At 53.6% G+C, this 69884-nt stretch overlaps 1 protein-coding gene, 2 long non-coding RNA genes and 1 other non-coding gene across 5 annotated transcripts in view; 1 reads left to right on the top strand and 3 right to left on the bottom strand.

Annotated features, from left to right (window-relative positions):
• The window catches only part of LOC120234398, a 7345-nt gene extending 6519 nt beyond the window's left edge, over positions 1-826 (bottom strand). The window contains exon 1 of the long non-coding RNA XR_005529076.1: positions 363-826. This is a non-coding gene — a long non-coding RNA (uncharacterized LOC120234398). The remainder of the gene's footprint in view (positions 1-362) is intronic.
• A 208-nt stretch (positions 827-1034) lies between these two features.
• On the top strand, positions 1035-8396 carry LOC120234493. Of its 2 annotated transcripts, none has more exons than XR_005529108.1 (4): positions 1035-1116; positions 1730-1837; positions 7404-7493; positions 7584-8396. It is a non-coding gene; the product is annotated as an uncharacterized LOC120234493 (long non-coding RNA). The 2 variants fall into 2 exon arrangements; XR_005529110.1 differs by having other exon boundaries at positions 7581-8396.
• Positions 8397-10676: 2280 nt separating this feature from the next.
• TAB1 (TGF-beta activated kinase 1 (MAP3K7) binding protein 1) lies at positions 10677-42152 on the bottom strand. Its single transcript, XM_039235007.1, has 11 exons — positions 42081-42152; positions 28201-28337; positions 27709-27862; positions 20996-21082; positions 20335-20473; positions 19337-19450; positions 18622-18733; positions 16857-17001; positions 15071-15293; positions 13980-14136; positions 10677-12407 (listed from the first exon to the last, which is right to left on the bottom strand). The coding sequence occupies exons 1-11, from the start codon at positions 42111-42113 to the stop codon at positions 12200-12202; spliced, it is 1509 nt and encodes a 502-aa protein (XP_039090938.1). The 5' UTR covers positions 42114-42152; the 3' UTR covers positions 10677-12199.
• A 21252-nt stretch (positions 42153-63404) lies between these two features.
• LOC120235417 lies at positions 63405-63564 on the bottom strand. Its single transcript, XR_005529406.1, has one exon. It is a non-coding gene; the product is annotated as a U1 spliceosomal RNA (small nuclear RNA).
• Positions 63565-69884: the final 6320 nt, after the last annotated feature.

The raw sequence follows: 69884 nt of genomic DNA, 5'->3' as shown, positions 1-69884 counted from the left end.
TGGTAATAAATGGTGTTCCCTTAGCAACCGCGAGCCTCTCAAGGTCCTGGAAACCTTGCTCCCAAAATACCTTAGAGACATGCTCTATCCGAGACCCCTTCCCAAGTGAGGGTGTGTAATGAGTTAGCCGTCAGGACCCCAGGGCAGCTCTTCCTGCCCATGGGTCCCGTCCCTGTGCCTTGATAAAATCACCTATTTGCACCAAAGGCATCTTCAAGAATTATGTCTTGGCGGTCAGCTCCGGACCACTCCACCATCACCCAAAACTTCATCAACATGGCAGATCCTGAAGGGGTCTGTCATCTGGGTTCCTGGCCCCCAGGGAGATGTGCTGAGAGCAGGGCATCAGCCAGGCGTCTTACCTTTGTGTTTGTAAACAACTGTGAGATTCTGGGTCTCAGGCTCCGGAATCAGCATTTGGGCTGCTTCTAAATGGGGCCAGGACGACATTCACTTCCCCAGCCCTGGGCGGCCCCGTTCCAGCTGCGCAGGGGGGTTCTGGCCCCGCCGATCTCTGCGGTGTTCTCTCCCATAACCTTGAGCCCATCCTACAGGAGGAGAAGCTAAGGCTCGGAACTAGACTACATCCTGCCTGAGATCTCACAGCCACGTCATGTCCTGTGAGGGCCAAGTAGGGACTGAGGCCTGGTGAGGCCAGGCCTCGGGAGCACATCCCTAAGCTTTGTGACCTTGGGCAAGCTGCCCAACCTAAGGCTCCCTTTCCCTGAGGCCACACTGAACATGGCTTTCCTTTCATTGGGACCGCGGGGCGGCCAGACGAGGTACACCGCTCACAGCAGTCGTGAACAGGGCAACCTTCCCCAGAGGCGCTTGGAGCCAGGACTTATCTGAGAGCCCAGAGAAGGTGTCACAAGGACCCCTCCTGCCTATTTCTTTTGTTTTCCTCCTGGCGCTTGCTGCTTGCTGTCATATGATACACTTACCATTTCCTTGTTTATTGTCTAACTCCCCACCAGGCAGGGCCAAAGGTTTTTCCTCATCTGTGCGATCCTAATCAGGCACGCAATGCTATTCACTGAATGAGCAGCTGTGGGGTAGGACTGCGGGAGGGTGGGCAGAGGTCTACACCGAGAGAGGTGATGGTGGCCCGGCCAGGTGAGGTGGGGCTGGCGGAGGAAGTGATGCTGTCCGGGTGTCGGGGAGGAGGAGGGTGATGGGGGCTGACTGCTCAGCTGGGGGTTTGATGGGGAAGGCTGGCCCCTTGGCAGACCGCTCCCCATGGCTGGGCCCAGGCTGGGTCCCAGGTGTGACATCACCGCTGGGCAGAGCTGGCGCCTCGTCTCATCCCCCTCAACATCCTCTGGGCAGGGGGTTGGTGCTTAGCCCCGAGGTGTGTCCGTCTCCACCTGACCGTCCACTCCTCAAACCCCATACCCTTGACCCCCTCCTCCTGGAAGCCTTCCCTGATTCTCTAGCTTCTTGTCTCCTCCTGCCCACGAATTCCTCCTTCCTCTATGCCTGCATTCACTCACTCACTCACTCACTCACTCACTCACTCACTCAGGAAACTGTTCCAAGACTGGCCCCAGGCGCTGGCGCCACGGGGATGCAGAGACGGCCATGCCTCATGGGACATAAGCCTAGAAACCAAATCACAGCATGACTTCCAAACCAGGCAATGCATGAACGCTCTTTTAAGGAAAGTATTTCTCGTGGGTCCTGGAGGTGTCTTCCATCACTTTTATTAGAGTGTTTCTTTATTATTCAGAGACACAGAGCCGGGTGTAAGCCTCTCTTGCTGTGTCCACCCACGCCTCCGCTCGGCGCCCTCCCCCTGCCTCGTTCCTCAGAGGCCACCAGTGACTATAGTGTCAAGGTCAGTGCAAACTCAAACACATGGGATGGGGGACAGGATTTATTTGTTTTACAATTCTTTTTGTTTTTTTAATGTTTATTTTTGAGAGAGAGCACGAGTGGGTGAGGGGCAGGGGTGTTGGGAGCGGACAGAGGACCCGAAGCAGGCTTTGTGCTGACAGCGGTGAGCCCATTGTGGGGTCTGAACTCCCTTATCATGAGATCATAACCCAAGCCGAAGTTGGACGCTCGACCAACTAAGCCACCCAGGCGCCCCAGGATTTCTTTGGTTTCACTGTGGTAAAATACGCACAACTTAAAATTTACCATTTTAACCATTTTTACGTATACTGCCCGGTGGCATCAAGTGCATTCACGTGGTTATGCAATCATCACCACTGTCCAGTCCCCTGAACTTGCTCATCTTCCCTTTTACAACCCAGTCCTCATTAGGCGCTAACTCCGCCCCCCCCCCCCCCCCCCCCCCCCCCCCCCCCCCCCCCCCCCCCCCCCCCCCCCCCCGCCACCCCCGCAACCCCCTATGAACTTGGCTACTCCAGCTCCAGGCGCTCCACAGGAGAGAACCATGCAGTATTTGTCCTTCTGTGATGGGCTCGTTCGCTATAACGTCCTCAAGGTTCATGCACCTTGTAGCAGGAGTCAGAATTTCCTTGTTTTTGTTTTTTGTGTTTTTTTTTTTTTTCCAAGTAAGCTCAATCCCCAACATGGGGCTCAAACCCACGACTCCGACTCCAAGATCAAGAGTTGCATGCTCTACCGACAGAGACAGTCGGGTGCCCCAGAATTTCCTTCCTTTTTAAAGGCTGAATAATACCCTATTGTATGTGCACGCCACATTTTGCTGTTCCATTCATTCATTCATTCATTCATTCATCCATCCACAGACATCCGAGGCTGTTTTCACTTTTTTGCTACTGTGGATAATGCTGCTATACACGTTAGTTGATGAGTCTCTGTTCTAGCTGTTGTTCTAGCTTCTTTCAGGTGTGTAACCGGGCACGGAAATGCTGGACCACACTAATAGTATGTTTAACCTAGGAATTAATTCTAAGGTTATTGTTCAAGTGCATCCTAAATAGGATTATGGCCAGTTTATTTTTAATTCACAGATTCAACACCCACTAAATTTTAAACCCTCATACTTTGCAAGATTATGTCCTGAAGCTCCAGGGACACAGCTGCCCCTGTGTCAAGTGGGGTGAGCTCGAGTGGCTACAGAGCTCTGGAACCCCGCTGGCTGCATTTAGATGGTCTGTGTGCTGAAATACACGTGTATTTCTTTCTTTCTTTCTTTCTTTCTTTCTTTCTTTCTTTCTTTCTTTCTTTCTTTCTTTCTTTCTTTTCTTTTAAGTTTATTTATTTTGAGAAAGAGAGAGGGAGCATGTGAGCAGGGAAGGGGAGAGAGACGGGGGGAGAGAGAGAGAATCCAAGCAGGCTCTTCACTAACAGTGTGGAGCCCAATGTGGGGCGCAAATCATGAATCAAGATCATCACCTCAGCCAAGATCAAGAGTTGGATGCCTCACCGACTGAGCTACCCAGGCGCCCCAAAAGACACCGGTATTTCAAAGACTAACTATAGAGGAGAGATCTTGTTAGTAACATCTATGTTGATTACATGTTGAAATGATAATGTTTGGGCTCTCCTGGATTCAAGAAACTACAGCATTAAAACGACACTTGTTTTGTTTCACTTTTTAGAATGTGACTCCCTGGAGAATCTAAGGGGGCAGGTGTGGCTCGCATTGTCTTCCTGCTGGATGTTTAACCTAGCAGATTAATCCAGGTGCTTTCCCAGCCGAAAGGAGCTGCCTAGAGGTGGCTCTCTTATTTATTTTTAATTGAGGTGAAGTTCACATAACATACAATTAAGCATTTTATTATTTTTAATGTTTATTTATTTTTGAGAGAGAGACACAGCGTGAGCGGGGGAGGGGCAGAGAGAGTGGGAGACACAGAATCCGAAGCAGGCTCCAGGCTCCGAGCCGTCAGCACAGAGCCTGATCCCGAGCTCGAACTCACGAACCACGAGATCGTGACCTGAGCCGAAGTCGGACACTCAACTGACTGAGCCACCCGGGCACCCCAAACCTTTTTAAAGCGTACAGTTCCAAGCGGCACTGAGCGCGGTCACAGTGTTGGGCCACCCCCACCTCTGCCTAGATTTCGACTTCTCAACACCCCAGAAAAACGCGCCCATTAAGTAATCACTCGCCATTCTCCCCTCCCCCAGCCCTGGCAACCACCAGTCTGCTTCCTGTCTCTACGGATTTGCCTACTCTGGACATCTCATTTAATGGAATAATACAATATGTGACCTTTTAGGTCTGCCTTCTCTCACTGAGCAGAATGTCCCCCGGGCTCATCTGCATCCTAGTGGGTGTCAGGACCCGTTCTCTTTATGGATGAATACCATCCTGTGTGTGGGTGTGCTGCCCGGTGTGTGTGCTATCATCTGCCCACGTCTGCTCGGCTGCTTGAGTAACGCTGCCGTGACATTTGTGTATACTTTCTGAGCGGCTGTATTGTTTTCATTTCCTGGAATTGGAATTGCTGAGTCACATGGTAGTGGCTGGTTCTTCTTGTTTTTTTATTTATTTTTATTATTATTTTTTTTAATGGGAGATCAAGAAGATCCCTTTCCAGTTTTTTTTTTTAGCATTTATTTATTTATTGTTGAGAGAGAGAAAGAGAGAGCACGAGCAGGGGAGGCGCAGAGAGAGGGGGGGGACGCAGCATCGGAAGCAGCCTCCAGGCTCTGAGCTAGCTGTCAGCACAGAGCCCGATGAGGGGCTCGAACCCAAGAACCACGAGATCATGACCTGAGCCAAAGTCGGATGCTTAACTGACTGAGCCGCCCAGGCACCCCTGGTTTTTCTTGTCTTAACATTGGCCTCACCGATTTCTCAGAATTCTAGACACACACTGTCAAAGGAGCACCTGGTCCCGCAGGCTGTGTTAGAATAGACACTGATGGGAGTTTGGGGAGCACTTACTGCCCCCCTCATGTCAGTATTTCTAGGAGTTCACTCTTGGGAGGCTCTGACTCTCCAGAGAGGACCCTTCAGCACTCTGCCTGGAGGGTAAAGGCCTGGCTGCCGCCAGGGGTAGGGCAGGGGACAGGGCAGGGGCCCCGGCACTCAGAAGTCCCCGGCACTTGGCTCCCTGTTTTCAGAATGATGCCCCGTCCCCAGGCCGGGGACACCTGGTTTACTGTCACCAGACAGAGCTCCCGGCCTCTGCTGGGGTTGGGGTGGGTGACCGCCTGGCACTCACCTTCCAGCAGGGGATCTGGGTGTCTGCCTCCTCCTTCTGCCCCCACCCAAGGCCCCCATGCGGGGCTGCACCCCTCCTGGCTGCGCGGGGCTCCTCACGTGCGGCTCAGCCCTCCCTTCGCCACCCCTGCCCCAGCTCACGGGGGATGTGGCTCTTCTGAGCCCCTCTACGCTCGCTCACTTCCCAGCATCAGCCCTGACCGGCTGTGGTCTGTGTCCCACTTGCTCAGTCCTGTGTCTAGACCTTAGGGGGAAAAAGGAAAAGGGAAGAGAGATCCCTCTCTGGTCTTCCTCGGGTTTTAGGAGAAGGGACACTGGTGCCCGTGTTCCCTCTGCCATCTTTAGCCAAGCTGGGGACCAAACTAGCCTGGTGGTCCCAAGAAGCCCGCGTCCTTTAGAAATATTCCAGCCCCCGCTTTCAGAAGCTTCCCGGCACCTAGGCACCAGGAGGGGCCTCCCTCAGCCTGGGTTTCAGGACTCACTCTGGCTGGAGCTGGGGGCTGGTCTGTCTTCCCGCCACCGTGAGCCCCTCCAGCGCAAGAGTCGCGGCATTTCTGATTGCCTGCTCCTCACCTCCTGCACACTTTGCCGCTAGTGAAGAAAGGGAAGGGCCCCCAGGGAAGGAGATGCAGCCTGGGGTGAAGGCCGGGAGGTGAGGAGCAGAGCGCGTGACGGGACACCCTCTGCTTTCATCCCGGGGGCTGCTTTACCCCTCTTGAGCCCCTCTCCCACCTTCTTCCTGCGTCTCAGCCCCCAGGGGTGCCGGGAAGCTCAGGAAGGCTGGGACTGGGACTCAGCTGGACGCCACCCCGCTGAGCCCGGCCGGTCCCACCACACTTTTAGGGGCTCGCGGAAATAGTTTACTTTCTTTTCAATCAGAAAAGAAAAATTAACTTTGGGTTCAAAAAATGTTTTCGGTTTTTTTGTTTGGTTTGTTTTTCAGTTTATTCTGAGAGAGAGAGAGTGAGCAGGGGAGGGGCAGAGAGCGAGAGAGAGGAAGGGACAGAGGATCTGAAGTGGGAGGCTGCTTTGAATCCACTGTCCCCCACTCCCGCCCCTCCCCTGCTTGCACTTTCCTAAAACAAAACAAAACAAACAAACAAAAAGCACCTCTATTTGAAGAAAAGACTGGGGTCAGAGAGTTTACGGTCCTCGTCCAAGGTCACCGAGGGGCACACAGGTGGGACTTCCAGAAGCACCAAATCGCAAAAGGTCACATGGAGGCGGCATGTCAGCAGAAGCCTGTCTGCCCGGCCTCAGGTCAAGAACACCCAGTCTTGGTGGGTCCCAAGCTCATGGGTCTCCCTCAGGAGGTCCTGATTTGGGAGGCGAGGGTGGGGCCGAGGAATCTGTACTTTGAACAAGCAGCACTCTTGCCCCCCGGCCCCGATACGCGGCCAGGCCGGAGTCTGCCGCTCCACCCTCCCCCGGCCCAAGGGGTGCCAGGCCGGTGCAACCTCTCCTCACACGCCCGTGAGGAGGGCACACTCCTCACCTCCTGCAGGCAGCTGATGCGACAACGTCCAACGTGGATGCCATCGGGAAGCTCTTTCTGAACCTGAGCAGACACCTGTCTCCCAGGATCTCTGCCCAAACCCCTTAACCTATCTGTACTTTATTTCCTCATCTGTACAATGGGCGCAAACGACAGGATCCAGTAAACCTTCAGACACAAAGGCGTCTTGGGGTGCAGGGGGCACGCGGGCCCCCCTGGGGAATCAAGTCCTTGCAAACTTCCCACCAGGCACTCAGCAATCGGTGAGGTTTAGTAGGGCCACCTGAGCCCCTCAGCCTGGCCGCTGCTGGGGTCCTCAGGCTGTGCCACGGTCCACAAATGCATAGGACTGACGTGGTGCGCCTCCTGAAGCATCAATTTACTTGATAAGTAATTATAAATGCTATTTTTGAAAAAAAGTGGGGTTTTTTGATATTATGAATTTTTTTTTTTTAATGTTTTATTTATTTCTAGGAGAGAGAGAGAGAGACAGCGTGAGCAGGGGAGGGTCAGAGAGAGAGGGAGTCACAGATTGAAACAGGCTCCAGGCTCTGAGCCGGCAGTCAGCACAGAGCCCGACGCGGGGCTCGAACCCACGAACCGCGAGATCATGACCTAAGCAAAAGTCGGACGCTTAACCGACTAAGCCACCCAGGCGCCCCTGATATTATGAATTTGACTGCAGAATTTACCTAGAGATTCAAAATAAATTGAGACATCTAATTTCTTAGAAACCCCAAAACTCCGGGGGTACTGGGGTGGGAGAAGTTTTCTCTAAGATAACGGTGTTTCCTGTAGAAAAGTTCCAGAAGCTCTTCCCTGGGCAATTCATCGATCCTTCCACGTTCACCTGGCACTTCTTAGACTCTGCCCGTGAGGTGACTGGAGGTGAGTCTAGGGTGAAGGGGGCCGGGAGGGGGTGTCTCAGGGCTGGGGGAGAGGAAGGAACAAAGCATACACTCCATACATTCCCAGCAGGTGCCGGGAAGCAGAAGGCGGGAGCTATGGAAGGTTCTTGAGCTCAGCCCTGTCTGGACCACAGGATGGCTTTGCTGAGGTGACAGGCACGGGAGCTTGATCACAGAAGGTGTGGAAACAGTCCGGGGCTCTGAGGCCCAGCCCGTCCCTGCCCTGGCCCACGGTGTGACCTAGGAGGAACAAAGGCAAGAAAGTAGCAGACTGAACAACCGTCCCACAGCCTGGTGTCCTCTGATCTGCCCGAGGGTCTCAAGGGCAGGGGCGGAATCTGTGAACTGGTGTCACTATTCCTCAAAGCTGGCTGCCAGACTCAGCCTCTGTCCTGGAGGAGGCCGCCCAGGCTCCTGGAAATGTCAAGTGCCTGTCTTTGCTCTGGGCTGACATCACCGCTGCGTGGGAACAGAGCGCGTGCTCATGCCGAGCCCGTCCGGATTGGCAGCGATCTGGGTTCTTGTTTGGTTTCAAAATAGGGGGCCCAGAAGGCAAAGTCGTGAAAGATGCCCTTGTTGGAAGAAATGTCCAGGAGTCCAGCTGATAGCCTCCTTCTGGGCTTTGGCTGAGAAGAGGCAAGAGCCGCACACCCACTCCCCCAACGTCTGGGTTCCGACGGGAAGCTGGGAGACCCCAGGTGGAGTCCTCATTATACGACTTTATAGTCTGTGTGGGGGGAGGGGGGAAGGGGCGGAAATCTCAGCTAATGCTCTTGTAATGCACCCCAGTCCATTCCCACATCTGTAGGGCAGGGCTATTCTTCTCATAGCCTTAGGTGATCTTATTAAGAAGTCGGTTGGGGGCGGAAGGGGGGGGCGGCTGGGTGGCTCAGTGGGCTAAGCGTCCGGCCTCGGCTCAGGTCATGATCTCACAGTTTGTGGGTTCAGGCCCCGCATTGGGCTCTGTGCTGACAGCTCAGAGCCTGGAGCCTGCTTCAGATTCTGTGTCTCCTCTCTCTGCCCATCCCCTGCTCATGCTTTCTGTGTCAAAAATAAACATTAAAAAAAAAGAAGAAGAAAGAAGTTGGTTGGATCCTCATATTATAGATGAGGAAACAGAGGCTCAGCAGGATCAAGCAACTTGTCCAAGGTCACACGGCTCATCCCTCATTCATTTAACATATATGCGAGGGGCTACTCTGTGGCTGGCACTGACCTTGGGGCTCGGACCCCATGGAATAAGGCAGACAAAGCCCCCCTCCCACAGAGTGGGCCTGCTGGCGAGAGAGACAACACAGATGAACAAGCAAGAAACATCGGAGTTTCTGCGACGTGATAAAGCAGGGAGACGTGGCAGGATGTGGCTGGCGTGCGACCAGGGCAGGCCTCTCTCAGGAGGTAGCATTTGAGCTGAGGCCTAAACGACAGGAAGAAGCCAGGCGTGTAAAGAGCTCAATCAGGTGCTTATCCCTAGGGCGTTCCGGCAGCTGGAGGGGCCCCTGATGGGTCTCAGTGCCAACGTCAGCAGCGTGGGGATCCCCCCATCCCCCCAACAGGTGCATCATGGCACCGGCCCGAGCAGTTCAGCTGTGGGGACCAGATGACGGCCGGAAACACAAGGGAACAAATCCTAGTGAAGATGGTCCAAGAGGGTCCACGGAGCTCCCGGTGCTGCCGATGTCCCCACTCCCCGCCCACCTGCCCAGGGCCCCGGGATGAAGAGCAGCTCACGAAGGCCTGGCTCTTCTGGTCCCATCCAGGCCAGAGCCTCAAACAAGCCTCAGTTCTGTCCCACGAGGGGACCAGAGGTCTTCAAGGGACAGGAGGACACAGGGTGGCCTTCTCTGGTTCTATTTGACCTAAGGCCTCAGGGAAACTGAGTGCTCTTCCCAGGGAGGTGGTGGGAGGATGGTCAAGGCTGGAGTTGGGGGGCTCCTGCCGGCTCGGCTCAGCATGGGCCTTGGCCATCTGCCTGCCTTCTCCTCCTGGAAACGACCCCGGCCATTTCTGAAATCCTAAGACGGATTCCTCGACTACCCCTCTCTGCTTCGTGGCTGCATCCACCAAAGGGAACCAGGAGGCTGCACCAGGGCCCCCTTCGGCCCAGGAGGCAGGCTCAAGTGGCGCTGAATGACCCCAAAGGCGGGGGACAGGGGACACAAAGCCAGCAGGGCACTGCCCGGCCGGCACTCCTGGGACAGAGCAGGTGCTAGGGAGACCCAGGGGCCCGGGGGTTGGACAGGGCCATCTGGGGCAGGGATCATGGCCGCTGGTCTGTGCCTTGGCCACTCCCTCAGAAAAGGTACACCCACCAACTGCCTGTCAGGGTGCTGGCTGACACCGGACTCCAGAAGGACACAGGGGTCAGGGGTACCAAGGGCCCCCCCAGGGACAGCTGGAGACGCTGAGGAGGGGGACAGATCCCGAGAGGCGGTTCTGCAGGTGGAGCTCTGCCCGGAGCCCCTTCCTAGCGGAGGGGCGGGGGCCCCCGGGAGCTCAGATGCCACCATCCAAGCCGCTCTTGTTAGAGGAGGGCGTTCTGAATTCCTATAAAGCAGGAAGAGGCTGGTATTTAGGGAAAGTCCTCCACCCAAACAAAACCAAAACAAAGCAAAGGAACCCCCTGGAGATCCACTAACTGGTGATGGGGAGGGCTCTGTCCCGCTGACCTGAAGCTCGCAGGCCACATCACTCCTCGTCAGGAAGAGGGCTGCCCACGGGGCCTGGAGGAATGGCCCAGAGGAGGGAACTGTCACCCTCTTTGGATGTGCGGGGACAGGCAGGGATGCCGGACAACCGGGTGCTCTCCCCTTGGGCTAGAGGCTGGTGGCCCAGCTCTGCCACCACCCAGCTGGCCGAGCTGGGCCTCCGGCTGCTGAGCGGGACCAGGGAGGCCCCACCACCCAAGGCTGCGGCGAGTCCCCATGAGATCTGAGTAACCACACTTTTTTTGTTTTTAATTTTTATTTTTAGAGAAAGAGCGAGCAGGAGCAGGGGAGGGGGCAGAGGGAGAGTGAGAACCTCAAGCAGGCTCCATGCTCACCATGAAGTCTGACACGGGGCTTGATCCCACGACCCTGGGATCGTGACCTGAGCCAAAATCAAGAGTCAGATGCTCTACCGACTGAGCCACCCAGGCACCCCCAAAGCACTGTTAACACGCTTTGGGTAAGACCACCGGTACTTCTTCCTTTATTTCGGTAAAAGAGGGATTCTATTTCTAGAGACCAAACAGCATCACAGAGCCATTCCGAGAAGCCTGACAAGAAAAGAATGCCCTTTGTTCACAAGCCCTCGTGACAGACTTTAAACCTGCCCACCTGCGGGACAGAGACGGCTTAGGTCAGGGTCCCCGCAGAGAGGCGCTGGTCCTCTAGGGCACGGCCCCCTCGGAAACTGCCCCCTGCCCCCGAGCGCAGCACACCGGGCCCGCAGGGGAGCGCCCCCCTGCCCCGCAGAGTGAGCAGGGCCTCGGCACTGGCCCCTGACCCCCCTGAGTGCCAGGGCAGGAGGAGTCCAGGGAAAAGGTCTCAGTGGTCACCGGCTGCGGGAGCCGGGGAGTGGCGAGCCTCCTGCCTCTTCCGCCAGCGGGAGTGGCCTTCCAGGCCCAGGAGCTTGGCAGCAGCCTCTGCCCACCAACAGCAGAGGATACGTGTGAAGTGGTTGCAGGGCCTGGGCCTGTCACTTAGTGTCTGTAAAAGCGGCGCGTGGCTCTGAAGCCCTGGGTCACCCACGGCAGCTGGTATCCAAACCTCTTCCCTTCTGGACGTGCTTCCCCGTTCTTTCAAATGAGCCCTCAGGCCTGACTCCCGAGCTGTTTTTTCCTTACAGCCGCTAGAGACTGGTCAGTGGTAAAGATGGCTAATTTTAGCGGCTCCCCAGCCTGGGGTCTTCCTCAGCGCCGGTAAGAGAAAGACAGAGCAGGGCCAGCTCACCCCGATTCAGGGCCTCCCTGTGCCTGGAGGGGCCTGACAAGAGCGGCCCCTGTCCTCCTCGGTCTGGGTGCATCCTGAAGCCCTGCCCAGCCTGCCCCTCCGGGGCTCCAGAATGTTCCCTTTCATTCCTTTCCACTTGACCTGCCCTGTGCAGCCACCCCAAGCTCCTGACGCTTCCCATGTCTCCGTGAACATTTGCCCCTGAGAACTGCCCCCCACCCCCCGGGCAGGCCTGGGGATGCAGGCAGACTTGGAAGGTACGGATGCCAACCAGGGCCCTGCGCTGGATGCTGGAGAAGGGGGGAACTACCGCCCAGTGGTGAGGGGACATTCGCAGTGGTTACCGGCTCTTCCAGGGGGAGGTGGTGGCCTTGAGAAAGCCGAGGCTGCTGGGCTCATGGCGTGCACGGTCACAGAGAACTCCCGCACTTCCCCCGAGTGGCAGGCTCACCGGCCAGCGTGGCTCCTGCGCCGAGCCGTGCTTCTGAGACCGTGAGGGTCCTGGCTGAGCCTGCCCGAGGGAGTGGCCTCCGGGCCCTGTGCGGTGACAAGTCTGCACTGGTGCTCCCTGAGAGAATGTTCTCCGCAGCACCAAGCACTGTGGGCCGAGAGTCCAGTGCGGGCTCAGGACTGGGCACTCATTGGCTCCCGCGGCACAGGCGAGTGGCAGGAAAGGGACCACCCCGCCCCAGAGCCGGACCCCCTCGTCCCCATGCAAGGTCCTGCTCAGGGCCCCACTCCCCAGTCAGGGCTACGGTGCCGTCATCACGCTCTGCTCGCCGTGGTCCACGCTCCAGAGGCGGTAAAACTCAGCAAAGTCCACGTAGGGCTCGACCCGGCCGTCCTCGCCGGGCGGGAGCGAGTGGGCAGGCCGGGAGCGGAAGAGGCCCCCGTCTGAGCTCGAGCTGCTGCTCTGGGTGTGCGTGCTGGTGGACTGCAGGGTCAGGGTCGGGCTCTGGCTGTGGGCAGGACGGGGGAGACTCAGTCAGGGACCCTGGCTTCTACCCTGGGGACCAAGAGGCCCCTGCCCTCAGCCGGCCCCTCTGGTCACAAGAGCCAGACCGACCAGACGTCCCTAGGAGCAGATGAAAACATGTATTTTCCAAGCTCTGGCCGTGGGCGGCTATTGAAGTGGGCTAGAATGTAATAAAATGAATCACTCAGTTCAAGGGCTTGATGACCACGCATCCTAGTGGCTACCGTGTGGGACACGGAACACTTCCGCCCTCAGAGCCACGCTCGGCTACAGGTAGTTATTCCAGCATCTCTGAATCCCACTGATGCAGCCTGGAAGGGCTCTTCTCCCACAAAACCTTCCTCACTTGCCCCTTCGCTCCCTCACACTGGCTGCGTGGGGACCGGCCCCGTCGTCAGAGCTCCCTGGGCACCCCCCGTCACAGAACACCTAACAGCCAGGCAGGCGCCTAGCTTCGCCAACCTCTCCCCACCCCAACACTCCCAGCACCGGCCCGCCCACAGCAGGCCCCGACTAGTGCCAGATGCAGGGGCCCGAGGAGTCAGAGGCGCGGGAGGCCGGCTGGCTCTCCGGCGGGCTGTGACCGCTGTTGTCACACCCTGCCTCTGTGGGCACCGCTCACGGTTTCCTCTGGGCGGCCCTGCAGGGTGGGGGTGGGGCGCCCCACTGCACTCGGGGTACCTGCGGCAGGCAGGACCCCTGGGCGCACAGGGGTGGCAGCAGGGGCATTTGGGCGGGGAGAAGGGAAGGCCCCCTGGGAGGCAGCGGCCCACAGTACCACTCCCCCGCAGAGGGCTTCTCCGAGTGGGCTGGGTGTGGTGATAATAATCCCTATTATCCTGGGCCGGCTGGAATGTGGAAACCAGAGCCGGTCCCCTAGTGAGGAGGGGACGGGGGTGGACATTCCACGGAGGTGAAGGGGGCAGAGGGACACCAGGCCTGTGGGGCAGGTCTGCGGTGAGGAGGGGCCAGCCGGCTCACCCCTGGGCTCCGGGCCTCCTGCTGCCTCCACCTCTCCCCTTGCTTTCAACCAGATGACTCACTTTAGAGCTAAAATGAGACACTTTAGTCAGAGCACCGGCTCCGGCAAGCGGCAAGCTGGGACAGGCCAGACCACGTCCCCCAAGCACGCCGCCACCGCGGAAGCAGACCTGCCTCACACGCTCCAAGACGGGCGAAGACGGGAAGAGAAAAAAGCAGGAGAACCCTCCCGTTCAGTGAAAGTGTATCCGTTGGGCCCGCAGGAACCCACAACCGGCAGGCTGTCCGCATCAGCGGCCCGTCTCCTCCCAGCCCGCTGCCCCTGCTCTGCCCTGGAACCGCCACCCCTCCTGGGGCCCGCCTTAGGGGAGCTGCGGGAACCCGCGGGGCGGCCTGCTCCGGCCTCCACGCCTGGGGGAAGCCCAGGGAAGGAGCTGCGGAATTTGAGGGGTACGAGGCCCTCGTGCACCCCACCCAACGGCACTGGCCCGGGACTCAGGGCCGCTCACGGTCAGGTCCGAGGGCCCTCCGGGGAGGCAGGCCTGAGGGCGGCTGGGGCGGGGGAAGGGCTTACTTGGTGAGGGTGGGGGTGGCCTCGTCCAGGGTGGAGGCGCTGTGGGCCCCGTTGACCAGCTGGCCCTGGGAGGGCATGACGAGGGAGAGGGTGACGCTGGTCTTGCTGGTGCTCTGGGCGCTGGAGTACGGCACGGACACGGGGTACACGCGTCCTCCTGCAGCTTGGGGCGGGGCGGGGAGAGAGCGGTGGGCTGCAGGCAGCAGCTGGGGGGGGGTCTCTGGGGTGGTGGGAACAGGGCTGCTGCAGGGCCTGATGGGGACAGTGTGTGAGGTGCCAAGGAGGAGGCTTGGCGCCCCTCTTTGGGGACAGCAAAGGGGCGTCACACCCTTCCAGGCGGGCGGGGGAGGGGGTGTCCAGAGACGCCCCAGGGCGCAAAGCTGGGAGAGTGAGCGCTGAGCTGCCTCAAGGAAAGGGTCGCGGCCTGGCCTCCCATGACGGGTTTCGGCCAAGGGATAAGCTGAGGTCGGCCCAACGAAAATATGCATGCAAGGACAAGTCAGTGACACTCCAGCGACCCCGGCATCCGTGGGAGAACAAATCCACGCATGTGGCCTGCGCGCTAAGGCTGGCGGCTTGTTTGAAAAAAGAAGAGGAAACGCAGCCGCTCGGAGCCGAGGGTCTTGACGCCCAGCAGCACTGGGAGGGAACAAAGACCCACCACCAGCCCTCAGCCCCAGCGAGCCGCCTGCAGAATTACGAGGGCGGAAAACCAAGCGTCTCGCCTCACGCAAGACACGGCCCAGGGTCAGAGCCCAGCTTTGGGGTCCCTCTGACCACAGGCCTGACCTTGCCTCTGTCTCTTCCTTCCAGAACCTCAGTTCCTCAGTGGAAGGGGTGCCTTCTGTCTGTAGGGTTGTAAGGACTGAAGGAACTACAGGCACACAGCAGGCACCGAGTGGTGGCAGCCAGCACCTCTTACGTGGCCTCGAGGCTTGACAAAGCACTGTCCACACACTCGGGTCTTTGAGGTATTGGGAGGGGGGACCAGAACCAGGCCAGGCCTCGGGCTCCACGTCCGCACGCGGCAGCAAGGCCCCCACCGCCCTCCCGGCTTCCTCCCAGGCCTCCCGTCCATGCCACACGCATACCTGGGGCCGGGGACGCCGCGGGCTGGCTCATCTCGCCCAGCGGGTAGCCGAAGTTCCTCACCAGCAAGGTCATGTCCTCGTGCCTGGGGCAGAACTTGGCCCGCTCACCGCCGCTGGCGAAGGTGTCGCTGTGGATGCGCTTCACCCGGTCCACCACGGCCTGGGCCACCGCATCCAGGGAGGTCTGCTTGGCGAACTCGGTGTCGATCATGGCGGCGATCTCCTGGAGGAGGGGGTGTGAACCTGGTGAGGAACAGGGTCGGCGGGGGGGCCCAGGACTGTGGGCCACACTCCAGAGCCCAATCAGGATGCTTATGGGGCATCAGCCAAGCAGGTGAAGGAAGTCCCCACCAGTCAAGTCTGTAATCCAAGCCTTTCAAGGTATTCAGGATAATTCTTCTGGAACTTTCTCACTAGTAGAGGTGTGACCTTGTCAGCTGAGTGTTGGCCTCCACACTAATGAAATGGGGGATAACGTCCATCTCACTAGGTTATCAGGAGGATTTAAAAACACAATGGATGGGAGAATCTTCTGGAAACCACTAAAAAGGCCCAGTACGAACCGTCGTTATTCCTAAGCCTCCTTTCCTGGAACAAACTTACTGTGGCCTACAACAGGCCATTTTTATTAGAAAGTGTGGAATGCAGAGTGAAGGTGGACCCTGTCATCAGAGAAATCTACTATCCAGTATTTTCTAGAACCCAGCAAAAGCCACTAGATAAATTCTATGGCAAAGACCAAAAAAAAAAAAAAAAAAAAAAAAAAAAAAAAAAAAAAAAAAAAAAAAAAAAAAAAAAAAAAAAAAAAAAAAAAAAAAAAAAAAAAAAAAAAAAAAAAAAAATCACACTGACAAAATCACGAACACAAACTCCTCTATGTGATGGCTGGCCAGAGGCTCTTAGAAGAAGGGGGGCTGGGACAGGTCACAGGACATGATCTGAACCCCATCCAGCGTGGGCTCAGCTCTGCTGCTGACCAGCTGTCACCTCAGGCCAGACCCTGAACTCGGTGAGCCCCAAGTTCTTTACCTTAACGTGCCAGTGAGCCCCTGCCTCCTGTGTCACAGGGCAACTGCAGGAAGGCTAGGATAAAACAGGTGAACAATCTAGAACACAGGTTATCAGGAGACACGCATGTGTTTTTGTCATGATTTTCACTTAGGACAAAGTAGAAAAAGTTACCTTCCTACAGGAATTACAAATGGAAGGAGAAACACAACCTGAATGTATGATCCAAGGTCTGGTAAAGGCAGCTTCCCTTCAAAACCATCCTTGACGTGACTGTCACAAAGCCATGCGTCAGTGACAACTGTCTGATACCAAGCTCAGGAAAAATAAGCAGCTGCCACTGGCTGGGGACCTCACCTATCACGCCGGGCCCGCAACACAGTCCCAAAGAGGTAGATGTTCCAACCACATCTCAGAGATGAGAAGCAAACTGTAATCTGGGCAGAGTGCAGAGGGCAGGCAGGGAAGGAGGTGGCCCAGGGAGGCTAAGGCTCAGGCCACACCCCTCTGGGCCCTTGTCCTCAGCCAGGGCCCCTCCTAGACAGAATGAAGAACAACGTGCTCACGTACATTCATTTCCTTCTCTCCCTCTTCTCTTCCGGCCTCGCTCAGGGCCATGGGGACTGACCCTGCTGCAAGCCCAGAACAAGCACAGCTTTGGGTGGGATGGGTGTTCTCGGAGCTCTGGGTCCTTAAGCACTCTGGAGCCAGGCAGGAGGGCTGGCTGGGCCCCCCAGGGAGCACCCCCCTCCACAGGCCCCGCCCACATCTGGCTCACCTGGTTGGCCTGCCCAGGCCCGTGGGCCGCCTCCAGGGCCTTGTACAGCCCCTCGGACATCAGCACCAGGAAGCCGGTCACCCCCTCCAGGGGCTGTGCGCCGTGGATCTCAGGCTCCGCGATGATAGGCTTGGACTTGGCAGCGCTGCAGGAAGAGTTGGGGGAGAGCTGTGCTCAGAAGGGCCCTGGAGCCAGGCAGTGTCACAAAGCTCCAAAGTGTGCGTGTGCACGGAGCCAAGCAGAAGAGGTTCCTGGCGACAGCATTCACAAGAGCCAAGTCTGGAAATGTCCTGGGAGCCCAGGTGAAGTGAGGTGAGGTGAGCACTAATGCAGCCACGCTCCGCTGTCAGGGTCAGAGCAGCGCTCTGGAGAGCAGATGCCAGCACTTGTGGGCGCCTTAAAAAGGATGCCTGCGGGGCGGCTGGGTGGCTCAGTTGAGCGTCCGCCTTCGGCCCAGGTCATGATCCCCCTGTTGGTGGGTTCGGGCCCCGCGTCGGGCTCTCTGCTGACAGCTCAGAGCCTGGAGCCTGCTTCAGATTCTGTGTCTCCCTCTCTCTCTGACTCTCCCCTGCTCACGCTACCTCTCTCTCTCAGAAATAAAAACATTAAAAAAAATTTTTTTTAAAAAAGGACGCTTGCCCCTTCCACACAAACTCACACACACATACACACGCACACGTGCACGTGGACAGGGTACACAAGAAGCCGGCAGCTTCTGGGGAAGGAGGCCAGGCTTGCAGGGGGAGGAACACTTACTTCTTACTGTACGTCCTTGGCGCCATGTGGATTGTTTTACACCACATGTGCTACCCTCCAGTTACGCAGATACAACCCCGCAAATTAGAGACAAAAGCTTCCAAACTCAATTGCCTAAATCTTGTGAGAGTAAGTAACTCCTGCCTTCTGGGCCATGATGAGCCTGGCTCTGATGCTGGGCTATTTGCTAGGATTCCCCTATGGCTCTGCTTGTGACATTAAATACTGTCATGGGCAACACACACACACACACACGCACGCGCGCACACACACACACACACACGCTCTGCTTGTGACATTAAATACTGTCATGGGCAACACACACGCATGCACGCACGCACGCACGCATATTTTTCCAGCCAACGTTACGGATGCTGCTCCGGATTCCAGATGCCAGGGCTCAAGTCCTGCCCCCGCCACCTGCTAGCCCTGGGGCCAGGCAGGCTACCATTCCCTCACAAGAACACGGCTTTGGGACAACAAAAGGCCCGAATCAGGACTGGAGAAGAACGCACACAGAGACCCGGGCACAGGCCTGGTACGATAATGACCGACAATCGTCAGCATGGCCCATCTGCTGCCACGAGCACTGAGTGGTACCCACAGGGGCAGTGTCCTCCGAGGGCTGTGTCCAATGTGTCTCGCATCTCTGCCCCGGCCCCAGCTACGGACAGCACTGACCGGCAAGCCCCTGGTCCGTCCCTAACCACACCAGGCAGCCTGTGCCGATGCTGGCCTCTCGTGTCAGGCCCTATGCCCCTGGTTGGTTGCAACCCTTTGCTTTGATGCAGCTCCCCAACGTGACCCCTTGTCAGCCCAGCTCAACACAACCCCAACTCCTGGTTCGTTGGGTCTAGGGCCACACACACCGACATCTCTGGGAGGAAGAAAAGTCGGCTTGGGCTCTGAACTACCTCAATAGCACCCTTCGTCCCTAGAGCCTACCATCTGCTTCTGCCCAGGCCCTCTGGTCTTACAAGCCAACGGGGCAGCTGGCCAGGCCACCTACCTCAGTAGGTCGACGTCAGTGTAGCCATACTTGACCTTGTAATCCCCGATGCGCCTGGTGCTCTCCTGCCCGCAGATGACCCCCACTTGCTTGATCTTTCCTGCATCCAGACCTGCCAGAGGGAGGACAACAGGAACTCAGATCTTGTCCATCAGGAAGAACTGAAAGAAGGGATCCAGACACAGCCACAAAAACGAGGCAACGAGGGCTCGGTGAACAGAAAATGAAGTCACACCAGGACACCCTGGAGAGCGGCTGCCCGGAAGCGCCTCGGGGTCCTCAGAGCCCAGCCCCCTCACTCAGAGGCCTGGGCCGCAAAGCTCCCTGGGAAGTGGGGGGCAGCTATGCCGAGGTGGCTGCAATCCTGGGGCCTCTCTGGTCTTTTAGTCTCCACCAACCATAATACCTATTGCGCGCTCACTGCTCCTGCAAACCTTTTACACATATGGACTCTCGATCCTCACAACGCCCTTCACCCAGCCCATCTCGCCACCCTCTGTGGGAGGTGTTACTATGATCCTCATTACACAGATAGGGAAACTGAGGCACAGAACACTTCGGGAATTCTGAAAATCATCAGCGAGTAATGGGCAGAGCTGGCATCCACCCCCAAGGTCACAGCCCAAGCCCTTCAGGCCTCTCTCTACACGGCCGCTGGAAGAGGATGCAGGAGGGACCACAGCGGGGGCGGGGGTCCAGCCCTACCCTCGCTCACCCAGCTGAGAGAGGCGGAAGAGCTCGTCTTCGTTCTCCGTGGTGTGGTCCACGTTCAGCTGGGTCACCTGCAGCCCATCCACCGTGGATTTGCATAAGAGGGCACGGTTCGTACCTGCGGCAGAATTTGAGCAGCTGAGCCAGGTCTGGGTGCAGGGAGGGACAGGACAGAGAGAGAGAGAGAGACAGAGAGAGAGAGAGAGAAGTCAGGCGTCTCACACAAGGAAATCCTTGAAACGAGCACAGAAAATAGGCTCAGACCACTGGGTGAGTCACCAGTCAGGACGTGCTGACGATTAAGGAATTAGGTTAAACTTTTCCAGTGTCATCCTAGGGTGATTAGGATTTTAGTGAGAGACCTTTTCTCGAGGGAGACATACTGAAATATTTACAAAGAGATAACGCGACATGACGTCTGGGGTTTGTGGGGAAAAAGAGCTGCAGAGGAAATGAGACAGGCCCCGAGGGGGTGACTGCTGGCGCTGGGGGCTGGGGGGTTTGCCTCATGCTCATCTTTTCACATTTTTTAATTCTGTCCACATGAAATCTTAAGAAAAGGAGAAAGACGAGAGGGACAGCATCAGGGGCGCCCCTACGCCGCTCTGACAGTACTGTGCACCCTGGGGTCTCAGTCCCAGATGGCCTCTTCTTTGCCCACCAGTCCAGTGTCCCTGCGGCCCCTCACCCAGCCCATCTCGCCACCCTCTGTGGGAGGCCGAGTGGGGCTTCCTGAAGAGAAAGCCCGAGGTGACCTGGAGAGGGGGCGCACCTCGCCCACAGCCTGTGGGGCAGAGCAGGGACTGAGGCCCGGACGCCTGCCTCCCCAGCTGGTATCTCCAGCTCCCCGGGCCCAGCCCGCGGAGCCACAGGGAACCACCTCCAATCGCCTCAGGAGACGCGGGCTGGGGGGGGTCTGCGTGTCTGGGAAGCTGACAGCACGCAGACCCCGAGGCCACCTCTTGCCCGGCACTCCCCGCCCTGGGACGGCAGGTGGCTCACCGACATTGGCGACGTAGAGCTTGTTGTTGAGAAGGACCGCCACGACGGCCATGGCTCCTCCCGAAATCTCCCGCTCCAGCACCTTGAGTCTTTCGAGGATCTTCTGGTACTGAGGAAGCAGCTGGTGCTGAGGGACACCCTATGGGCCGTCAGCAGGGGGTCAGCAGGCCGGGTCCTCAGAGACCAGCTCACCAGCCGTCCCCTCCCTTCAAAGGCAAGGGTCTGAGGGCCTGGCCAGGACTGAGCCGCGCCGTAGCCCCAGGGCGGGCTCTGTGCAGGAAAGCCAGACGTGACCTAACTTGTGCTGTCGGTTCTGAAAGTGCTGATGGCTGATGTGAGCGGGTGGCTGACAAGGCTATGGGCACATTCCGGTCGGGAATGAACTGGAAGGGTCCTGCCTCGTATCCTTCATGGCCCGCCCCATGCTGGGCCAGAGTGGCGCTGCCTGCACGGGCCAGGGAGGGCTCTCGGAAGGGCACCTGCAAACTGCATGGCCACCCAGTCCCTCAGGCAAGAATCCGTCCATCACCCAGTCCCCTAAGTCCTCTGAGGCTCTGGCCCAGTGGTGTCAGTGGCCTGAGAGTGACCTGGAAGGTAGGTCCCTGCTCCCAGGAAGGCCAGGCCTCGACAGGCTTGCCAGGGGGGCAGGCTGGGGCATTACCTCCGGCAGCTGGGACTGGAGGCTCGCCTTCTCAGCCAATGTGTCATCGATGGACTCCAGGAAGCTCCTCTCCACCACATCGAAGGCCTGGAGGCAAAGGACAGGGAGGGGTGTCAGGGCAAAGGCCAGTTCAAAACAGCCTGTCACCAGACACCCAAGTGCCTCCTGTTAATAGTGACAAATTCTGTATTACCTACAGGCAGTGCGTGATGAGGGCTTCACCTGGGCCGCTGCACGGCTGTGGCTCCTCTAGAGCAACGGCTGACAGAGACGTCAGCCCCATGGGGTTGGTGCCTTCCAAGGTGGCACCACAGAGCCCAGGGAGGCAGGAGGCGGCAAGGATGTTACGAGCGAGGCGTGGCACCAGGTCACCAGGGATGAACCCCACCGCCGCCACCCGCCGCCCACCCGGCAGTCTCCACCTCCTCGTCCACGCGGGAGGCCAGTGCTATCACGAAGGTGACGGAGATACTCCACCCTGGGCCCCCAGCACCCGGCTCAGGGTAGGCCTAGGTCACTGCCATCTTGTGGCATCGCTCCCACAACCTGCTGGTCCCTCGACGCCGGGCACACTGCCGCTCCTGAGGGGCAGGCGCAGCTGATGGTCCCTGGCGCGGGGCCCTGAGGCCGCGGAGGCGCTGATGCAGGGAAAGGGCCGGGAACACTGGTTTTCAAGGAATAGGACTCCCTTCTCTTCTTCGCGTAAGTGCTTCTGGACGCGCTTCCTCCAAGAGGGGCCAGAAGACGAGCTCACAGGGAGCCGGGCCGGCCTGTGAGCCCCACGAACCCCATGGGAGGAGCAGGCCCAGCAGTGCGGGCAGCCACCCGAGCCCGCGCCCCCACGCCCCACCTGGGGGAACGGGGTCGTCCTCGGTTACCTGGTTTCCACCAGAGCTCAGCCCCGTTCCACTGCACCCCTCCGTGTGAGGCTGCGTCCCTAACGCCCCTCCCCCAGGAGCGGCTCCTCCACAGCCCACCCTGCAGGTCACGGGGAAGGGCTACAGCCCACGGGCTGCCTGGTCTTGTGCTCTGGGGAAGTGGGGCGCCCTTTGTCTTTCTGAGTAGCTGCCTAGGCGTCTGAACGTGTGATAACCCTGCTCGTAACCAGAGTCTGGACACCAAGATGAGGGCCTGAGCTTAGGATGAGGCCCCCCCCCCCAATAAGTTCAGGCTTCGCTGTTCCTGGCAGCACCTTTTAAAATCACTGAAAATGGGGGCGCCTGGGTGGCTTAGTCGGTTGAGCGTCCGACTTTCGCTTAGGTCATGATCTCGCGGTTCGTGGGTTCGAGCCCCGTGTCGGGCTCTGTGCTGACTGCCAGCTCAGAGCCTAGAGCCTATTTCATTCTGTGACTCCCTCTCTCTCTGACCCTCCCCTGCTCACGCTGTCTCTCTCTCTCCTAGAAATAAATAAAAATATAAAAATAAAATAAAATAAAATAAAATCACTGAAAATGAAGGCGACAAGTAGTGACCTCGGCCCCAAGCACCTTGAAAGTAATAGGTGCTTGCTACCATGCTCTTTATCTCCTGCTGGCTTTGGACTCGGGAGGGAGGACTGTCCTCCCCGCCCCCAGTTCAGCGGCGCCCCCTTTGCTTCTGGGATCTGTAAGTAATAATAAGTCTGTGATGCTACTTCCTTTCTGGGGCAGTACTGAGACTGCCTTCGATCAAAATAGCCCCATGGGTGTCATGTCCCCGGAGGGGACGTGTGCGTGGATGCTAAGGGAGCTACCTGCTGACCCCGTGTCATCAGGTCGTAATCTATGTAATCTCAATTCAATATCCCAGCTCTGGCTTCTCAACACAATTGGTGATAAGGATAGGATCTCTCTCTCTTTTTTTTTTTAATATTTTTTTATTTATTTCTAGGAGAGAGAGAGAGAGAGACAGCGTGAGCAGGGGAGGGTCAGAGAGAGAGGGAGTCACAGGCTGAAACAGGCTCCAGGCTGTGAGCTGGCAGTCAGCACAGAGCCCAACACGGGGCTCGAACCCACTACCGCGAGATCATGACCTAAGCGAAAGTCGGACGCTCAACCGACTAAGCCACCCAGGTGCCCCATCTCTCTTTTTTAATGAGAGAGAGAGAGAGAAAGGGAGAGAATCTTAAGCAGGCTCTATGCTCAGCACAGAGCCCGGTGCTGGGCTCAATCCCACAACCCTGGAATGGTGGCCTGAGCTACAATCAAGAGTGGGCCGCTCACCCGACTGAGCCTCCCGGGTGCCCTGCGGTCTGTACTCCTATGCGATGCCTCGGAGCTGTGAACGGCTCACTAGCTTCCTCTCCCAGGCAGGCCGGGCTCGCTGGGAAGGGACGGCTGCCTCCTGGCGTCTGCGGCGCTGCCTGGCCCTGCCAACAGGTGTTGCCAGAAATCCCCACCCGCCGTTGTTAGTGCTGTGAAAGATCAGACTCCCTGCAGGGGCCGACCAGCAGGCCCCAGTCTGAGGCAGCTGGGTTTCCCGTTAGTCTCTCAACAAGACCCCACTAGGTGTCCAGTCTGAAGGTGACTGGTTGTAATCACATGTGAAAGTTGAGCCACAGTGAGCTAAGTAGGACGGAAGGGCTCTGCTGCTTTCCCACCAGAGGCACAGGCTGTAAGGCCCTGGAAGCCTCAGGATAGCGCTGGAGGAGCGCTGGCCGCTGGGGCTGCTGTGCAGTAGTGGGGGGGGGGGGCGCGCCAGGGCCACCGTAGGGGGGCGGGGCTGCTGTGCAGCGCGGGGCCGCTGTGTGGGGAGCCGGGGGCAGGGTGGTTGAGCTTGGGCAGGCTACTCTAACCCGTGACGGCACCTCCGGTGTTGCCGTGCTCCCCGCTGCTGCCGCAGATCGTCCCCCCAACTCCACGGGATACCGGAGTCCCACCCCTGGCGCGGTACAGCAACGAGTCCTCACTAACAGCGGGGCCCCCAAGCACATGGTACCAACTCCTCCCAGGTCCCCAGCGGAGGCTGAAAATCTACTAGACTCTCGCAAGCCCCCTGCTTACATGGCTTGGGCCTCGCCGGGCACAGTGGCCCATGGCGCCAAACTGCCACTGCTACATTCTCCGGGCTGGGCGGCTTTCTCAAATGCACTGGGGAGCCCTGCACTGGTCAGGGATCTAACTCCCCAGAGATACACTGGGACCCTCAGAGCAGGAGGCGGCCAGCGGCCCACGTGTTCCCTGCTACCATCCGCCGTACCAAATGTCCAATAACGACCAGTGTGAACCAGAGATGGAGACAGGGGACTATACCATGCCAGCAGTGCAAGGTTTTCTAGAAAAATTTGCCCTAAGCGGGGAGGAGAATGGCGCTGACTGGCTCTTCCGGGACCTTGGAATAGCTCCCACCTGTTTGCAGCGGCTGAGATGCGCCCGTTTGCTGCGTGGCCAAAGGCTCTAAAGTTCGTACTTTATTAAAAACAAAACAAAACAAAAAAACCACCCAAGGTATTGAGGGCCCATTTTATTAGAGACACCCTAGAGGACCCCTGGACGTGTCATCACAGCAAGGGAGCCAAATGTGTCAAGCCACAAGGGCAGGACACAGACCAAATAAAAAAGGGGGCGGGCTCTGGGGAAGAGACACCCCCACCCCTAAGTTCCCAGAGCCCAGGAGATGAGAAGTGAGGTCTGCCTGTCCTGACTCTGGTTTTCACGGCCTGGCACTGGGGCCCCCCCTCCGTGGACAGCAGGGCTCAGGCCCAATGCAAGCCCACAAGCCCTAAGACCCCTCCTCTCAGCCAGGAACTGGGATGGCTCAGTGGGTAGGTCATCTTGCTAAGTGTAACCCTTCCGTACTCCCTGACCATGTCCAACCCAGAGGAGGTACTCAGGGGCCAGAATCTCAAGAGTCCCTCCTAAAGGGTAAGTCCCCCCCCCCCCCAAATATAAGGCCATGGCGTTACAGTTCATAGAAATGTCAGATACAGGACAGCAGGCTTTAGATGGTACCATTGTCATAGCTAGACATGAAAAAGAGAACTTTTCTGAAGCCCAAATCCTGTTTGCTAGTGAGCAGGCCCTACTCGCCCTACAGCCAGGAACCCAACGGAGGGGCCCTAGGGGATACAGGGACCTCTGGGCCCCTTCTGGGTCCCCACTGAGGGGTGGCCTGCACTGCAGCTCCCTGCCTTGTGAGATGACCCACAGGCCTCTCTGTACTGGCAGCTCTGGAGATTAGGGACCCTAACGACTTACTCTTAGGACAGCCGGGACCCAAGTCAGAGGCCGCTGCTCAGGCGCTGCAGGCACTGTCACCCCTTGGCTCAGCCCCGCCCCAGCAGCAGGATCTGGTGCGGAACCCTGCTTCCGACTTCTGAGCGAGGCGTTGCTGAGGCCCCAGTCCCAGAGACCCAGTGGTCCCCCGGAGTCTGTTCCTCCTCCAGGGGACGATTACCTGCATACTTGTCTAATTACCCATTGGGACACATACAAGAGAACTTTTACTGCTCTCATGGACGCCTCCTGGGAACCCTGCCAAACATCAGTGTGGGGCACCCTTTACAAGGCATGGGGCGCCTGGGGGGCTCAGTCGGTTAAGCAGCCGACTTCCACTCAGGTCATGATCTCACGGTTCGTGGGTTTGAGCCCCACTTGGGCTCTGTGCTGACAGCCAGCTCAGAGCCTGGAGCCTATTTCAGATTCTGTATCTCCCTCTCTCTCTGACCCTCCCCTGCTCATGCTCTCTCTCTCTCTCTCTCAGAAATAAATAAAAAACAAAAACAACCATTAAATTACAAGGTGTAACAGGCAGGACACAGGAGGCGTTCCACATCCCCTGGAGGTGACCCACCTGCAGCACAGAGGCAGGCTACTGCCCCACAGAAAATTCAAGGGCTGGCTGCAAGTGGTGAATTTCTGGGCCGTAAGTGGTCCTCTAAAGGCTGGGAAATTCCACTTGAGGTTAAACACTAAGTCTGCCGTGGCTCCGGGATGGTCACAGCCCAGGGGCGCACCACACTTGCCACCACCCCATCTGCAGTCACACACCAGCCCCCACGCCTCAGCACGGAGGAGGGGAGGAGCAAGCTCGGTAGCGGGCACAGTCACCTCCTCAAGCCCTCCCCTCGCTGCCCCGGTCTCCTGCTGCCGGGTGGAGGCACTGGCCACCGTGGACTGTGCGTCCCACAGAGCATGGCCTAAGCGTGGCTGCCCCTGGCTGCCCACAGGCTTCTGGATCAGAAGGCTGCACTGCACGGCTGCCTGCTTCATCCCCCAGAACGTCTTATTCTGGCTCCTTCCTGGGCTTTGTTAGAAACAGAGGCCCTCGCGGACTGGAGTGGCCATCCTCACACTCCTGATTAGGTCACAGGGAAGGGCTGGCTCCTGGCGGTGGCTCGGCTCAGCTAGAGCGGACACGGGGCGCCTTTGGCATGGGCTCAGTCTGACAAGGCACGTCTTCCCAGATGGCAGAAGGACGCAGCTGCCGAGCTCCTCGGGCCCCTGCCCCGTGGGGAACGGGTGACAGAGGCCCCCGAGTCCCCAGCAAGCTGGGCCAGCCGCCGCTAAGAGCTAATGAGTGAGGGGGAGCCTCGGTGCGTGGACCGCAGCGCCGCCACCATACGTGGTGAGGCGAGGTCGGCTTGGCTTGCTGGGCTTGCGGCAGTACGGTTGGCTGTGAGGAGCACTGCTACCCGCAATAGGGCCCTTGTCTGTACCTCTGCTGACTCGTGGGCAGCTGCTAACAGGCTCGCGGTTCGGTCAGGCAGAGGGCAGTGGGGTGATTTTCACACTTCATTAGGGGTGCTCCATCTGGAGGGTGCCGGGGTACCAGGGCAACTAAAGCTGCCCCCACTTCGGCACACCCGGACAGTACCTCAAGGTGTTTTCCCGTGCCTGAACCCCGGTCATCACACACTTGGGGCTGTGAACCAGCCCCCCCCCATCCATCCTCAGCTCTCCACTATGCCGGCCTCTCTTGGTTACCACTTCTTTGCTCTTTATTCCTTGGCCTGAGGACCCCCAAAGGTCTCCCATCTCTTTGGGTCACAGGGCAGCTGCCCCCACAATAGCCCAGGTGCACTGGGTGCAGGGCCGTCCTGCCCCCAGGGGTGCCTCTTGCAAAATGCACTGTTTTGAGCTGCAAATTATGTTCCCAAACCAAACGCTGCTGGAAGCCGCCATTCTCTGGTCCGGGGAGGGGACGATCCTCTTAGCTGCCGGCAGGTTGAAGTCCTAGGGCCGCCCCCTCACTCGTTGGCACTACCCACTTCGCTATCACGTGCATGATACTCTCACGGGTTTACCGCCTGCTGCACCCGCCCACAGCAGCTCTACAGGCAGGGGTCTTTCTGGTCTTTCTCTTTGAGGACAACCTGCTCCTGTTCAGGCCTCCCGATGCCACAGACTCCGATCCTCACATCAAGGATCTCATTTTCCTGCCCATGTAACACAGCACTGGGCTCCCCAAAACGGCACCCAGTGACCTTTCACCTCGGCCACAGGTCTCTGGCGTTACTGGGGGCCGCAGTGGACTTTTAGGATCCTTGTTCCTTATGTTACGGGGCGGTAAACGGCTCCTAAGGGGACTAGCTCGTCACCAGGGCACTTACCACTTTAAATTCTAGGCCCCGTGGCCACCCCTCTCCTCACACCCTGCTGCTGGGAGGGGCTCCCGCAGCTGCTCTGCAGGAGGGAAGGTGCCGGCAGCACCTTCAGACCAACCCGGGCTAACCCCACGCTTTGCGGCTGCAGGGCTGAGCTCCTCGGGGTCACGGCCAGCCTGACCGCCAGTACCTGCAGCAGCACACGCCGCACGTCCGCCTCGGTGTGCTCCGCGCTGAGCTGGCCCAGCAGGAGCTCTGCAGACAGCCGCTGGGCCACGAAGCTGGTCACCCGGTTGCCGTCATAGCCGTTGAAGACCCCGTACAGGAAGCAGTTGTTCTCACTCCTGGCAGAGAAGGGAGGGCGGCTTGAGACTGGGGGCTCTGAAGGATGAAGCCAGCTCTTGAGTGGAGGGGAGGAGGGAGAGGGCTGGGGGAGACGCCACCTGAGTTCCCCTGCTCTGACCATCATTCCACCTTGGCATGGCCTTCCGGGACACGCCCGACCCCACCACAGCAGACCCTCGGTTGGTCTGAGGTCCAGAAGTGCAAGGGACAGCAGAGATGCCACGCCCTGGGCCACAGCTCACTGGCAAGCCCCACTGAGACAGGCGCAAACCTGGTGCTTCTCCTCGCCGGCCCACCTGCCCCCGATGCCCAGGAAGGCACTGCCAGCGACGCTCACCTGAACTTGAGCCAGCTGTCCTCTGGCGGGTGGCTCTCGGTGCTCTTGCCATCAGCAGAGTAGCTGCGGTTGGAGGCTGACCCGACCCCAGAGAGGTGGCAGAGCGGCAGGTCGTCTGTCCAGCTGGGCTGCTGCTCCTGGGGACAGCAGGAAACCAGAAAGTGTCACCTCCTCTGCGAGGACGGACCCCACCTCGCCATCTCTCTTCCCCAACAAAAACGCAGCAGCCCTGGAGCCCCACATGGAGGGTGCCACCTCCCTCTAGAAAGCAGTGCTTGTACGGACAAACCCCTGCATCAGGGTTGGCATGTGTTTATGGGTAGTTCACAGTGCCGTTCCCCAGGAAACCTGGAAAAGACTAGCGTCCCCAAACTCAAGGCTCAGCAGTGGTTTCCAAGCATGAGCTGTGTTACGGAACACGAGTGAGACACACAAAAGAAGCAATCTCTTGGTGGAGAGATCTTTGGTGGCTCCCCACCGCGGCTCTGACTCCAACCGCCCGGGCAATGGTTAAAACTGGAGATTTCCAGGCCCAACCACCAGAATGTCTGGTCCTGGGGGTACCTAGGATACCTGCATTGCTGGCCACTCCTCCCAGGTGACTGATTCAGGAGGCCCGACAGCACTTGCGAAACTGCCTTTACGAGCCGGCTTCAGTCACGCGCCATGCCCCTGGCACCTCTCCCCATGGCCCCTGCTCTGGCGCCCTCTCCCATCGGCTCCGTGCCACATCCCTCTCCACGAGTATAAGCGCCTGCAGCTCCCCACTGTTTCCCTCTGCAGGAACACACTCCTCACCCTTGTCCAGCAATTCTCCACATCCTTCAGGACACTGGCTCAGAAGTCACCACCTCCAGGAAGTCTTCCTTCAGGAAGACCCTCTCCCGCTGCCACTGCCCCAGCTCGGCTGACAGCCCCTCTCGTGCACCCCTCCTCCACCTGACGCCCTCACTCCTGCCTGCCCGCGTCTGCCTGCCGTTCTACCCCCTGGATCTCAAAGCAGGCTGTCCAGCTTTAAACCTTACACACATGCACACCCACTTACGCGGAGCTGTCCAGGCCCAGCCCAAGGACGGATTCTGAATTTCCTAAATCTCCTAGGAGTCCACTCTGAAGCCCCAGGAACAGCTCTGACGCAAGGCCCAGGGGTGAGCCATTGCTTCTCACTGAAACCCTCCCCACACCCGGCCCCTATCTGAGAGCTGTGCCCGGTTCACAAGAGCCTTCCCAGGTCCACCCGGGTAGGAAATGATTGGGAGCGTCAAAGGTCAACTGCAAGGAGGGTACCCCTTGGACCGAACGCTGTACTCAAATACTCAACAGGCATATATACCACACACAATTGTTCGCAGGATAGCAGTAGGTCTTCAAAAAAAGGATGTGAAAACCACTTCAGCAGGCTTTTGCAATCAGATATGTAAATGGCCTGTGGTTAGCTTTCGTGGCAAATTTTATCTTCTATTTACGTACTGACAGTGAGTGCCTTTGTGGCTTTTTTAAATTGCTTTCATGCTGCATTTATTCTAGCGGGTTAGTTCTGTGCCTTGCACCCTGGAGCACACGCTTGCAGGGTGTGCGAGTTTATTTTTATTTTTAAATTAACATATAGTAAAATGGACTTTTTTTGGCATGCCGGTCTGTGGGTTCCGACACGTGTTCCTTGTGATTCCACAAGATCTGGGAAGAGCCCCATCATCCCGAAATGTAGTGGCGTGTTGCCCCTTGGTAGCCGCACCCTCCCCTAACCCCCTGACACGCCAACCTGTCCTCAGTCCATACGTTCGTTGTCTTCTCAAGAATCCCCGTAAGTGAAATTATGCAGTACACAGCTTTTGTTCTTTTTGTGATGAAGCACACATAACGAAATTCACTGTCTTAACTGTTTTTAAGCTTACGTTCGGTGGTACCAAATACATTCGGTGCTGTGCGGCCAGCCCCGCCATCCGTCCCCACAGCTCTTCCCATCCTGTAAAACTGAAACTCTGTCCCCATTAAACACTCTGTCCCCTCGCTTCCCCAGCCCCCTGGCGCCCACCACCACCACACTCTAGGTCTCGTAGGTGTACCCTTTTAAGACCAGCTCCCCTCACTCAGCACAATGCCTTGTAGACCCCCTCCCTCCCGGCCAAGTCACTGCGGGCAGCAGCAAGTTTGTCCCTTCATCGCAGGGAGCCTGTCCACTCACCCACTGAAGGGCACCTGGGCTGTTCCCAGTTTTCAGCAATCACGAAGGGAGCTGGCACAAACATTCACGGATGGGTTTTTACGCAAACGTAGCACTCCAGGTCTCTGGAGCAGGGATGAGATTGTGGTTTAATTCTGTAAGAAGCTGCCAATTTGTTTCCCAGAGTGGTGGCCCATTTGCACTCCCACGGGCCACGCGCGAGGGTTCCAGGCGCTCCACATCCTCGCCAGCCCAGGGTCTTCTTACGGGCAGACATTCTGAAAAGTGTACGCCCGGTCTCAGCGCAGCTTTGACTTGCGTTTCCCTAAGAGCTAATGATGGTGTTGAGCATCTTTTCATGTGCTTATTTGCCATCCACACAATCTTGGAGAAGTGTCTATTTTCAGTCTTGTGCCCTTTTATTGTTTGTTTTTTAGAGAGAGCACACAAGGGCAAGTGGGGGAGGAGCAAAGAGAGAGGGAGAGAGACTCTCGAGCAGGCTACACGCCCAGTGCAGGGACTGACATGGGGCTCAATCTACTGTGAGATCATGACCAACTGAGCCACCCAGGTGCACCTTATGCCCAGTTTTTAATTGGGTTATTGTTGAGGTTTTTTTTTTTTTGATGTCTTTTATTTATTTCTGAGAGAGAGAGAGAGAGAAACAGCATGAGCATGGAGGCTCTGAGCTAGCTGTCAGCAGAGCCCAAAATGGGGCTCGAACCCACGAACCATAAGATCATGACATGAGCTCAAGTCGGCGCTTAAGCGACTGAGCCACCCAGGCACCCCAAGGTGTTGTTGAGTCCTGAGAGCCCTTTATGTTTTCTGGATAAAGTCCTTTGTGGGACATGTGATTTACAAATATGTTTTCCCAGTCTGTAGTTTGTCATTTCATTCACTTCCTGGTATCTTTTGCAGAGCAAGAGTTTTTAGTTTATATGAAATCCATTTTATCAGCTTTTTATCTCACAGTGCACACTTCTGGTGTCCTAAGAATTCTGCCCAGCCCAGAGCCCTTCTAGGTTTTTCTTCAGATAGTGTCAGGGTTTTACATTTAGACCTGTGATCCATTCGGGGCTAATCTCTACATCAAGCAGGAAGTTTAGGTCTAGTTTTTTTTAGTTTTTGCTTTGCACATACAGACAGCCAATTGTTGCCAGCACCATTTGTTGGAAAGACTGCCCTTTCTCCATTAAATGACCTCCACGCTTCTTTCAAAAATTAACTGGCCAGACTTGTGCGGGTCTGTCTCTAGATTCGACTCTGTTCCACGGGTCCATGTGTCTGGGTTACCACACCTTTATAAATCTATAGTTTAAATCTGTATTATAAAATCTACATTTTCTTTATAATCTCTATTATAAAATTTTCTTTATAATCTATATTATAAAAACCAGAAAATGTGACCAATACCTAGCCGTAGACGCACGAAGAAAAACAGCCACAGAAACACAAACTGTCTCTAGCTGTGATCTTGACCCGTCTAATTCAAGACTGATATAAATGTCTCTCTTCATATAAATGTGAACTTAATTAAGTCTTTAGAATCCACATATGACATTATGCAATTACGGTGTATTCAATTAATACCAACATGGATTCAATAAACACCTCCTGGGCTGTGACACAAGGCTGACATCATTCTAGGCACGGGGGCCACAGCGCAGGAAGTAACTGGGGTCCTTGTTTGAAGCCTCCTTTCTAGGGAAAGAGAAACTTCAAACATGTTAATGCAATAAATATATTATAATACGATATAATAAGTATTGTAAAATATTTCAGACAGGCCTCTCCAGGGGCCCCTGGGTGGCTCAGTCGGTTGGGCATCTGACCTTTGGCTCAGGCTGTGATCTCACAGTTCAGGAGGCTGAGCCCCACATCGGCTCTGCGCTGACAGGGTGGAGCCTGCTTGGGATTCGCTCTCCCCTCTCTCTGTCCTTCCCCTGCTCACTCTCTATCAAAATAAATAAATAAACATTAAAAAAATAAAAGGAAGAAGAAGAGGCCTCCCTGAAGAGGTGACTTTTGAGCCAGACCCAAATGATTAGGGGGCAGTGGCCCTTTCAGAAGATGGGAAAGGAGCCTTCCAGGTAGACGAAACAGCATGTGCAAAGACCCTGAGGTAGCAAAATAAGTGTGTGAGATTGAAGGAAATGCAAGAAGGCCAGCATAGCCTCTGCGGTGACCAGAGAGGAGAGTGGCTTGGTGCCATGTTCATATGTATGCATGCACATATGTGCCTACATGGGGACAGGGTAAGGCTTCTATGCCTTTGAAAAGAGCTCACTGCCAAGGAATTGCTTAGTTTTCAATGAACTGCTTTGGTGCCAATTATCGCTTAGGTCTTAGGTCTGATTAGCAGACCTCCATGGTCAGAGGCCTCACAAAGGTCTCGGGCAACCTGGCAAATAAATTCCCAAAAGAACCTTTTTCTAAGGTCTGTCTCCTGCCTCCAACTCGAATGAAACTAAGCAAAAGGTTAAGCACAAAAGCATCTCCCCAGTGAGGAGTGTCTCATGTCTTCCTCCTAAAAAGATGGGTCAAGAGACCAATAGTCAGCACCCCAAAGGGCCACAGCTGTTTTGAAGCATGCAGGAGAAGATGTTCATTCATGCTTTCTAGAATCCCACCTGTGATAAAGGATGAGCTTAAGACGGAGTGCCTGCGTGGCTCAGTTAGTTGAGCATCTGACTTTTGGTTTAGGCTCAGGTCATGATCTCACGGCTTTCTGGGTTTGAACCCCACACTGGGCTCTGCGCTGGCAGTGCAGGGCCTGCTTGGGATTCTCTTTCTTGCCCTCTGTCTCTGCCCTTCCCCTACCCGTGCTATCTCTGTCACTCTCAAAATAAATAAATGAATAAATGAACTTAAAAAAAAAAAAGATAAGAATAAGAGGCATTGAACTTGACCTCTAATAGGAGAGGAACAATACAAATGTGTCATCCACGATGCAAAACCTGCCATCAATGCTGCAACCATGGGACTCCCTCTGCCATTCCCTAACTCCCATGAGGGTCAGAGACAGGCTTCCAGGGACTCGAATCTTCCCAACAAATTCATACTTTCCAGCAAAAAGTAAGTATTCCCCGAGCAACGTTAAGGGCCCCACTTGACATTGTAAGATACACTATGACAAACACTAATGAAAGAATCTCTTACAAGGAAGAAAGGAAACAAAATGACTGAGGAACCCACCCCGTGGCTGTTTCATGGCACAAAAGCAACTCGTCTGATGGGCGCCTGGGACCCTGCTCTCAGGGGCAGGCTGGTGCCGCGCGGGCCATTGCAGCCACGCTAAGCCCACGCGGAGTAACAAGCTCTCCCAAATGAGAAAGACTCCAGGCTGGTGGTCCTCCTCCCTGCAAGCACCTCAGTCTTCAGGCAGGATTTATGTATGACTAGTGCCTGGATACCGCCATGAGGTTAAGTGCTCTTTTTATTTAATTTTTTTAAATTTTGTTCACGTTTTTAAATTTTATTTTTGAGAGAGAGAGAGAGAGAGAGAGCGAGCGAGCGAGCAGGGGAGGGGAAGAGAGAGAGGGAGACATAGAATCTGAAGCAGGTTCCAGGCACTGAATTGTCAGCACAGAGCCCGATGCGGGGATTCAAACTCACAAACCATGAGATCATGATCTGAAGCCTCCCAGGCACCCCTAAGGGCTCTTTTTGAAATCTGATTTTCAAAATGATGAACTAGTAATATTTTGGAAATATAGTCGACTCTTGAACAATGTGGGGGCTGGGGCACCAACTTCCTGCACAGTCAGAAGTCTCTAACTTTGGAGTCCCCCAAAACATAACTATTCATACAGGCTACCATCCACAGGAAGCCTCGTCAATAACATAACAATCAACACATGTTTTGTATGTTACGTGTATCATGTACTGAATTCTTACAATCAAGTAAGCTAGAAAAAGGAAAATACTAAGAAAATCATAAAGAGGGGCACCCGGGTAGCTCGGTTGGTTAACTGTCTGACTCTTGGTTTCAGCTCAGGTCATAATCTCACAGTTTGTGAGTTTGAGCCCCACATCAGGCTCTGCACTGAAAGCACACAGCCTGCTTGGGATTTCTCTCTCCCTCTCTACCCCTCCCCTGCTTGCGCACTCTCTCTCTCAAAAAATAAATAAATATTTTAAAAAATCATAAAGAAAAGTACATTTATAGTACTGTGTTTACCGAAGAAAAAATCCACACGTAGGTAAATCTCTGCAGCTCAAACCCATGCTGTTCAAGGGCCAAGTGCATACTATTTCATTAACCAGCAATGGGTGTTCAGGTCAATGGCTGTGGAGTCCAGTACTATTGTTTATTTAAGGAGAGGCTTTGTCCATTGATAATAACACTCAAGAAAACAGTAATCAATGGGTACTTTCTTAACATGCCATTATATGTATACTGCGGTTGGTACTAATGCCAGCATTTACTGAGTGGGGGAGACACAAGAGGCAATTTCATTAAGATTAGAAACACGGCGAGGATGCCCACCATCTCCAGTACCTAACACTGAACCTGAGGTGTCTGCTCATGCGCTTAAATAAAAGCAGTGGAGCTTAAGAACCGGGGAAGTACAATTACCTCTATTTGCAGCCGATAGTATTTAGAAAACCTAAAGAATTAATGTTAAAACTAACTCAAAAGAAATCAGTAGTATGTGGTAGCATAGAAAAATCAAGACACAAAAACCAAGGGCCTTCCTACACGTAAAGGAAAGATCGGCACCTAGCTTCCACGTGCAAATTCCCACTGGCTGTTAACTAAAATAATAGTCTTTTCCCCCTGCGGCTCTATCCAGCGGTCTCCCCCAACCACACACCCTAGAGCGGATTTTTTTCAACCTCAATGGACTTCAGTGGGATGATATCCCAATGCTTTCATCTCAGCCTTCCGGCTTGCTGACATAATTTCGAATCTCACCCTTTGACAGATTAACAACCTCACTCAGCTGTCTAGCTTGTGCAGATAAGGCCTTCAACACAGCACGACTTCCAAAAACCTGTGGCCAGAACAAAGGGAGTGGGGAGCCAACCTACTCCACCACAGGCGGGAAGAAACACCTCCACCGAAGGTCTGCTCCACTTGAAAGGCCAAACGTACCCTGGGGACCTCAAATGAGGGGGCTACCGACCCCAGGGGTACAGTCGCAGAAACGAGCGCACACCTTAAAACAAATCAACTATTGATAAACGTGAACTTGCCGAGCAAAGTCCACCTTATTTCACACGGGCACTTGTTAAACATAAAGCTCCTAGCCAACTGGACTTGGGTTGCTATTAAAAGAAAAGAGAAATAAGAAAACATTACCCAAGAGTTATCTTAAAAAGTATCCACAGGGAGGCAAGGCCTCCCCTTTTCTGTCTTCCCGAGCCCCACCCACCTCCAAAGGCCCTGCTCAAATCCAAGGGGCCCCAGAGGCCCGTATTTCCCAAACTTCCACCATCGGCTCACTATCTTCAAGAAATTATCCACTTCATAGTTTTTCTTTAAACTGCCACATTTTCTTGGGGCGCCTGGGTGGCTCAGTCGGTTACGCGTCTGATTTTGGCTCCGGTCATGATCTCGTGGTTCGTGGGTTCGAGCCCTGCATCAAGCTCTGTGCTGACAGCTCAGGGTCTGGAGCCTGCTTTGGATTCTAACTCCCTCTCTGTGGCCCTCCCTCACTTGTGCACGCGCCTCTCTCTCTCAAAAATAAATAAATAAACTTAAAAACTAAAATGAACTGCCACATTGTCTTTTACTCAAATGACTTTATGTTGAACATAAATTTTACTATTATGAGTAGAAAATGAGTATTACTTGTTATATCTTGAAGATAAAAAAAATGAAAACAAAACAAAGTTATCAGATTCTAGCTGAATCTACTGCCTGCTGTAGACTGAGCTGGAGCCCTGTTCTTTCTGTTTAGGAAAAAAAAAAAAAAAAAGCTGGGGTAGGAGGCCTGGCTGGTTCAGTTATAGAACACGTGATTCTTGATCTTGGGGTTGGGAGTTTGAGCCCCATGTTGCTGGTAGAGATTACTTTTTTAAAAAGGAGGGGGTGGGAGGCAGCAACTGTGTAGCTTAGTTGCTTAAGTGTCCAACTCTTGATTTCAGCTCACGTCATGATCTGATCTCACAGTTCGTGAGTTCGAGCCCTGCATCAGGCTCTGAGCTGGCAGTGCAGAGCCTCACTGGGATTCTCTCTCCCTCTCTCTTCCCCTTCCCTGCTCGAGGTCTCTCTCAAAATATATAAACATTTTTTTAAAGTGGGGGAGAGGACTAGCAAGAATCAGAAAAAGGTTCTGGGGCACCTGGGTGGCTCAGCCAGTTAAGCGTCCGACTTCGGCTCAGGTCATGATCTTGCCATTCTCGAGTTCAAGCCTTGCGTTGGGCTCTGTGCTGACAGCTCAGAGCATGGAGCCCGCTTCAGTTTCTGTGTCTCCCTCTCTCTCCACCCCTCCCGTGCTCATGCTGTCTGTCTCTCTCTCAAAAATAAACATTAAAAAAAAAAAAGCATCAGAAAGGTATTAAGGACATAACAGGACTGAACCAAGGCTTTCCCTTGTTATCATCAGAGTTTCATAGAGAACAGAAAAGCAAATAGCCTGTGTGATATATAACAGTGAGTTCTACGCCAGCACACACCAAACCCCCTCACTGTGTGTGTCTCAGACTCGGGGACAATGCTGCCCAGGGTCCCGGGGTCCCTTCCCTGAGAAATCTATCCTGGTGGCTCACCACACATACTGGTCACGAACCATTTGGCCTTCAAGCAACTTTTGTGCTATAACATGGTACTGTTGCATTTTTTTAAAAGTGTATTTACTTAAGTAACCTCTATACCCAACGTGGGGCTTGAACTCACAACCCTCAGATCAAGAGTCATGTGCTCCACCGACTGAGCCAGGCAGGTGCCCCGTTTTATTGTGGTTTTTATTTGTTTGTTTGTTTTTGCAGCCTGGTATTGTTAATTAGCTACTTATTTCACTGATTCCAAGACGTATATTTTCAATCTTTTCATACCTGAAGTTGATGTGTTTCAAGTTAATTAGCAGTGGGGTTTGTTTCTTAGCAGCATATAAAACAGTGATAGCTCCTTATCACTAATGGTGTCTGGGATCCAGGGACCTATGGACCATTTCTCATGTACATGTGAGCTCTCGCTTGAGTGGAAGGACCTGCCTAGAATGCAGTCCCCATGGGACCTCAGACATTCCAGGACAAATGGCCAGACAATTCCAGGAGGCTGTACCCGCGGGGGAGCGGGAGAGGGCCTGGTCCTCCCTGGTTTCAGCAGTGGCCCCAGGGCTACGCTGGCATTGCTGCAGCCAGGTCCCAGCTCCGCCCTGGCCCCGGGGGTGAGGCAGGCCAACCAGCCACCCTGGCTCCGGCCCACTGCCAAGTCTCTTGCTTTCTTCCTCCACGGGCCCGAACAATGTTCAGAAAGGTCGCGTATTTCCTATTCACGGGAAGCACTCCCTTCCCGGCCCCTGCACACACAATGCACACCTTCTCCGTGCCCACCCACGGTGCCAGGCCTGCCATTACAAGGGGCGCCTTGGACCCGGACGGGGAGCCGAGAAGGGGGCACCCCACACTCACATGGCCACGTAAATGCACACCACAGGGCACGTGCACTTTAACCCTTTGATGGGTTACAAATTAATTTCTCAGAAGAAACATTAACACAGAATACGGTAAGAAAGAACTCTGTTTCAAAAAGCCTAATTTTGACTTCATCGTGTGAGGGAATTCCCAAGATTCGTATTCTGGCACGAGAAGCTTCTACAGTGACCCAGTGGTACGGACCCGGTTAAGCGTGGTACGGACCCGGTTAAGCGTGGTACAAACACCTGGTGTGCATACACTGATGGCAACTTCATGTACGTATGTGGCCGTGTCACGGAACAGTCCAGAACGGTCCCCGTGGAGATTCATCTCACCCTCCTGGGCAGCAGAAGTGGATAAAGCACGGCTCCAAGTTCAGGCCACAGCTTGAATATCAAATTATGGGATGAAAAGGCCAAGTGTTTTTGTGGTGAAAGCACCCAAATTCCTTGGAGGCAAAAAGGAAGCTCAGAATGAGAGAACAACGGCCCCAGGAGGATGGCTTAGGGTGGGGGTGGGGGGCAGCTGCTCTTTCTCTCCCCAGAGCTGATCAGACCCGGCGCCTTCCGCCATCGCGGTCTTTCTGAATGACCCCCTTCTCCTCGCCCACTGCTCTGGGACCAGCTCAGCTCCTGGCCCCTCGCCCCTCCCAGGAGGCTTTTCATCAAAGGCCCTCTATGTTTTCATCACAAATATAGTCCTAATACATTCTTAAAGGGCCGACTAATAATTGTGGGGCCGGTGGTGTGTGCTGGAGCAGCCAGCCACTTGTGACGGCGGAGGAGGCGCCTGTGGGTGATGACCTAACGGACATTTTTATTGTAATGGGTACATATTTATTATGGGTGTCAGAAAAAAGATTTAGCTAGCACCTGTGACCTCAGGGAAGTGTTTGCTCGAGTTCAGTTTCTAAGTTAAAAAAAAGAAATTGGTTTCAAGTGGATTTTCCTTTTATAATTAAGCACAGAAAAAGCACAGGCAAAGCCAAACCCTGGATTCTCCCAGCCCCACATGCGCTCCAGGGTTCCCCATGTCAGGAAAGGGCACCGCTGCTGTTCCAAGTGAACCCCTGTCGTCCTTCTGAACTCTTCTTCCTCTTGTCACACACCCCACATCTGATCCATCAGCAAATCGCACCAGCTCTTCCTCCCAAGTACAGCCAGAACCCACTACTTCACACCAGTCCCCTGCCACCACTCAGGCCGGGACAACCGGGTGTGCCACGCAGCTTCCCACTCTCTCTCCACACAGGGCTCCTTCTCCAACCACAAACCCGATCGCACGCTTCTCCAAACACTGCCAAGTGTCGGGGCGCCCGAGGGGCTCAGTGGGTCAAGCGTCCGACTCTTGACCTCAGCTCACGTCATGACAGCGCAGAGCCTGCTTGGAAGACTCTCTCTGCCCCTCCCCTATTTGCTCTCTCTTTCTCTCTCTCTCAAAATAAAGAAATAAACATTAAGAAAAAACCCTGACACCACCAAGTTTCACAGCACACTTCGAATAGAACCCGAAGTCAATACCAGGGCCCACAAGGTCCCTTGGACCTTGGTTACTACCACTCCCCCAGCACACGCTACTCCTGCCACTGGGCTCCATGGGGCTCCCCAAACACACAAGCCTCCGCATCCCTCTTCCCTCAGGCGGACTACCCCCTCTCAACCCCTACTGCAGCCCATCAAATGTGGGACGTGTCCTCCTACCACCCTGTCTAAAACAGGCCTCCATCCTATGAAGTACAGCCTGATGCTAGAGATGTCATTATATTGTTTATAATCTGCATCTATTCACTCTTACTGTCTCCCTTATTAGAACACAGGCTTCATGAAGGAAGTGTCCCCCGTACCTACACAGTGCCTGTCATACAGTAAGAGCTCAGTGACACTTGCGTGTTCAGAGCTGCAGGTGACACTTCAGGGGCCGGACTGTGACGCTAGGCTAGGACTATAATGTGTCAGTTCGTTTAATTCTAACGACGCTCCTGGGAGTCCCTTCTGCTGGGAACCAAGGTTCGGGGATGTCAAGTGCTCTGTCCAAGTCCACATGAACCTTGTGCTTTCTCGTAGGCTGTGAAGGGCCCACGGTCCTCGGAACACACCAAGCTACCTTCAAAGAGTTCCTCTTTTGTTCAAAAGACCTTTTAAGGGACCACACTGCCTGGGGACCGAAGGAGAAACTCCTCCGCCATCTGGCCCCACCCAGCACACCCTCCCAGCACCATGTCAGCAACCCCCCAGCCCTTCCCACAAGCCTTCATGGATCCAGCCAAATGAGGCCGTCCACGGACCCTCCACAACGACACCAGAGTGCCTGACGCATTGTGTCGGTGGTACGCGGCTCCCTCTCCCACGCCGCAAATGAAGTGAGGGTGCGCACACGCCTTATTTCTCTCTGGAGCCCCAGGCCCTGCCACCACACACTGGTAGCCCTTGGAGCCATCTGCCCGATGATGATACATGAGGCGCCCTCACCATGGGGCAGTGGAGAGGTCAGCGAGCCACACGCACTGCTTGGACACTCAGACACCCTGTGACCAGGGACATCTTGACCGTCACTAGGACGGGAGGGATGTTGTGTGGACACCACTGCCACCCCCTTGCCTTTCATCACGATGATTCCACTACCACCAGGAACACATTCTGGAGCTGGCAAAGCCTGGCTTCTGTCTAACCTGGGCCCCAGGGAGCTCCATCACAGAGCAGAGCGGGAAGCTGGAAGGCACTCTCTGCAGCAAGCCAAGTCGGTGCGCAGCAGTGACCACTTTCAGCACTCACTGCAGTCCAGCCCAGATTTCCCGAATGTTCACAGTGGGGAAATTAATACAGGGGCGCTGCCCGTCTGGGAGCTTACAGAACAGGGGGCCAGGCCTACTTAACTCTGACAAGGCTGACCTGCAGAGCACCAGTAAAATCCAGGGGCAGCCAAAGGTGTGGAAGGGGAGAGCAATCCGATGGGGGGAGATCTGGGAACTGCTGTCCCGGAAGTTTTTCAAAGACCATCGACACAAAGCCTGTCCTTAGAGTACAGCACTGAAGGTCACCCCTTCCTCCAATTCTGATGCTCTAAGTCCCTCAAGGGCAGGAAGGCCAATGGCTGGTGTTATTTTTATAAGGCCAAGGCGAAGCACTGGACGTGGCTACGAATGCTTTACTAGTTGACAAATATTTATTGAATGCCTGGCACCTAGCGGTGGAAAGTGCTGGAAATCTACTATTCACCGTAGATCAGGACAGGTGGCAGGCAAATCGAGGCAAGTACAACGGCCTGCCACGTCTGGGCCAGACCCCGGGCACCGGCACCCTACAGGGGCAGGTCAGAACGGGCTCATGCTGCTACGCTGTGTAGGCACCCGTGTGCACGTGTCAGGAGGATGCAGGGGCTGTAAGACACCCGCGACAAGTCCCTGAAGGTCCGGACTGGGGGTAAGGGTGTCAGGGCAATCCTCCCAGTGCCGGCTCTCACGAAACCGAGGCATGGTCAACTAGAGGCAGGACCGGAAGCCAGGCTGCCGCTGGGTCATTCCTCTGGTTAACAGAGCTTCTGGAATCGGGCTATCTGCTGTTAACCCTGACTCTGCTGTGTGCCTTGAACAGATGACCACGTCTCTGTGCCCCAGTGTTCTCATCTGTCAAATGGGAAGAAGAGTACCCACCTCCCAGGGCTGTTACAAAAACTCAGCTTACAACGTAAAGCACTCGGCAGGAAACCTGGAGGGTGATGGGAGGAACACCACCGGCTGCTGCCGCCAGAACTGTTATCACGGCGCGGCAGCTCGGTGCCTGGAGTGGGCTCACCGCCGCGACTACCTGCGCCACCGCGCGCCACCTTCCCTTCCGGCTCCAGGACGCTCCCCACCCTCGGCGCGCCCCTGACGCTCGGGGTCGCTGCGACCGCGAATCCCAGCCCCGGGCGGCCCGGCGGCAGCGCGCACGCGCGGGCTACGCGCGGCCGCACGCGCCTCGGGCCTCGGGAATGAGCAGGGGGTCGGCCCGGGAGGGAGGAGGGCGGCAGCTACACCTCGTCAGGGAGGGGAAGGCTGCCCAACGGCGGAGAGGGAGCTGCGCCTGCACCCGACAGGCCTCCCCCTGGGCTCCCGACCCCCCAGCCCGGAGAGCGGGTCGTTCCTCACACTCTGCAGCAGGCTCCTCCTCTGCGCCGCCATCTTGGAGGGACCCCCGCGGGTGTGCCCGCCTCCCAGCAGAGCAGGCGAGAAGGGCGGCTAGAGAGGCCTGTAGCCGGCCTGGAGGAGCACGCTCACAGCGCCACCCCGCGGCCAGAGTGGGATAGGGCCGTAGAGGAGGGTGTGCGTAGGCGCCCTGAGTGATTGCGTCTCGCCTGTTTTATTTGCGCATTTCTTCCAGGATCCTTTTCAGGTGGGACTCCTAAGACACCGGATTTGGGTTCTTCATGGACTCTTTGGGCGTGGGGTCCGGTGAATTATTCATTCACTAGATAATTATTCGTTGGGTGACCATGCCTGGCCCAATAGGGGTGAAGCAGTAAGCAAGACGCCCTCGGAAAACTCACGTTTTAGTTGGGGACATCAAGTACATACCTAAATCATTTCGAGATGGGCTAAATGCCAAGAAGGGAAGCTCATGGATGTGACACAGGAGTGTAGGGCAGGTCAGGCCGAGGGGACGGCTAGTGCACGTGAAAAGGGAGCGTGTGCGTGTGGTCCAAGCGGCATGCGTGTCACACAAGATCTCGAGAGCTGGAACCAAGATGGAGGTGGAGTGAGATGAAGGGCCGCGGGGTAGGTTCTGACCTTGCCCAGCCCCGGGCAGGAGTTGGCCTATTCATATGGGAGACAAAGGAAAGTTGTTGACTTCTGGGCAGGCCACAGACACGATCCCATTGGTAGAAAGATCCCTTTGACAACTGCTACACAACCCATGTTTAGGGGTATTGGAATGAAGAGCAATTAAGGGAAAGTTGTGCTTGCTCCTTGCAAGAGATGATAGTGCTTTGAGTCAGCTGCCACTGCCCAATGGATGGATTTTATTTAGGAGATGAAATTGTCAGGGCTTGATTTGTAGATTGGTTGCAGTTGATGATGGGAAGAGATTTGTCAAAGATTCTCCCAGATTTCTGGAAAGAACAGCAAATCTCCTGGGGGAGGGGGGAGGTGAGGAGGATTGAAGGACCTTGAGTTCAGTTTGGACATGTTGAGTTTCGGCGCTTTTAAGACCTGCAAGAAAAGAAGTCAGATCAGTCCTGAGATCAAGAGGGCTGGAGAAGACTGATGGAGTTTTGGGGTGTTGGTGGGGTTCGGAGCCAACAGCCAAGAAAGAATTCTTGAAGACGTGTCTAGTACAAAAATGTGACTTTATTAAAACGCGAGGACAGGACCCATTGGCAGGAAGAGCTGCCCTGGGGTTGTGCAAAATGACTGCTTTGATATTGTGGAGGTGGGGGAGGTAAAGTCAAAAGGAAGTTTCTTAAAGGGATTTCCATATGAAATTTACAGAATACTGGATGCGTAGCTATTGTCAAGTTAAGGTTGTTTTCCCCTCTAGCAAAGCATCATTAGGATAGTAGGGAGTTCGTGGCTATTAATGGGATATTTGTAAACTGATGGAGACTCTTATCAAACAAATTTAACCATTTGTTTTCTGTCCTTTTCCTTTGTCTTGGGCATCCAGGAATGGCAGAGGAATACCACATATCCCACCTTGGGTGGGGGCTGGCTTCTGGAGTGTAAGTTGCCTTATGTTCCTTCATCAAAGACAACAGCAAAGAAGCCCCTAGAGAGGTTGGGGAGCGGAGGCTGGCATAGAACCCCGGATGAGGAGTGCATGCGTAACAATGTAACATACTTTTGAGAGATCTAGTTAGAAGGTTACTGAAGAAAGTCCCTTAGGTTTAGGGCTCCCCAGAGGCCCAGGCATTTTAGGTAGAACCGTAGCTCAGAAATCCAGATGCAGTGAGTTGAGGAATGGCTGGGAGATGGAGACGTGGAGACCTTGAGAATCAGCAGTTCTTCCCATCTGGTGCGCCTGTGAAGAGGAAGAGAGAGAAACAGGAACATGAGATTGAATGTGTTTTCTTTTAGGTTGGGAGAAACTAGGGCCTATTTAAATGCTGAAGAAAAGGCTTACCCGAGAGGAGCTGGAGAGGAGCTGACAATTCAGAAGAGGAAATGGGAGGCAATCTAGAACTGGGATGGTGACTCACCATCCTCTCCTACCAGCATAGCTCCACGTGGCCCAAGGTGACCGCTTGAGCTCCGGCGATTTTGTCTGATTTCAGCCAGTCGGAAGGAAAGAGGAAGGAAGATGGCACTTCTCTTTCTTTCTTTCTTTTCTTTCTTTCTTTCTTTCTTTCTTTCTTTCTTTCTTTCTTTCTTTCTTTCTTTCTTTCTCTTCGTTCCTTCCTTCCTTCCTTCCTCTCTCTCTCTTTCTTTCTTTTCTTTTTTTTTAATGTTTTTTTATTTATTTTTAGGAGAGAGAGACAGCGTGAGCAGGGGAGGGTCAGAGAGAGAGGGAGAGTCACAGACTGAAACAGGCTCCAGGCTCTGAGCTGGCAGTCAGCACAGAGCCCGACGCGGGGCTCGAACCCACGAACCGTGAGATCATGACCTGAGCGAAAGTCGAAAGTCGGACGCTTAACCGACTAAGCCACCCAGGCGCCCCTTTTCTTTTCTTTTTTAAGTAAACATTTACTTACAAGCAGTCTCCCCTTTTAGGAAACTTCCAGAAGTTCCACATCAGGCTTCTTACATCTCATGGGCTATAACCTAGCGTCATGGCCCCACCCAGCTGAAAGGGAGGTAAGGAAATGCAGACTTTGGACTGAGCTACAGCACCCAGCCACAATTCCTGTTACTAAAGAAAGAGTCAGACGTGGGTACCGGGATGCTACAAACAGTCTGTACGGTAAAGTGAAGTGAGAGGGACCAGGAGGTTTGTCTATTGAAGAAGAGTCTCTGGAAACATTCAGGGGTTGGCACTCAGCTCACTGCATTCTAATCCCTACCCATCTTCTGTCACCTGTTGTGACCTTGAACAAGCCCTCGTGAGCCTCTGCGGTATCCTCTGTAAAATGGGAGTGACAGCCTACCGAATGACGGCAAAGGTTAGGTGGGAAGCCATGGAAAGACCTGACCTGTGGGAGGCACTGATGTTTGTTACATTTAAATTACAATTTCTTTGTTGTTGTTTTTAAGATGCTAAACACACCCTGAGTACCTACTGTGTGCCAGACACTTGCGGGATGCCTTTTCATCATATTTCTTTCTCACTCCAGCCAGCTATTACAATCATCCTTACTTTAGGAAACAGGAAAGTCCAGTTCAGTGAGTCACCCGGCCAATAGATGTTGGGATTCGAATCCAGGCCCCATGACTCTGTGATATTGTGACACAATGAGACATATACATTCCGTCTCCGTCTCTGGTTCTTGGCTTCCAAATCCGTGAGTAGTAGGGGTTCCAGCAGCCTTGTTTGTCATGATAGTGGTCTCTCTCCTAGCTTCTAAAAGGGCTTTGGAACTTTCTGAGTTATGGAAGTGACAAGAGTATCTTTTGTTATTCACAGAAAGCCCCTTCAGCCATTCTGGAGTTTATGACACGGCTGGTGGCTAGAAGTCCCTAGATAACTTCAATCAGGGACAGGTCGCCAGAGGGTCCAATCATGGGACTAGAGGGTTAATCAGTCGCTCCCGCCCCCATTCTGCCGGGGTTGGGGGTGGGGTGGGGAGGAGGCTGGGGATTGAGTTAATCACCAGCGGCCAATGATTTCATCATTCATGCCTATGTGATAGAACCGCCACAAAACCCTAAACAAGGGGGTTTGGAGAGCTTCTGGGTTGGTGAAGGCATCTGCATGCCGGGAGGTTGGTGCACCCCCCTCCCCATGGGCCCAGAAGCTCCTGCACTCTGTGGACCCTTCCAGATCTCCTCTTGTGTACCTACTCATCTGGAAGCTCATTTGTATCTTTTATAATATGACTTTTTGAAAAAATGTTAATGTTTATTTATTTTTGAGAGAGAGAGAGAGAATGGGGGAGGGCCAGAGAGAAATAGAGAGAGAGACAGAGTATCCGAAGCAGGCTCCAGGCTCTGAGCCATCAGCACAGAACCTGACACAGGGCTCGAACTCACAGACCACAAGATCATGACCCGAGCCAAAGTTAGACGCTTAACCGACTGAGCCACCCAGGCGCCCCTTTTATAATATCCTTTTTAATAAATCAGCAAAGTTAACGAGTACTTTCCTGAATTCTGTGAGCTGTTATAGCAAATCATGGGACCTGAGGAGGGGGTCATGAGGACCCCTGATTTGTAGTCAGATTGGACAGAAGTGTGGGTAGCCTGGGGACCCACCACTTAGGACAGGGTTCTGAAGTAGGGAGCAGTCTCATGGGACTCAGCCCTTAACCTGTGGGGTCTGGTACCACTTCTGGTGGTTATTGCTAGAATGGAGAGAATTCTAGCAGCCGGGTGCCCTGGTGTCCCCAGCTGGTGTCCCCACAGATCGGGAGAGCTGCTTGCCACACATGTGCACATTTGTCATCAGAAGTATTCCGCTGTTGTAGATAAAAGCACCCCGGGAGTAGACTCCATGGCCTTTGCTGGGAACCCTCCCAACCCTTCACAAGGCAGCCTCGGCCAAGTGCTTGGAGGCCCCCGGAAGACCACGTGGTTCCTGCATCCATCTGGCAGCTGGTGTTGCCACATTTGACTACGCGGTGAATTTCTACTCATCTCCAAGGCTGCTGTCAAATGAAAGCTCTTCCAAGAATCTGTTTTGTTGTTTTTTTAAAAAAATTTTTTTAATGTTTATTTTTAAGAGAGACAGAAAGAGCAGAAGAAGTGCAGAGAGAGGGAGACAGAATCTGAAGCAGGCTCCAGGCTCTGAGCTGTCAGCACAGACCCCGACATGGGGCTCGAACCTGTGGCTCGCCCCTGTTTTTGTTTTTTTAATTCATATCCCAAGAATTACTCTCCCAGTCTATTTGGATCATTTAAAAATCATAGTTCTTATGGGGCGCCTGGGTGGCTCAGTCGGTTAAGCGTCCGACTTCGGCTCAGGTCATGATCTCACGGTTCGTGGGTTCGAGCCCCGCGTCGGGCTCTGTGCTGGCAGCTCAGAGCCTGGAGCTGCTTCAGATTCTGTGTCTCCCTGTCTCTCTGACCCTCCCCTGCTCATGCTGTCTCTCTCTCTCTCTCTCTCTCAGAAATAAATAAAACATTAAAAAAAATTTTTAATCCTAGTTCTTGTGAACAGAGACCTTCCTAGGGTGGGGACCGGGGGAGACAGGGGGACAAGGACTCTGAAAGTTCAGCTCTGGGGCTCCTCATGGGCTCCAGAGAAGTTGCTCAGCAACTTTGGGACTATGACTTGGGGCTTCCCTCCCCACCCCCCCCCCACACCTGACCCCTCAGTAATGCACTATGGTGAGTCCTCCTTCCCAGATTCCTCTGATCTGGTTTTCCAGGCAGCAGGAAGACACTGAGCTCGTCAAGGGCATTGGGAGAAACAAGCACTAAGTCAGCACCTCCTGTGTGCAGGACCCTGGGCTCCCAAGGGGACGAGAGACAGACCTGCAGTCAGGCCCCTTGTCCCCTGGGGCCGCCGTGCCTGGGAACCCCATTGCGTGTGGATCCTGTTTGCCCCAGGACAGCCGCACGGTTCACGCTGGGGGTTTGCTGTCCATCGAAGGCATGTCAGAGGAGCACACGTCCCACAACTCAGGCCCTTGATAACCAGTCGAATGGCCAGAGGGAGCTCGCGGCCCTGTCTCGAGGAGCCCGCATGAAAGTGCTGTCTGCAGGGACCTGGGTCCCAGTGCACGTGAAAGTGCACACGTGGCCCAGAATATCAGATAACCCTGCTGCACCGTGGCCTTCCCAAACCCCAGACAGCAGAGAAAACAGCCATGAAGCACATTGGCCCCTGTCCTGGGAGCCGAGAGGGCTGGGCGCGGAAGGTCAGAGAGGTTTGCAGCGAGGCTCTCTGGGCCTCCAGCCATCGCCCGGAGGGGCCGGCCGCGTCCATGGGTCCTTTGGGCGGCTTCACAGATAGCCTCCCCGCCACCCCTGGCTGGCAGACGGCAGCTGGGAAAGGTGGCGTCCAGGGCACTGGAGAATGTTTTGACAGGTGTCACCCCACCTTCGTGCTCACCTTCCTCTTTGCCTTCTCCCTTCTGCCTGGGAACCCAGACAGGTGAACTTGGCTGCCAAAGGCGAGCACAGGAGCCACCTCGCACCGAGCTGTTTGCCTTTCTGGAGTTTTCTTGGCACAAGCATTTTGCCACGTGGCGCTGTGGCCTCTGCACGGACCATCTTAATGGAGGCTTCATGGCCCTGGGACCGGACACGCTCTCATTTTCAAATGGCCGCTGTTAGCTTGTTTCCGGTTGGGGGCTGTTACAAAGAGCTCTGCAGCAAACAGCCATTTAAGAGTTGAAAAGCTGTTTGTTGAATTTCTTGGAGAAGCACAATGACGTATATAAGGGGGGAGGGGAACGATTTGCTTTATTTTAGCAAAGAGAAAAAAGAGGAGAGACCAGTGGCACAGAATGTGTGTGACCTGGGCCGGTGGGCATGTGGAGGGTCACAGGGCTGCTCTCCGCCCCCCCCAACTTTTGTATATGTTTGAGATATTTCATAATAAAAATTTTAAAATAAAAATGCAGACATGGTCCCTGTCCTCTGCTCAAAGCCCCGTGGGGAAGCAGACAGGAAACGAGGCCCAGGCAGAGCAGTGTGACAAATGCCAGGATGGGGCTGGGGGACCCAGAGGAGGGACGCTTACCTCTGACATGGGGAATCAGGGAGGGCTTCCCAGAGGAAGGGACAGCAGAGGCCTGAAGGTTGTGGAGGAGGTGGTCACATGACACTGAAGGGAAGGGGGTGCAGGCAGAGGTGCCTTTGGGAGCAAAGAGCAGGTAGAGAAAGGAAGTGCTTCCGATAAAGCCTGGTGCGATGGTCCATCTGGCCTGAGTAGGGGGGAGGGGAGAGGGGGGAGGGGAGCGGCCAGCCCAGCGACACTGCGTGAACCTCAGCAGGAGTCCATGTGGCCCTCCAGGTGCTGGGGCAGCTGGGGCAGCACATGATCCCGTCTGGATCTGAGGACCATCGCTCTGCTCACATCATCACGACTCCCAAATGCAGGACCAATCGCAGGTGGTGGAAGGGGACTTCGCAGCTCTTTGCTTCCCCTGAGTTACTCCTCTGAGATCATTGCCAGAATGCTCACCCCTCACTGTGCCCTCGATTTCTTTGCTATTTTTAGTTTCCCTCTTCCAAGAGGCTGTGACCTCTTGGAAGGCAGGGGCTAGGGGTTTTACTCATCTCTGCAACCCCAGTGTTTAGCCCACGGCAGGGACTGAATGAATGCTTGTGAATGAGTGAACCTCCATTGAGCAGTTACTCAGAGCCAGATGCTCCTCTCCATCCTTCACACGCATCGCTTTGTACGCAAGGTCTTCCTAACCAGCCTCATGGAATGTGGTTCTTCTACCCCCTAGGTTGGTTCAAGTCCTCCAAGATAGGATTGGGGGGGGGTACCTGGAGGGGAAAAGGAGGGGGAGCCAGAGAAGGCAGGACTAACTCCTGGGGGAGGGTTGGGGAAGAGGATTCTCAGACTGCAGGTAGCACAGTCTTCTCCTGGTTGGTCGTCCAGCCAAAGTCACTGGTTAAAAGAGTCCTTGGCCCTGCCCCGTGGGAACTGGTCTGTAGCTCCCCTTTACTCAGAGCCCGACTCGGGGCAGCCTGTCACTGTGACCTTGGCAGAAACACCAGAATGGATCCAGGAGAACAGCTGTCTAGAGCCAGCTGTCAACGTGCACAGTCCCCATTTTACAGGTGTGAAAACTGAGGCCTGAGAGGTAAGGTCACTGGCCTGCGGTCACACAGATAGGAAGGAGTCAAGCTCCTTTGCTCCACAGGCCATTTTTGTGACCCCCCCCCACTCCATAATTGTGTTATTATGCATTGGATTGAATTGTGCATTGAATCATGTCCCCCAAATTCATATGTGGAAGGCCTAGCCCCCAGTGCCTCTGAACATGACCTTCTTTGGAAAGAGGGTCGCTGCAGATGTAATTAACTAGGATGAGATTGCACTGGAGTAGGGCGGGCTCCCGATCCAACGTGACAGGTGTCCTCACGGAAAGGGGAGATTTGGACGCAGACACACACACACAGGGAGAATGCGGTGTGAACAAGGCAGAGGAAAGGATGCTGTGCCTGTAAGCCAAGGGAAGCCATAGATGACTAGCGGCCTGCCAGGCTGAGAGAGAGCCTGGGACAGGTCCCCCCTCATACCTTCGGCAGGAAACAACCCGGCTGACACCTTAATCTCCGGCTCCTGGCCCCCAGGACCATGACACAACACAGTTCTATTGTTTAAGCCCCCAGGTTGTGACAGTCCTACTGAATGAACATAGTGTGAACATCCTTGGAGGCGGCTAATGATGCTGAGATGTGCGAGCTGGAGCCCTGCGATGTGCCCCGCCCTCCAGCCCCGCACCATGAACCAAGGTGGGATCCTTCCCAGACGCAGATCCAGCCCCCATCCTTGGTGGGCTGTGCTCCTGGCTGATACGCTGCCTTAGGAAGAGCCATTCTAGTTTATCTCCCGTGGCTCAACCCTCTGGAGGATATCCATGCAGGGCACTATTCCAGCCAGCCATCCCCGGGCCGGGCTCGGGCCAGCCTCCATACCATCCCCTTAGCTCCGTCTGGGAAGGTCCTGGCTCCCGAGCCATCTAAAGAAAGCACGCCATCTGCCATGCAGCCTGTTTCTCTGCGTGATAGCTCCTCTTCCCAGGCACCCCGGACCCCACCTTCAACTCCTCTAGGCCCCCACTGCCCACTCTAGGCTTCAGGAGCCCAAAGAAAGGGGAGGTTGCCGGAAGATGGTCCAGATCTGACAAAGAGGGCAAGAGGTGTCTCTCCAGCACCCAGAGAGCTATGGAGAAAGAAAGACCAGGGACTGAATCTCTTGCTGGAGGTCTGCGAGGTGTATATCACTGCATTCAGCCATTCATTCCACAAACTCTTACCCAGTACCTACCACACAGCAGACCGTTTCAGAGGTTTGTACACGCAATGTGGTTGAGCACACAAAGTCTGGACACAGAGGGGCCAGGTTCAAGTTCCAGCTCAGCTGCTTACTGTGTGGCCTTAGGTGAGTCGCTTAACCTCTCAGAGCTTCCTTTGCCTCATTGTTTAAATGTTTAATTTTGCCATCACCTTTGCAGGATTGCTAGGAAGATAGAATTGCTATAAGTAAAGGGTTTAGCTTGCACCCAGCATCCAGTGAGTGCACCATGGCCTGATTGCTGCTCTGGACATTTGAGAGGGAAGTAGAGTGGAGTTCCTGCCCCTGAGAAGCAAATGGGAGGAAGACAAATGTGAATCAGTGATTACTGAACACATCATAAGTTCAGTATAGAAGGACAGACACACTGGATGGAGGGGGCGGGAGGGGATAGAGAGGCAGAAATCCAAGAAGGCTTCTAGGAGGAGGCAACCACCTTGGGCAATTTATCTAACTTCTCTAAGCATCTGATCGATTGTTTATTTTCTTTAATAAGTTACTGTAAGGCAAAACTATAGGGACCAAAAGCAGATTGGTGGCTCCCAGAGGTGGGGAGGGAAAGTAAAGGGCCCCAACGGATTTTTTTTTTTTTCTGAATGTTGGGAAAGTTCTATGACTTGTTGATGATGGTGGTTCCATCCCTGTATATTTTTGTCAAAACTGATCAAATTGTACACTTAAAAGTGGTGAGTTTTATTGTGTGTAAATTATACTTCAAGAAAACTGATTGTGAAAATTTTAAAAATAACTTATTTTATTTGAGAGAGACAGAGACAGTGTGAGTGGGAGAAGGGCAGGGAGAGGGAGAGAGAGAATCCCAGGCAGGCTCCCGTCACCAGCACAGACCCCGACGCGGGGCTCAGACTCACGAAACCACAAGATCGTGACCTGAGCGGAAACCAAGAGTCGTGACCTTAACTGACTGAGACACCCAGGCGCCCAAATAAAAAAGAACTTTTAATGTGGTTTTATATCTTATGAAAATAATACATGTTTTAAAAATCAATTTATTTTTCTATTTTCTAAAATTAAATTTAATTTTTTTTAATTTTTAAATTTACATCCAAGTTAGTTAGCATCTAGTGCAACAATGATTTCAGAAATAGAATCCAGGGATTCATCCCCTACGTATAACACCCAGTGCTCATCCCAACAACTGTCTTCCTTAATGTCTCTTACCCATTTAGCCCGTCCCCTCACTCACAACCTCTCCAGCAACCCTCAGTTTATTCTCTATATTTAAGAGTCTCTTATGCTTTGTCCCCCTCCCTGTTTTTATATTATTTTTGTTTCCCTTCCCTTATTTTCATCTGTTTTGTATCTTAAATTCCTCATATGAGTGAAGTCATATGATATTTGTCTTTCTCTAATTTCGCTTAGCATAATATACTCTAGTCCCATCCACACAGCTGCAAATGGCAAGATTTCATTCTTTTTGATTGCCAAGTAATACCCCATTGTATATATATACCACATCTTCTTTATCCATTCTTTCGTTGACAGACATTTGGGCTCTTTCCTTACTTTGGCTATTGTCGATAGCGCTGCCATTAAATGAAAAAATATTAAATCTCTCATATCCCAAGACCACTTTGGATATAACTTCTATTAACTACTTGGTAAATGTCCTCTGAGACTTTCATGTATATATCAACATGTGTATTTCATGCTTTTCTTTTACAAACATTAGATATCACTGTACATATTATTTTATAACCTGCTTTTTCCACTGAATATTATAATTTGGATGTTTTATTTCATGATTCTTCTCCAATAAAGTTTTTCTTTCCCTCATGGTATCTTGTTTATAGAAACAGCCAAGTTTAATTAGCCCGTTTCCCTTGTGTGATGCCGTTTCTCAGGATTACACTCAAGGTTGCAGTGGGCATCACTGCAGACCAGAAGTTCTTAAACTTCTCTGTGTAAGAATGCCTCTGGCCGTGTGGAGAAGCCCTCTTTCAAAATAATATTTTAAAATGTGTACAATTATATATACGAGTGTTTCAAAGGAAACCAATGACAGTATATTAAAACATGTTTATCAAAATATATTTAAAAAAATTTTTTTGAGTTTATTTTGAGAGACAGATGGAGTGCATGTGAGTGATGGAGGGGTGGAGAGAGAGAGAGGGAGTGAGAGAATCCCAAGCAGGCTCTGGGCTGTCAGTGCGAAGCCCCAGGTGAGGCTTGATCTCACAAACCGTGAGATCATGACTTGAGCCGAAATCAAGAGTCAAATGCTTAACTGACTGAGCCACCCAAACGTCCCCAAAGTATAGTTTTTAAGTTGTGCTACAGTGATGCAAAGATGTGAAGCACGTGGAGCAGAGCTACCCCGGCAGACCCAGACCTCCAGGGAAAAGCAGAGCAGCCCCGGTCCCACCAAGTCACAATCAGCCGAACCCCACGATACTGGCAGATGTGTGGTCGTTGTTTAACCTACTGAGTCTTGGACTTGTGTATTACATGGCAAGGCTATCTGATACAATGCGGGGAAGGAGCCTTCCTGCAGGAAGCGTTACCTAAGTCTATAGTTAAACCTGGAGGTGAAATGGCAAATAAACATATGAAAAGATGCTCTGCATCCCGAGTCAGCAGCGAATTGCAAGCTGAACAAGGATGAGGTCACCGCACACCTATTAGAATGGCTAAAATCCAAACCGGTGACACCACCAAACACCGGTGAGGATGCTGAGCACAGGAATGTTCCCTCATTGCTGCTGGGAATGCAAAACGGCACAGATGCTTCGGAAGTTTGGTGGTTTCTTGCAAAGCTAAACATAGTCTCACCGTATGGTCCGGCAGTTGCTCTTCTTAGCGTTTAGCCAAAGGAGTTGAAAATGACATCCACACAAAAGGCTGCACCCGGATATTTATGGAAGCTTTATTTGTGATCGCCAAAACTGAGGCACCCAGGATGTCCTCCGACATCTGGATAAACAGCTGTGGCATATGCGGGCAATGGAATAATATCATAGATAAAAAGAAATGAGCCATCAAGCCACGAAAAGACATGGGTATATAAATGCATATTGCTAAGTAAACGAGTTAATTGAAAAGCTACATGCTGTAGGATTCCAACTATGTGACCTTCTGGAAAAGACAAAACTAGAAACAGTTAAAAAAGAAAAAAGGGGTTGCCTGGATGGCTTAGTTGGTTAAACGTCTGACTCCAGCTCAGGTCACGATCTTACGGTTTGTGAGTTCGAGCCCTGTGTCCGGCTCTGTGCTGTCTGACAGCTTGGACTTCACATTCTGCTTCACATTCTGTGTCTCCTTCTCTCTCTGTCCCTTCCCTGCTCCTACTCTCTCTCTCTCTGTCAAAAATAAATAAACATTAAAAAAATTTTAAAAGAAAAGAAACCCAGTGGTTCTAGGGGTTCAGGAAGAGAAAAGGAGGGATGAAAAAGTAAAGCGCAGGGAATGTGCAGGGCAGAGTACCTGCTCTGTATGATACCATAAAGGTGGATGCATGACATTGTACACCGGTCAAAACCCATAGAATATACAACACAGAGAATGGACCCTCATGTGAACTATGGCCTTTACTCAACAATGTCATTATTGGCTTATCAGTGGTAAACAATGTACGGCACGAATGCAGGATGTTACCTAACAGGGTAAATTCTGGCGGCGGGGAGACAGGAAGCGTATGAGAACTCTAGTTCCTGCTCCATTTTTATGTAAACCTTAACCTGGTCTAATCAAGTCTAGTAGGAAGTGCAAAAAGGTGGGGGGCGGGGACAGGGCTGTAGTTGATAGATAGGCTTCTCCCCCTTAATGCATTAGATAGCAAGACTTCATCACTTTGAAATGGTAATAGGTGTTCAAGAGCTCCGTGGTACTGTGACTCTGTTCAGAGTACGAGCACTTGTGAGATTTAGGTGACAGTTGGGAAGCGGTCTTCCAGCTGGCAAGTGCGGTTTCCAGCTGAAGTGGGAAACAAAGGCAAAAGAAAAAATGAGAGTTTCTTACAGCTTACAGCCCATTGACTTACAGGGAGTGACCTTCCTCTAGAGCTAAGCTGCCTGGATGATGACATTTTGCTAAGGGCAAAAGACAATCTTAGCCTAACGGTACCCCAAGATCTTGTTTTACCATATAAAAATTCCTTTGGGAACCTCCTTCATCTCTACCCCCCAAGAGCTATGTTGGCAATCATCTTCCAAACATACGGCCCACTGATTCAAGTCTGGAGGGTCCCATGATTGAGTTTTTATTAAACAGCAATAAATGACCTTTTTCTTTTTTTTTTTTAATGTTTTTATTTATATCTAGGAGAGAGAGAGAGACACAGCGTGAGGAGGGGAGGGTCAGAGAGAGAGGGAGTCACAGGCTGAAAGAGGCTCCAGGCTCTGAGCTGGCAATCAGCACAGAGCCCGACGCGGGGCTCGAACCCATGAACCGCGAGATCATGACCTAAGCGAAAGTCGGACGCCTAACCGACTAAGACACCCAGGCGCCCCATAAATGACCTTTTTCTAACAGCAGCTAGACCCTCAGGGTCCTGGAAACTTTGTTTCCAAAATACCCTGGAGGCTTGTGCTGCCCCTAACCCCCCCCGCCCAACTTGGAAGTATATAATCGGCTATGCCTCACAATCCCGAGGCAGCTCTTTCTGCCCACGGGTACTGTCCCTGTGCTTTTGGGCCCCCTGAGTGGGTCAGTCAGTTAAGCGTTTGAGTCTTGGTTTCAGCTCAGGTCCTGATCATGATCTCACAGATTGCAGGTTCGAGCCCCGTATTGGGCTCTGCGCTGACAGTGCGGAGCCTACGTGGATCTCTGTCTCTCTCCCTCTCTCTGCTCCTCCCCTGCTTGCACATACTCTCTCTCTCAAAATAAATAAACATTTTTAAAAATAAATAAAAAATAAAATAAAGCTGGCTTTTTGCACCAAAGATAGCTCAAGAATTCTTTCTTGGCTATCGGCTCTGAACCCCACAGTCACCCAGCATTTAAAGGGCCGGCTCTCCTACCGCCTACCTGCAGCCAGGGGTCCTCAAATTCTCTCTTCCCGGGCCACTCTCTGCCCTTTAACATTCAAATGGAAACAGCCCAAGCGGCTGTCAGGACACCAGGATGTCACAGGTTTGCCTCCCCAGTGACTGCCAAGCAATGCGTCCTTTCCCTGACCCGACTTGGCTGTTGCTTCTCACCTGGGCCACCTCCCTTCCTCTGGATCACTGCCCTACTCCCCAGAAATGGGTCCCCTCCTGCCATCTGGTGACATCTCCGGGCTTCAGCTCCTGGATGGCTTCCCTGGGCTCAGCACCCTCCCAGAATTCCCTAAAACACGGCTACCACCAACCAGCCTGGGGACATTTACTGCAGGTTTGGGGAGAACAGAAGGCCGATTTAAACTAGAGGTCGCTGCTGCCAAAGTCTGCAATCTCAGATTCTCCCCTGTGGCCACCCAGTTGTCTCCTGTCTCAGCCCTCAGCGGCCTCAGTACAGGGACTGGCTCACCTCTGCAAGTGGGGATGCTCTCGGCTGGGTCCTTCCTCCCTGGAGCATAGACCTCCGCATCACCGCCCCCCTCCCCGGGGAGAGGAGAAAACAGGCCTCCTATCTAAAGCCTGCTTCAGGGGTGCCTGGGTGGCTCAGTCGGTTGAGCATCTGACTTCAGCTCGGGTCACGATCTCGCGGTTTGTGGGTTCGAGCCCTGCGTCCAGCTCTGTGCTGACAGCTAGCTCAGAGCCTGCAGGCTGCTTTGGATTCTGTATCTCTCTCTCTGACCCTCGCCTGATCATGCTGTCTCTCTCTCTCTCTCAGAAATAAATAAAACATAAAAAAAATAAATAAATAAAGCCTGCTTCAGCCTCTGCTCCCAAAACGTTGACAGTGGGAATAGTCATTCTCTTCCAGGGCAGTTCCCGCCCTCAGCACAACATTTAGCTGCATACCCCAAAGTCAGGCTGCACTCCCACAGCCCAGAAGAGTGGGGAGTGGTTCAGGAATGGGGAATCGTCAGGTCTGACTTGCTCTCTCTCTCTCTCTCTCTCTCACACACACACACACACACACACACACACACACGATTTTCCTGTGTAGAGTAGAAAATCCAGACTTAAAAAAAAAAATTTCTTTAACTAGCAGACCCAGTTTACATAACTTAACAATACTTAACACCTTAGTCTAAAGCAGCTGGTGGCTCAGGGCTTCCCCAAGAGCAACAGCAGCTCTGACTTCACAGCTGCCTGACCATAGAGGATCCACGGAGGTGATCTTTCCAGAACAATCCGGAAAAAAAGAGAAGATCGTCTCTGCAAGCAAATTCTCTCTTCCGCCCTAGGAGCTTGTTTACAAGCTTTTAAATAAAAGCATTTATTTATTTCTTTAAGCAATCTCTACACCCAATGTGAGGCTCAAACTCACAACCCCCAAATCAAGAGCTGCATGCTCCATTGACTGACCCAGCCGGGCGCCCCTATTTATAACCTGTAAAGTGGCAGTTTCTAGCATCAGCGGTTTTAAGATGCATGTAATAAAATTATTTCTTTAATAATTCTTAATTATTTAATAAAATTCAGTTATTTATTGAAGTGAATATTTGATAATTTGGTAGATTAAAAATGGTATCTCAGGGGCACGTGGGTGGCTTAGTCAGTTAAGCATCTGAATTCAGGTCAGGTCATGATCTTGTACTTCGTGAGTTCGAGACCCACATTAGGCTCTGTGCTGACAGCTCAGAGCCTGGAGCCCGCTTTGGATTCTGTGTCTCCTTCTCTCTCTGCCCCTCTCCTGCTTATGCTCTCTCTCTCTCTCTGTCTCTCAAAAAATGAGTAAATGTTTAAAAAAATTTTAATGGAACCTCAAATTTTATTTGCATTTCTATGATTACTTGAAAAACTGAACTTTTCTGGATGTGTATATTGGCACGCTTGTGTTTCTTATTCTGTGTATTGTCTGTTTAGATCATGAACCCATATTTCTGTCAACATGTTGGAAATACTTCCCCCAGTTTTCCATTTCCATTTTATTTTTTGAGATACTAAACATTTACGTTCTGACTAACCAAATCTCTCAATATTTTCCTTTATGGTCTCTGCCTTCTGTGTTATGCTGAGAAAAACCTACCTGACCCCGAACTGATGTAAATAGTCACTTAATTAGTTGTGTTGATTCCATTTGGAGTTTAATGCAGTGTAAAGGATCCAATCTGATTATTTCCATGAACATCGCCAATTTGCTGTGAAAGCCTTCCATCGAATAATCTCTCCTTGCCCCTCACTGGTTTGAAATGCTGCCTTTATTCGTTTTGTAAACCTTCTGTACCCGTTTCTTTGTTTTTGAAATCCCTGCCTCCCAGGGATGTTACTAGGATTAAATGAAATAACAGCTTCAGAGTCTGTCGCATGGGAAGGCAAAATCCTCTCCAAACAACTTGGTTCTCTTCCTTCCTCTTCTCCAGACCATTATGCCCTCCTCATGCCATTTGCTTCTACCGTTGACCTTGGGATTCTGGGAACAGTTCCAGCCACACAGAAGGTGCTTACTCAGGCTTCACCATTTGGCCCCCAAACTTCTTTTTGGCCTGTTAGCACCTCAGCCAAGGTGCCCTTGCTCTGGAGGGCTGGATGGGTGGGCTGCCAGGGGAAGATGGTCATTACACAGGGCTGAGGCTGTGCTGGGGGTGGGGGGAGTCAGGGGTGACGTCACAGGGAAGGCGACCTTGGAGCTGGGTCTAGGAGGGGAGAGGAATTGGGCAGGCAGAGAAGGGAGAAAGGGCATCCGTGGCCAAGGGAACAGCGTGATCAAAGCAGGGGAGTGTGGGGAGGGCCATGGCAGAAGTCAAGAGTGGCAGGAGGCTGGGGATGACAGGTCAGGGAGGGGTGTCTGTGCCCGGGAAAGGGTAGGGATTCATTTAAGTGGGAGAGTCCCAGGATCACACTTGTTTTAGGAAGATCAGCCCGGGCCGGATGGCGGCGGGGAGACCAGTCCTAGGAGGCTGTAGAGACAGCCCAGATGAAATGGGGAGCCCAGATGAAATTGACGATGAAAGGAAATGAGCAGTTTTCAAAAACAGCCAATTCAATAAAAAAGAGAAAGACTGGCAGTGGATTTGAAGTGGAAGCGCCAGGAGAGGCGGAGGACCCCCAGGTTCCTGGCTGGGGGAGGATTTACTGAGACAGGAGCACTAATGGGGGAGCACATTTGGGCTCAGGTCGGGAGGATCAGTGGAAAGGGATGGGGGGCGGAGAGGCCACAGAAGAATTCAAAATGTGCAAAACTCGATGTATCCTTGTATGCGTTCCAGGCATCTGTTACGGAAGGGCAGAACCGAGAAAGTGGCAGAAGAGATGGTGGGAAGTGGATGGTCTGGAAAATATTTAGGAATTAAATCAACAAGATCTAGGAGATGCCTTGATTTTTTTTTTTAAAGAGGGGGACAAACCTCGGATGGTACCCCCCTGGGGTACCAGGTACCCCCTGGGGGTAACCACGGCTGAGGTGCCTGTTTCTGAGATGGTGAACACAGGAAACGGAGGTTTGGTGGGAAGCTTAATTCATTAACTCAACAATTCTCAATTAAGCACCTACTTACTAGATGCCAGGGACTTTGTATTTAGGATAGAGCAGTGACAAAATCTCTGCTCTTATGAGACTTAAATTCAGTGAGCAGAGCTAGACAATAAAGAAACCAACAAGTAAGCATACGTCAAGTGGTGAAAATTGTTATGGGGGAAAATAAAGTAGGGGTGAGGTCCAAAATGTTTTAGGGGCGCCTGGGTAGCTCAGTCTGTTGGGTTCAGTCAGTTCAGGTCATGATCTCACAGTCCATGCGTTCGAGCCGCTTTGGGCTCCGTGCTGACAGCTCCGAGCCTGGAACCTGCTTTGGAATCTGTGTCTCCCTCTCTCTCTGCCCCTCCCCCTCTCACATTCTGTCTCTCAAAAAATAAAACGTTAAAAAAATTTGTTTCCACAATGTTTTAAAAATAGTTTTGTTTCATTTTTTTAATGTTTTTATTTATTTATTTATTTTAATTTCTAGGAGAGAGAGAGAGACAGCGTGAGCAGGGGAGGGTCAGAGAAATAAATAAAATATTAGAAATATTTTAGAAATAAAATAAATTTCTCTCCTAGAAATAAATAAAAATATTAAAAAAAAAAAAAGAATTCCTTGGTCTTTAGATCTCAATCCCACCACTTTCTAGCTGGGTGACCTTGGACAATTTATTTAATTTCTCCGTGCCTCAGTTTCACAATCTGTAAAACCATTCTAGCAGTCACTTAGTATGGTTATCGTGAAGGTTAAATACAGTTAAAAGAAAGAAAGCACTAAGAACAGTATCTGGCCCATTCTAAGCTCTGTAGACTGGGAGCATCAATTATGATCATTATCATCCAGGCTGCTGGTGTTGAGAGCAGACGGGAGGGTGTCAGTGTGGAAGGAGGGACACCATCTGGGCAGCCCCTGCAGTGGGCCAGCGGGCCAGGAGAAGTGTGAGAGTGACCCGGACCCGAGTGGAGAGAAATGGTCAGAATGAGAGAGGGCTGATAGCATCCACCGGTGGGTCCCTTGTGATATGTGAGAGAAAAAGGAGTTAGGACGGCTCCAAGGATTTTGCCCTGAGCACAAGGAGGCTGAAGTTGCCATTTGCTGAGATGGGGAGGAAGATCAGGGGTCTGCCTTTGAGTGTGATAAATGGGAGACGTCTGCTGGACGCCTCAGTGTGAAGGCAGGCAGTTGGATATACAGGTGGCCCGAGCTGGGGGTGTACGCTTGCGAGTGGTCAATATGCAGTGGATTTTGAAAGCCGTGGGGCCAGATGGCCTTACCAAGTGTGAGCCTGGGAGCCTGCCATGTTGACAGTGAGGGCTCGGCGGCTGCCACCACCCAGCTGACATCATGTTTGAAAAAGTCTGCTGACTTTTGAAAAAGCTTGAGGAAAAGGTTTTCGGTTTTGTCAGAGATCTCTCAAACGTTTGAAGCAGCATTTCTAGGGCACATAAATGGGACAGGCTTGGAAAGACACCAGAGATGGGTAAGCACACAGGAGGAAGGATGGGTGATCAAAGTGGTAAGTCTTTGCTGATCCAGAAAGCAATTTTCACACAAAAACTGGCTTTAAGGGGATGTGAATTACCGATACGACTGTATACTGGTACAAAAATAATTTAACAAAAGGCAGTGGTTAAGAGCACGGATTTTTTTTTTTTAAGTAGTCTCCATGCCCAGTGCGGGGATCGAGCTCACAACCCTGAGATCAAGAATCACATGCTCTACTGACTGAGCCAGTCGGGCACCCCCAAGAGCATGGATTTTGAAGGTGAATGCACTATGGTTCTTCAGGCTCTGCCCAGTGTGACTCTGGCTGGGCACTTCTCGGCCTCAGCTCCTCATCTGTAGAATGGGCTCAGCTTAGTGTCTCCATCACAGGCCTTGAAAGAGTGAAACAGAAATGCTGACAAAGTGCTTAGCATACCTCTGGCCCTAAACACACACACATACACACACACGCACACACGGGCTTTTTTCGTCTCTACCACTTGCACCCACACTTCTGACACCAAACGTGTTTTGTTTTTTTTTTTTTTTTCCTCACATTGACCATTCTCTGACACCAGCTGGGTGTCCTACAGTTCCGTTCAGTTATGACATTATCGACCTACAGTCAGTGTCAGATCCCACCAGTTAAGGGCTCAGTCCCAGCCTCCTCTATGTCTGATCTTCCTGGTATAAATCAGGGGTTCCCATGATTTATTTGGTAGAGAGGCTCACAGAACTCAGGGAAGTGCTTTGCTTCTATTACCTATTTATTTAAAAAGGTAAAACTCAGGAACAGCAGGATGCAAGAGACGAATAGGACAAAGCACGTGGTGGCTGAACACAGCTTCCACATCCCCTCTGGGAGCACCACCCTCCCAGCACCTTGATGGGCTCGCCGATCTAGAAGCTCTCCGAATCCCTTTGGTTAGGATTTTTATGGGGGGCTCATAATGGAGGTGTGTTTGATGAAATCATTGACCATTGGTGATTGAACTCAGTCTCCAGCCCCTCTCCTCTACCCAAAGATCAGGGGTTGGGGGAGGGGTGGGGAGGCTGAAATTTCCAACCCTCCAATCATGTGGCTGGGTTCTCTGGCACCCCCCCACCCATCATTAGGGGTTTTCTAAGAGTTACCTCAGTAATATGACTGAAAGGGGTTTGTTATGACAAAAAAAGGGGCACCTCTTAACCCTATCATTCAGAAATTCCAAGGAATTTCCTAGGCCAGGAACTAGAATTGGATGAAAATCAAATTTATTATATTATAATTATAGCCAATATGACAGGCTCACAATCAAGTGTTGATATCTAACTGGAAAGGGTACTAAAAAAAAAAAAATTTAGGATAGAATGAAGGGGCAGTGGAGAGGGGGCTGGAATCAGTCCTCTGGGCAGGTATGAATTAATTCAGAGGCGCGTGACCTGTGCCATTACCGAGGCTTCTCCACTCTCAGAAGGGACTCACTTCTTGGTTTCACACTCTGCTCTCCCTGTCTTGAAATTCGTAATAATTTTCTCCTTGAAATTGTGTCTTGGAAGGAAGTCCGATGGGACAGTGAGGCACGTGTGTGAACAGAGAAGATACACCAGGTGGCAGCAGGTGGGCCCCGGCCAGCAAGTATGGCGGGCGGCGGACAGCGTGGGCGCCCACTCAGTGTGCACCCACACGGCTGGGCAGGCTGGGATCTGTGCTCAGCCTGGCAGCAGCGGAATATGGCTGCAGTCCACCAAAGGCATGGTGAGAGAAGGGGCCCCACATGGAAGGGCCCATCCAGTAGATCTATGCACACGTGAGCTCTGCAGCCTAAGTCTGGGACACAAACTGCCAGCACTTGGGCAGGAAACAGTCAGTAACTTATTACAAAACCAAAGCATAGATATGGATGTTGCAATAAAGCCTGCCAGGGAGTTGCCGATTCTTCTGGATGTAGAATCCCTGGTTCTGAAAACCGCTCCTAATATTGCAAAGCAAATATTCAGAGGATTACTAGAACTCGAAGGCCAAGGTCACATTTTACAGAAAATCGTTCTATTTTCATATGAAGTCTCATTGTTAATGAGAAAGGCAATTTTAAGTTAATTTTTTTCTTGTAATCAAAGATATGCCAGTCAGGTGCCTAAACAGGTCATTAAAATTATAGACAAATTATGAAGTCACTTTCTTTTCTTTTTGTCCCAGAGGAGAGCGTGAATGCTCTCCCCTGCTATTAGAAATTGCACAGTTAACAGGCACCTGGGCGGCTCCGTCGGTTAAGCGTCCGACTTCAGCCCAGGTCATGATCTCGTGGTTCGTGAGTTCAAGCCCCGAGTCCAGCTCTGTGAGGACAGCTCAGAGCCTGGAGCCTGCTTGTGGTTCTGTGTCCCCTTTCCTCTCTGCCCCTGCCCCGCTTGCGCTGTCTCTCTCTCTCTCAAAAATAAAAATCAGTGTTAAAAATTTTTTTTGCACAGTTCAGTTCATTTTCACACATCTGGAGAAATCACAAAGGTCAGTGTGGCCTAGGTGCAGTGTATGCGCCTCACCCTGGGAGAACACCTTGGTGGTCGCCGTGTACCCCCTGCTACGTAAGTATCACCTTCAGCATGTTGTAAAACGTCACAAGTTACAGATAATGTTAAAGGAAATATTAAAACGTCACTGTATAAACTTACATATTAAATTCAGGCATATGTGGAATTGATTTTCCATAGACTTCAATCTTTTGACAAACTGTTTCACGAGACTCATCAGCTCTAAATGTACTAATTATAACAAATAAAATCTTTTGAAAGGAAAAAAAATGTATGTTAGTACCTTAAACTGCATTTTAAAATATTTTTTTTAATGTTTATTTATTTCTGAGAGAGAGAGAGAGAGTGCAAGTAGGGGAGGGACAGAGACAGAGGGAGACACAGAATTCCAATCAGGCTCCAACCTCTGAGCTGTCAGCATGGAGCCTGACGTGGGGTTCGCACTCAGGAACCGTGAGATCGTGACCTGGGCTGAAGCCGGACACTTAACCGACTGAGCCACCCAGGTGCCCCGTTTAACTGCATTTTTAATGTTTTTAAAAAATGTTTATTTTACTTGAGAGAGAGAGAGAGAATGAGAAGGGGAGGGGCAGAGAGAGAGGGAGACACAGAATCCAAAGCAGGCTCCAGGTTCTGAGCCATCAGCACAGAGCCCGAAGTGGGGCTTGAACCCACAAGCTGTGAGATCATGACCTGAGCCCTAGTTGGATGCCCAACCGACCTAGCCACCCAGGCGCCCCTAAACTGCATTTTTTAAAACTGCTTTTTGAATAAGAGACCCTGAAATTTTTGTAGGGGCCCTGATTCTGAAAACAAGTATTTCTTCAAGAGGATTTTCATATTTCCCCAAATTATTCTGACTCTGTTAAAACCCTTTGGGGCTTTTATTGATTTCTGTCAAGTCCAATGAATGGTCATCATGTTATCACTTGTTTGACAGCTGGTCATCTTTGCGGCGGCCACTCTCCACTGCAATGTCCTTCTCATCCCAATCTGGGAGCCATCTTCTCCAGCTAAGGCTCATTCTTCTGAGTAGTAGTACCTCCACCCCCCACCCCCCTCAAGTCCCCAGTCCCCGCGGCAGATCCCAGTCCTTTGGATTCAGATTCTAATGTTTGAAGTCCTTTGGCAGGTAAGGTCTGTGACAAGTGCTTTGGTAACTTCAGAGTGGAGGAAATAGGTGAATAATGGTGACGAAAACAGAACATACAAATGGTGGGCGATGTGACTATTAAGCGATAACACGAATGATGTGAAAAATATCATAACAGTGACTCCGCAGGTGTGCCCTTCTGTCTGGTGGCTCGCAGTTCCATTAGTCTTCTTGAAGCCTGGGTTGGGGGTGGGGAGGGGAATGCCGGGGAAGGGCTGTTACAGGTGAAGGAGCCTTCTGGGGACAGTCACACTCTTGTTTGCAAGCAGTTCCAGCCCTCAAGCCTCCTTAAAAGCAAGAGGAGGAAGGTAGAACCCTGGTAGACCGCAGCGAGCTCGTGACACTTTCGGAATGGTGCCTCTTCCGGGCTCCTCCAGCCTCCTCCCACTCCCGATTGGCCAATCCTTTCACCCCATCGTGGAGGGAAGCAATCTGATTGGCTTAGTCATGGAAGTGGGAGGTGCCCTTTATAGCTGCCTCGGCATCAAGGCCCTGGGACCCATCAGCCTATGAGAGAGCGACCTGCGGGTCAGGTGCTCACCTCTGTCCAGTCAGAGGCCTGGCGGTGGGACTAAGGCAGATCTAAGGCGGGACTTGCGGACAGCTCAGGGCGCAGGGGTGGCCAGACTGTGACGGCCAGGCCGATACAGAGGACCCAGCTCAACTGCTACTCTCCGACTACCGAGCTCCTGCGCCTCTGCCAGGGAGTGGTTCTCAGGCTCCTCAGCCCCCTTTACTCACTCCATCACTCCCCGATCTGCTGCTCTTTCCTCAAATAGATCTAGATTTCCTCCACGCTTATGTCCATGGTGACCTTCCCGTCTGAACAATGGGCAGCAACTTTTTGGTTGCCATCTGACCACAGGAGTGGTCTTTTAAAAACACACACCAGGATTGGGGCGCCTGGGTGGCTCAGTCGGTTGATGGTCCAACTTCGGGTCAGGTCATAATCTCCTGGTTCGTGGGTTCGAGCCCCGCATCAGGCTTGCTGCTGTCAGCCTGTCAGTGCAGAGCCTGCTTCAGGTCCTCTGTCCCTCCCCTACTTGCGCTCTCCCCCCAAATAAATAAACATTAAAAAAAGTAAAAACCCACACCAGGGTGGCCATCCGTCCGCCCTTCAGTGGTGTTCGCATCACTCAGTTGGAACCAGACCTATGGAAGGCTCAAGGTCCTGTGCAGTGGGACCCCTGAATACCTTCTGGCCTCTCCCTCCTTCTCTCCTGCGTGTCTGCCACACCTGCCTTCCCCCACTCCCAAGCTTCTCCTGGGCCAGGGACCGGCACCTTTCAGTTCCTCTCTCCAGATCACCCAGCAGCCCACCCCCTTGCCACTGAACCCCTAATCATCCTAGAGAGCTCAGATGAAGGGTCACATGCTCAGAGGGTCTGTATCTGAGCCCGGGTCTCAACTTGTATCTTCTGACATTCTCTCAGCAGCGGCCACCACTTACGTTTTCCTTTGCATGTTGGTTTAACATCCATGCCCCCTGCTGGAAGACTCTGTGATGTCAAGGGCTGTCCACGAGCACAGTGTCTTGATAAGTATCGTGCCACCTCGGGTCACTAACTTTGGATACAGTGCAAATACGCGTAGGTCTGGATGGAATCTTAGTTGCCTCTAGAAATTGGGAAAGGGACCAGGGAATGGGGACAGGCTGGGTACGCACACACTTGTAAAGCTGGGGGGTACTGGCATCAACTGTAATGATTTCACTTTTCCTGAACAGTAACGAACAAATAAAGCATATGCCAGGTCAGGGGAGTGAGGATGGGAATCCCAAGCAACGCTCCTGGAGAACAGAACACTGTGACACGTGGCAATCGGTTGGGTTTTGTCTTCACTTTATTACTATGTCACCAGAAGTCACCACCTTCACTTGGTTCACCACAAAAGGACAGATGTCATAAAGGAGGGTGCCATGGGGCCACTGGATTCACTCTTGAGACTTAACCAGGTGGTGGGGGGAGTCCAGAGTGGGGGCCCAGAATGGGGACCGTCATTCACTGCACACACGCACACACACAGAGATATATTTGTGGAGCCTTATATTATACATCTTATATATAGAAAATATATATATTTATACTATACACAGGCAGTTACGCTGCGGGAGGGCCGGGCCACCCAGGCGAGGGCTGTGGGCACCAGGGGAGGGGGAGTGGGAGTATCACATCAAGGGGCAGCGCTGGGAGATGGCTGGACCAGCCCATCATCCTCCTACAAACTCTTAGGAAGGGTGGTCCCTCTTCCTGCTCCTTAGAGAATCAGAGGGGTCTTGGGCCAAGGTCGGGGGGCCCTCAAGGGGTAACAAGTGGGAGCTCTTGGTTACATGGGGGATGCCTGAGACCCCCAAGCCTTTGAAGATCAAAACTCACCAGGGAACGTTGAAATAGGGAGCAGATGCCAGTCTCTGGGGAACTAGTCCAGTGGTTACACCCCCAGTACCAGAAGCCACCCCCAGGCAGACGGGCGGTGATTATGCAGGGTGAGTGTTAACTCGGGGGCGAGACCTGGGTCCCACACCTCTGCCCCTGTGCGTGACTTTGGACAAGTCACTGTCTTCCTGGCTGGCTCTACCATCTCTAAGGGCGCTTTCAGCTCTAATCTTATATGGAACCCAGCTTTCCTGGGTCCTCTCTTGCACTTGGTGGAAGCAGGGAGCCCAAACTTGGCAAGGTCAGGCTGTAGGGAGGTGGGGGGCTTCCAAAAAAAAAAAAAAAGGCTTGGAAGCAAGGGAGAGGCAGAGGGAGGCTAAGAGTACACCACTGGCTTTGGAATACAGCTTGGGAGCGGGGGGGAGGGGGGGGCTGTCCTCAGCCAGGGGAAGTGGCGGAGCATCACTACCAACCTCCCGGAAGCGGAGTCAGGAGCCCTGGGTCTTGGCCGAATCCAGCCCTCCGCCCTCTCTCCCTCCACCATTGGCTGGTCCCCGCCGACAGCCAGCCTGATGGTGGGGTCACAGCTGGGCTTCACCCCAAGTCGAGGAAGGAATGCAAAGTGAGATGATTCAGCACCCTGCAGTCTCCGTGTGTCTGTTGGCAGGGGGGGGTGCTCCGCGGGGAGTGGGCGAGGGGAAGGGGCTCTCACAGCCTCCTGCGCGGGCACAGAACCTCACTCTGCCAGAAACACACCCGCAGCCACCCACACCCTTACCTGCTTCGTAAGCCTGCTCTGGTACACGGGTCCCGCCGCTCGGCCTGGCAGAGACGGCAACCTCATCCCGGTCCCCACTCGGGCCACTGGGAGCGAGGGTCCCATAGACAGAGTCCCTCCGCCAGATGTGTAAGCCCGGGGTCAGCAACAACCAGCTGTGACTCAGCTGTCTGCGCCTCTCTGCCATCACTGCTGCCCCCGGTGAGGGCGCAGACGGGCCGGGGCTCAGGTCCCTGCTCCACAGCAAACTCACACTCAGCCTCCGTTTCCTCTTGCGTTAAGTGGGGACAGTGGTGCGACTTCCATATCTCTCCCTCCTTGCCTCTCTGTGGTGCTGCTCCTGCCTCTCCTCTGGCCCCTCCCAGGGGAGCCTCGCCCCTTCGCAAGCTCTCATTACAGCACACTGCCCTCTGGGGGACCCTGGGTAGCGGCGGGTTTGGGGTGCCTCTCTGGACTGTCACCTTGCATGCCTTCGGGGTCCCTGGTATAACTGTGGAGTCAACTGGCCAGTGAGCGAGTGTCACCTGCCTCTGAGGATTCTTGGGGGAATGGGGTGCCGCTGGCGGGGACGTCCAGCATGGGGCCAAACCACAACTCCCCTGCCTTGCTCCCCAAGGCACTGGCAGGTGGACACTGGGCCCCGGGTCTCCCCACCTCTATCCTGTGAGGCTTCTCGCTCCCCAAGGCTCAGTGAAGAGCCCACCTGTGCAGGAGTCTCTGTGCAGGGGTCCCCAGCCCTCCCTGTGCCTTTGGAGACACCTGCCACCATCGCCACTACAGCACCCCCACCCCCCCGGCCGGCCATGCACCAAGGGGCTCTCAGTGCTCATCCTGGGAGCAGCTGGTCCATGGCAGCAGCTCAATGGCTGGCCTTGCTGGGTCCAGAGTCCCTGCTCTCTCTACTCGGACTTCCACCCCGCCCTCTCATCAGGCCTTTTGGAAGGCCGTGGAAGGCCCCTCCGCGCCCTTGGCAGTTCCCGCCCCTGAGCCCCTGGCTAAGCCTGGCCGAGGGAAAGATGGCACAGTGTCCCAGATCAGTTCTGTTTCCTGGGAGGTCACAAGAGCAGGGAATTGGGGCACCTGCTGGGTGGCTGGAACCACGAGCCCCAGGCAGCAAAGCCCGGCCCCGCCACTTACTGCTGTGACCTTGGGACGCGTGCATCCTGTCCTGGGCCTCCTCGTCCACCTGGCCCTGGGCAGGGACAGCGGTCAGTCCTTCGGGAGGCCGCAGAGGGTGCCGGAGCTCCCGGTGGGGCGCGCACAGCATGGGGCGGTACGGGGTGGGGGTGGGGGGACCAGCGAGTGAGGCCCTCCCAGCCGGACAGGAGGCCGGGGCGGGGGGCTGGTGGGGACATGGGGAGAGGGGCCTAGAGACAGGGCTGTTCCACCTCGGGGGCGGCCAGCCAGGCAGAACAGGCCCCTGGCTTGCAGCAGAATCAGGGTATCTCACGGGCGGAGGCCCCCAGGCCTCCCAGAGTGTGATGACAGCACTGGGCGGCGGAGCCCCGGGCGGGGGGATGGGGAGGGCAGGGAGGACGGGGGACAGCAGGTGCTCCGCAGTCACGTGGCCTGGGCTTGGCGCCGACTCCCTCACCGGCTGCCGAGCGGCCCTGGGCAAGTGACCTTGGCTTCTCCAGGCCTCAGTTTCCTCAACCACGGAACGGAGACGGCCCCAACACTCGTGGCTGGGCTGTTGTCCCTCCAGCGGGTGACAGCCCCCAGTGTCCTGCAGGAGTTCACACTCGCCTGGGAGCCAAACCCTCCCAGCATCATCCAGGTCTCTCTCTGGCACCGCTCCCACCGCCGGTACCAACGGGGCCTCCTCTGTCCCTCGTCTCCCCGCTTTCCGGGACCACCTCTCACTGGTGTCAAGCGCACACCTGGCACACAGCAGGCACCCCACGAGCGCCGAGGACACAATGACTGGACGCAAACACCCCCAGCCCCCGCCGGACAGACTTGCACACATGTGTAGCTGCACCCCCAACACCTTACTGCCCGTCCCGCCCCGAGCGGCTCTGCACCTCAGTGGAGCGACCCAGAGGCTGCTGAGGTACTGGGCAGGGCAGCCTGGGA

The sequence above is a fragment of the Hyaena hyaena genome, unplaced genomic scaffold, assembly GCF_003009895.1.
Source record: "Hyaena hyaena isolate Hyena2069 unplaced genomic scaffold, ASM300989v1 scaffold_4, whole genome shotgun sequence".
Lineage (NCBI taxonomy): Eukaryota > Metazoa > Chordata > Mammalia > Carnivora > Hyaenidae > Hyaena > Hyaena hyaena.
Note: the sequence above shows the minus strand (reverse complement) of the source record. Positions and strands in the feature narration are given on the sequence as shown.

Bases quoted from the DNA above. Each gene is read 5' to 3' on its own strand.
- TAB1 (XM_039235007.1), bottom strand. From the start codon at position 42,113: ATGGCGGCGCAGAGGAGGAGCCTGCTGCAGAGT. The intron at 18,734-19,336 runs GTGAGCGAGGGT...TCCCTCTGGCAG, and splicing joins CTTCCGCCTCTCTCAGCTGG to GTCTGGATGCAGGAAAGATC. The intron at 15,294-16,856 runs GTGAGCCAGATG...CCCCTCCTCCAG, and splicing joins GGCCTGGGCAGGCCAACCAG to GAGATCGCCGCCATGATCGA.